Source organism: Peromyscus leucopus, chromosome 10 (genome assembly GCF_004664715.2).
Source record: "Peromyscus leucopus breed LL Stock chromosome 10, UCI_PerLeu_2.1, whole genome shotgun sequence".
NCBI classification, from domain to species: Eukaryota; Metazoa; Chordata; class Mammalia; order Rodentia; family Cricetidae; genus Peromyscus; species Peromyscus leucopus.
This window is the reverse complement of record NC_051071.1, coordinates 73058716-73130804: the sequence shown is the minus strand read 5'-3', so window position 1 is coordinate 73130804 and position 72089 is coordinate 73058716. Positions and strand designations below refer to the sequence as shown.

Here is a 72089-nt window from a genome sequence, read left to right as displayed (position 1 = left end):
AGTTGGACTAAGGACATATTTCCTGATTAGTGGAACTAAAGAAGTATTTCCTGATCAGTGAGACCAAGGAAGTATTTCCTTACGAGTGAGACTAAGGAACTACTTCTAGACTCATAGGACTAAGAAAGTACTTTTTTGACCAGCCAGACTAAGGAAGTACTTCCTGACCAGTGGACTAAAGTACTTCCTGACTCATGAGGCTAAGGAAATACTTCCTGATCAGTGAGACTAAGGAAGTTCTTCCTGACCAGTGGACTAAGAAAATACTTCCTGACTAGGCTGTGGTATTTTTCACTATAAGTAGTTCAGGTACTTCTTCTTGTTCAGGAGCATTTAAAGACCATTAAGCAGAGAGTTACAGATAATACTTCCCAGGAATGACACAAGGATGGCATACTAAGACCCCTTCATTAACAAGCCAAAGGATTCAATGAGAACAATTCCATAACATTTCCATTTTAGAAAGGGTGAGTAGAGTCCTAAATTCAGTTTGTCTTGAAGGCATCAGAATTATAGTTGGTTTTTTTTTTTTTAACTCTTTGCTCTTAGGGGGCCTGCCACCCAGATCCCAAATAAAAATACACACAGGCTTACTCTTACTTATGAATGTCCAAACTTAGGTTGGCTTATTTCTAGCCAGATTTTCTTTTTTTCCTTCTTTTTTTTTTATTAATTTTGTTTTTATTCATCAGATCCCCTTCTCATCCCTCCTCCTGCTCTCCCTCAGCCTCCCCACTCTGACACCTGCCCACCAAAAGAGTAAGGCCTCCCATGGGGAGTCAACAAAGTCTGGTACATTCAAGCCCCTCCCCCCTGCATCAAGGCTGAGCAAGGCATCCCACCATCAATAATGGACTCCAGAAAGCCAGCTCATGCACTAGGGACAGATCCTGATCCCACTGCCAGGAACCCATCAAACACACTAAGCCACACAACTATCTTGCTTATGCAGAGGGCCTAGTCCAGTCCCATGCAGGCTCCACAGTTGTTGGTCTAAAGTGTGTGAGTTCCTATGAGCTTTGTTCAGTTATCTCTGTAGATTTCCCCATCATGGTCTTGACCCCCCTTGCTCATATAAGTCCCTCTTCCCTCTCTTGGACTAGACTCCCGGAGCTCAGCCTGGTGCTTGGTTGTGGATCTCTGCATCTGCTTTCATCAGTTACGGGATGAAGGCTCTATGATGGCAGATAGGGTATTCACCAATCTGATTACCAGGTAAGCCAGTTCAGGCATCATCTCCACTGTTGCTAGTAGTCAAAGCTTGGGTTATCCTTGTGGATTCCTGGGAATTTCCCTAGCACCCTTTACCCCATAATGTCTCCCTCTATCAAGATATCTCTTTCATTGCTCTCCCACTCTGTCCTTCCCCCAACTCAACCATCATGTTCCTTCATATTCTCATCCCCCGTTTCCCCCCCCCCCATTGCCTCCATCCCCAGTTTACTCATGGAGATCTTATCTGTTTCCCCTTCCCAAGGCAATCTATGCATCCCTCTTAGGGTCCTCCTTGTTTCCTAGCTTCTCTGGAGCTGTGGGTTGCAGTCTGATTATCCTTTGTTTTGCATCTAGTATCCACTTATGAGTGAATACATACCATGTTTGTCTTTCTGAGTCTGGGTTACCTCACTCAGGATGATATTTTCTAGTTCTATCCATTTGCCTGCAAATTTCATGATGCCATTGTTTTTTACAGCTGAGTAATACAGCATTATGTTTATATACCACATTTTCTTTATCCATTCTTCAGTTGAGGAGCATCTAGGTTGTTTCCAGGTTCTAGCCAGCTTTTCTTAAATTATCCCATCTATCTTTTGACTCTGGACTTTTACCTTTCTCTAATCTATATACCTTTCTTTCCTTCTTACTCTGTTACTGGCTGTGTGACTTAGTGGTTTGATCCTGGAGTCTTCCTTTCCTTCTCTTCTTCTTGTTCCCTTTTTCTCCTCTCTCTTCTCTATTTATTCTCTCTACTTAGCAGCCTCACCTTTCCCTCTCCTGGCTAGCCATTGGCCATTCAACTCTTTATTAGACCAATCAGGTGGTTTAGGCAGGCAAAGTAACAAAGCTTCACAGAGTTAAACAAATGCAACATGAAAGAATGCAACACATCTTTGTATCACTAAACAAATATCCACAGCATAAAAGAATGTAACACATCTTTAACTAATATTCCACAACACAATTTTTTTTATTAAGTGAATTTGTGGGGAGGTAGGAAACCCTAGTATTGAACTGAGATTACTAAATTCAAGTTGGGTTTGCAAAGGCAATGCAGCTATTTAGAGAGAAACTCTCCAACACCCCTCCAGAAGCAGCCTTGCACATTTTTTTTGTTTTGTTTTTTTTAGAGAGAAATAGGTTTATTTGGTTTACTTGTCCAGAATACAGCCTACTGTTGATGGAAGTTATGGCCAGAACTCAATCAGGAAACTGGTGACAGGCACTGAAGCAGAGACCATGGAGGAATGGTGCTTACGGGCTGCTCCTCCGTTTTCTTTCTTTTTCGGTTTTTTTTTAAACTTAGACTTTTCTTTTTTTTTTTTTTAATCTTTTTTTTGTTAATTTTATTTATTATGTATACAGTATTCCGCCTGCATGTGTCCCTGAAGGCCAGAAGAGGGCACCAGATCTCATTACAAGTGGTTGTGAGCCCCATGTGGTTGCTGGGAATTGAACTCAGGACCTCTGGAAGAGCAGTTGGTGCTCTTAACCACTGAGCCATCTCTCCAGCCCTCGTTTTTTGTTTTTTTTTTTCAATTAAGAAATTTTCTATTCACTTTACACACCAATCACAGATTCCCCCTTCACACCCCCCAGCCTTCCCCCGAACGCACCCCCCATCCCCACATTTTCCAAATCAAGGTCTCCCATGGGGAGTCAGCAGAGCCTGGCACACTTAGCTTAGTCAGGTCCAAACCCCTCCCCTCTGAACATTGAAAGTCAGAGGAAATATTCCCAAGGAGTAGGGCTCAAGGTGCCGATTATCTCAGCAAGGTGTTAGATTAACTACTATTGAGATAGTAAATCATTGACATTATGCATAGGGCCTGTTTCTAGTAAAGGATTGCTGTCCCTCTTAATGAGATACTTTTTTGCAGTATTTTATTGTAATTATTCTGCCTTTGCTATCTCATTATTTGTATCTCCAAATCTATTCTGTAGACTCTTCCCTGCCTAGAGTTTGACAAGCATGAGCATAATGTACGGATTCATATGTTCTCTGATTTTCAACAAGAAAAGGAAGACCTAGTAGTATACCAGACAGAGGCAAGATAACAAAAATAGGTGTTTATCTTAAGGCTGACTCCTAGTAAAATTGCTTCTTGTGTTCTTCAACTGAGAGTCATTCCTCATCTTAAGCCCAAAGTCTTTCTCTTTGGTTATTTCTAGCCTAAAAGGAATCGCTCAGCTGCTATAGAACCTTGGCTTCTAGACTCATATGTGTTAGTTGTTACATCTACACATTTGTAAATAATAACTTTGCAGATAATTTTCCTTGAAACATTCTTCTTTTGTTTGTTCCTCATATTTCTTGTTGGGACCTTGATCAAAAGAACATGAAAACTGGTCATGTAACCAGACTATGGTATGGTGGAGCTTCACATTAACATGTAACTGAGGTGCATTGAGGGAGTTTATGAATTCCATATAAAATGTAAACTGGAGGCTACTGAACTCTTGGCATTGTGAAAATCTGACACATATGATTTTATGTAATTTCTCATTAGAGAAGAGTAGTGTGTTTTGGTAGTACATGGATGATTATTTTGAGGACATTCCTGGAATCCATATGTGTCTTTGGGTATGTGTTAGTTAATTGAAGAAAAGATTGTACTGAGTATTAGCCATGGTTGTATTCTATGTGATGATTTTATTTTCATAAATAATCTGGATTAAGACCCTTCTCAATTTAGCAGCACTATCTCACCATAACAAAAAGGGATAATAAAACATAAAACTGACTTGTCTTTTCATGAAACTTAAAATGGCACATATTTTAGTATCCTGACAAAATATTGACCTTAACAAGGTAATAATGAGTGCTGGATGGATGGCTCAGCAATTAAGTGCACTTGTTCTTGGAGAGGACCCAGGTTTGGATCCCAGTATCCCCCCACACACACATTAGCTCAAAGCCACTCATAAATCTAGTTCCTGGGGATCTGATGCCTTCTTCCATCCCTCCGTGGCACCAACCATGTACACGGTGCACATATACACATGCAAACAATATACTCAAACACATAAAATTAAAAAATCTGACAAATTAAGGAAACAATGAAGGAAGTGATACAAGTAGAATTCATTTTTTTGTTTGTTTTTGTTTTTTGTTTCTTTCTTTCTTTTTTTTTTTTTTTTGGATTTTCAAGACAGAGGTTCTCTGAGTAGTTTTGGTGTCTGTCCTGGATCTCACTTTGTAGACGAGGCTGGCCTCAAACTCACAGATATCTGCCTGGCTCTGCCTCCTGAGTGCTGGGATTAAAGGTGTGTGCCCGGCTAGAATTCAGTTTTGAAAACTCATTTCCAATATTTATGCTACAATCATGTTCTTTTCAGTATAATAAGGTATTTTATATGATGCTCCTTAAGTAACTTAACACAGTTGAACTATTTCTTCCACATTTTCTCTACCATGGTGGGAATCCTAAACAGCAGAAATGCTATGATCAAAAGAAAGTATTATTTATTTTCATAGATAATGTTAACTTTAACTTGGTAATGCAATATCTTCTTTGACAGCAAGTCAAAGATAATTGACTACCATGACACACCAAGGTTAAAGCCCATAAATGGAAGCTTTTCAAGTCATCCTTCCCTTCTAACAGGCAGAGTTCCTGTTCCTTTGTGAGTTGTTACTTTCTTAACTTTCCGAGTGACACATCTTTATGTCAGGAAAACAGTCATGACAAATTTCTTACGACTGGGACCTCCCTTTGTGCGGAACTCAGTGAGGAAGAACTTCTCATAGTACCCTGTATCATGTGACAAATTTGTTCTAGTGTTAAATTGTGGTAACCCTTTCCTTAGTTAGACAATAGTATGTAAGGCTGCGAACTCCTAAGAATAAAGTTTTATATTGGTGTCAGACCTTCAACTTGGATCAAATGATTTTGAACAAATGGCTATCATCTTAAATATAATGATTATTTAATGAAAAATATAGGTGTGCATCAATATTCTAAGCAATGACTGTCCACATACATAACACCAGTTGCATTAGACGAGAATGGAGCTGATAAACTCATGTCACATGGCACCATAGTTGTCATTACCTCATAGCTGTGTAGTAACATAAGTGAAACAGATTCCTCATACGTTTGTGGCGATGTCCAAGTTAGCAAATCTATTGTACTTCCAGTTGAATAATAGCAGATTATATACAATTATGAACAGTACACAACATTTGTTACTGGTTTATATATTTTAATATACTTGGTTTTTGTCATTATTTTAGACTACACTCTTGTTAAAAACGTGCTGTAAAACATGTTGTGTCATGTCAGTAGTAGCCTCAGAGATGCTGTGTTTTGAGCATCTCTGAATTTCACAAGGAGACCGCACTGAGAGACTGACCTCAGTTTATATATGTTCATGCTATAATATTTACACAATGACAAAACTGCCTAATGACATATTTATGAGGAAAAAGCACTGTTGTGAAGAGATTTATAACTCCACTGATACTGGAACTGTGCTTTTTATGGATCCACCTTTAAAATCTTTCATTCTAGGTCTAAACAAATGGCTAAGTAGTTAAGAACACTTGCTGCCCTTCTAGAAGACCAGAGTTTGGTCCCTAGTACCCATGGTCAGATAGTTCACAACAACCTGTAACTACAGCCTCAAGAATCTAACCTTCTTCTGTGAGGCATACATTCTCTCTCTCTCTCTCTCTCTCTCTCTCTCTCTCTCTCTCTCTGTCTCTCTCTTTCACACACACACACACACACACACACACACACACACACACACTCACTGACACATACACATAAATTTAAAAAAATCCTTTCATTCTTTTGACATAAACATTGGTGATGCTAGGAAGACACAGGTACATGGTAAAATACTACAAAGGGATGTAAAGGAGACTACAAAATTGAATTTTTTGACCTGAAAAGATGCTTTTTGATATGAAACCAAGTATATAAAAAGAATACACTATATAGATGTCAGATAATTTGGGTAGCATGTAAAAGAGTATCGAGTTCAAAATGAATCAAGGTGAGTTCTCTATTTTTATACTAATGTAATTAACACAGTACAGAGGTAGGGTGAACTTCAGGATTGGTTGACTTGGTGATACAACAATGATATCAAGAAGCCAGGCTCTATCTGGATCTTTATTCTGTTACCCCATATATCACTTTAACTCAATGTTGGTGACCCCAATAAAACTTTGATTCCAGGTGCAACTGTGCATACCTACTTGCTACTCATGTGCTGAAGGAGATGTTCAACTGCACATATGATAATTTTTACATACGTCAGACCTGCTCCTAAGCTAAGGTTATTTCCAAACTCAAACTATTGCCTACTAATGAAGAAAAATATAGAATACATTAATGTAGTCATACACAATTTAAAAAGTCTCTATATAATTTATACATATCAATGGACATTCTAGGAAATTATATTACAATGTAATATCTGAATTCTCAGATTCCTTTCTTATAGACACTTTAGTGTCTACCCATCTTTATCTATGAATAGCTAAAAAACTAATACTATAATATCTTAGTATCTAGACAATGAATCATATTTGTTTTTAAATTTCTGCTTTAAATTTTTCTTTATATGTATAATATTCTTTGATACATTAGCACACATTATTTTCTTCCTTTCATCTTTTAGTATGAGATTTTTAAGTAAATTAAAGAAAATAAAGGCAATAGCTAAATGAATCCCACTACACACGTTAGCAAACTTCAACAATTATCCAGTTTTGGGCAAATCTCGTCTTACGTAGTTAATAGTAAGGAAAAATGTTGATTTTAGTTAGAAAGAAGTTAAGATCTAGTCACTTGCTAACAGTTTCTCGTTTACAGACTATACCTTAGGGAGAGATAGCAACATTTAGCTGAGGCTAGTCTGATGTTCTTCCTACCAGTTGTACAAGGCCCTTTCCATACTGAACTTAGAGTTTCATGGAAGGTATAGTTTTTTTTTTTTTTTTTTTTTTTTTTTTTTTTTTTTTTTTTTTTTTTGGTTTTTCGAGACAGGGTTTCTCTGTGTAGCTTTGCGCCTTTCCTGGGACTCACTTGGTAGTCCAGGCTGGCCTCGAACTCACAGAGATCCACCTGGCTCTGCCTCCCGAGTGCTGGGATTAAAGGCGTGCGCCACCACCGCCAGACGGAAGGTATAGTTTTTTTTAGGTTGTTTATCTCTGTGTCTCGAGAATTTGCACAGTGTAGTGAGCCCAAATACCAGGAGAGCTGGTGGTGCTTTAATACGTGAACCTGGGTGCAGGAAGAGGTGAGAAGGCTCGCCGAAAGTACCGTTATTTTTATGTCTAAAATGTGTGAATTTTTCAGTTTACCTGCAGCATTAATAGAAATAGAATATTTCAGATACACTTACCACTGAGCACATTTGATGTAGCTGGGAGATGATCCATGTTAGGCTTGTAGCTTCTTGTCTTCTGAGGTACCCCGATGAATACTCCTGTGAGCACAAGATCCCTAGTTTAAGAGGCACAGCCTAGAAATGGCTCCCTACTTAGACTTTGACTTTCTTCCTTGGTTTTGAAGACCCCCCCACCATTCTCTTTGGGGATTTTGGGTTGAATTTAGTACCCTTGGTTTTTTTATTCTGGATGACTTCTCATATCATGCTCCACTAGAGCACTGATTTTCACTTTCTTACCCAATAGACACTTGGCTTAGTCAGTCCTAGCTCAGTACCCTGCTAGAGGATCCTAGACCCGGTAGTGATTTGAATGAGATATCCCTTCCCATGCCCCACTGCCAGCTTAGTCTTGGGCATGTGACCACTTGGTCTCAAGTTGATGGTGCTGTTTGTGAGCTTTAGGAGGTCTGGCCTTGTTGAAGAAAGGATGCCACTGGGGTGGGCTTTGAGAGTTTATAGACTGGCACCATTTCAAATTCCTCTTTTTCCTTCCTGTTTGCAGGCTAAGATGTAAATTCTTAGCTGTTCCTGCTACCACAGTTCCCTGCCATGGTGGACCCTTGTCTTCCTGTAACCATAAACACAAATAAACTCTTCCTTTTATAAGTTGCCTGGCCATGGTGTTTTATCACAGCACTAGAAAAGTAATACTTACCCAGAACCTCCAAGTGTCAATATATTCATTCATTTAAGAAATAATTGCTGGATGCCAGCTATGGTTTTGAGACTTAGAAAAGCCTTGGGGTTACGGTGGCTAGAACAGACACAATCTCTGACCTTAAGCAGAGGCAGTGTTAGGAAGGACATACATTAAATCTAAAAGACATTACAAAATTGGCTGATAAGTACTGCATTGTATAAAGTCTTACTGTGTTTGAAGCATAAAATGGGTTCCCTTTATTGATTTAGAGAAATCGTCTAGGAATGTGGTGCTCTTACCACATGGGACAAGGAAGGAGTGGCCATTTCCTCTTTGAATGAAAACTTTCTCTTGGTCAATCATGAAATGTGGTTTCTCAAAAATGAAGGGATTGCTAAAGTGGCATTTGAAGTGGGAGCTTCTTGCACTCCAGAGTTTGATAGCTCGGACGTGTGGGTTAGAAAGTCAGTATGTTCATTTCACAGAACTGTGGTGTTCCATCCAGCAGTACCAGTCTCTTCTTCAGTCCATGCCTAAGCCCTTTGCTTATGCAAACAAGTGGAAAATTCATATTTGCCTTTCTGCTGCATAAAAAATTAACCACTCTTTCTCTTAGCCGCAGAACCCTGTATAGTAAACACATTGGCCATTACATTTTTATGAATTGAATTTTTTAAATTTCAATTTATTTTACAATTTAATGATTGTTTTGATTACTTTATCATTAAAAGACCATGGTGGTTTCAGTATTCAAAAAGCTTTGGTTTATTTTACTGCTCTGATTATCAATAAGAGAATGATGTAGCAGTGGCATTTGTCTTGAGAGGTGAGGTGTGAGGTGGGACTCATTGCATGATTCAGAAACAGACACACCTAACCACTGAGTAACTCCTCTAAGGTGGTGATAGAGGAAACACACCTAATCAGGGCTGACTAATGAAGAATAATGGGATGTCAGATGAAGAAAGACCTGTACTCACATATGCTACCCCTGTTTATGGCATTCAACTCTGCATTTCAAGTTATTTCATCAAAAGAACTCTGGACACTAGTCTAGATTTTTTTTCTCTTCCAACTCTAAGTACATATCAGGCATTAAAATGCTACAAAATTCTGATTCCTTATATAAGATATCAACCTCTACTAAATTAGCATGTGCTAGAATAAGGATATAGATCAGCAGAAGAGTACTTGCGTTGCAAGCATTAGATCAGTAGAAGAGTACTTGCTTAGCAAGCATAAGATCATTGGTTCATTTCCCAGTACTGCAGAGAAAAAATTAAAAAAAAAATATCTTGGTCACCCAAGCAGTGTTGGGTATGGGTTCCATTCATGGAGTGGGCCTTAAGTCATATCAGGTATTGATTGGTCACTCCCTCAAGTTCTATGCCACTGGTGCACTAGCATATCCTGAAAACAGGACCCCATTGTAAATCAAAGTGTTTGTAGCTGTTTACAAAGTGTTTACATTTCTTCTTTAGTAGCTTGTGGAGTACCTTCTGGTGTTGTGTTCTGTTCATTGTTTGTTGACTAGGAGTGGAAGATCATAATATTAGAAAAATAACTTTCAAACCATCATGTACTAAATCATTATTATTTTGAAAGGTATAATTCTCTTTTACAGAACAACATGTTTTTTTTTTTTTGGTTTTTCGAGACAGGGTTTCTCTGTGTAGCTTTGCGCCTTTCCTGGAGCTCACTTGGTAGCCCAGGCTGGCCTCGAACTCACAGAGATCCGCCTGGCTCTGCCTCCCGAGTGCTGGGATTAAAGGCGTGCGCCACCACCGCCCGGCAAGAACAACATTTTTCTTTGGTTTTTCGAGGCAGAGTTTCTCTGTGTAGCTTTGTGCCTTTCCTGGAACTTGCTTTGTAGACCAGGCTGGCCTTGAACTCACAGAGCTCTGCCTGGCTCTGCCTCCCAAGTGCTGGGATTAAAGGCATGTGCCACCACCACCCCGAGAATAAGTTTTAAAAAGAAAGCAAATAAGATTTTGTAGCATTGAATCTTGAATAGTTAATGCATCCAATTTAGACAGTAATTTACACATGTTTTCTTTCTGGCTAGCCTACATTCAACACATTGTTGTCTTACATAGATGAATTTCACTGAAGAAGATCACTCTTAGCCCTTGTGTGGGGTGCATAATGTTATCACCACTTTCTTAATGCCCATGTTTAAACCTGACTGTGTATTTTGTCTTAATAAACCCTGCAATCTAGTGATACTCTTATAGGTATTTTTAAAATTAAAAGTGCATTAAAGCTGAAAGGCCATTGGCTTAGAAGTGACATATGCAGTATTATAATGCGGTTGTTCATAGCCTATGCTGCAAACTAGAGTTTGGCTCTAATCACAGCTAATTCATACACCATTGTTTGACCTAGGTTAATGCCTATCTCCATTCCTTTATCAGCAAAGAGACAACAAAATAATAACACCCACTATGTAAGATTGTTGTGAAGATTAGGCCAACAAATACATGGGAAGTACTAAAAAGAGGGCATGACAAGGTAAATGCTTCAAAGTGTTACTTATTTTCACTTTACTGGAATGTGGAGGCTTGCTATTCAATTATGCAGGTAGTCTTTTAGTGCTCTAGGAATAGATTGCATGCAATGAAACATGAAACAAATATTTTTATGTGTGTGTGATGCTGAGAACTGAAGCCAATATATTGTAAAGGTCAGGCAAACATTCTATCATTGAGCTACATCCCAATCCTCAAAACAAGTATTTCCTTAGTGCATTTATGTGAGGCACTGCCTAAATTCTGAATATAGACTCAAGGAAGAGTAAATGCAATTTCTAGTTTGAAGGGACTACATTCCAATGAAGCACATTGTTTGTATTATAGTAAATTATATATGTGTGTGTGTGTGTGTGTGTGTGTGTGTGTGTGTGTGTGTGTATGTATGTATGTATGTATGTATGTATGTGGCCTTATAGAAAAGAAAGTGACTGTAGGAATGGAGACTAATGGGAGATACAAATGTTCCTCTATTGAGAACAATGTTAGTGTCTCCAAAAGCCCAAAGAAAGTTGAAAATACTTAGCTGGGTGGTGGTGGCACACCTTTAATCCCAGCATTCGGGAGGCACAGGCAGGCAGATCTCTGTGAGTTCAAGGCCTGCCTGGGCTACAGAGTGAGTTCCAGGAAAGGCGCAAAGCTACACAGAGAAACCCTGTCTCGAAACACCAAAATAAATAAATAAATAAATAAATAAATAAATAGATAGATAGATAGATAGATAGATAGATAAATAAATAAATAAATAAATAAATATCAGGAAAGTTGAAAATACTGAGTGAAAATGCACCTACAACACCTGACCTACCAAGCATCACAGCTTAGAAATTCACCACACTATAGAGAAAAGATTGTCAATCTTCATGATTACCTATCTGACTCAGGGCTGTGCCTCCCTGTTGCTGCCCGGGATGTCAAGAGAATGTTGTAGTAAACAATATTAGTCTAGGAAAAGCTCAATGTTCACATCTCAAAACATAGTTTTTGTTTAATGCATACAGCCTTCTCATATCATCGTAAAATAAAGAAAATTAAGTTGAATTACCATGGATATTAGGACAGGCTATTTTTGATGGAGTATTCAGGACTCTCTGGAGTAGTTGCTATTTGAGGATAGATGTGAATGAAGTGAGAGAATAAATACTCAGAAAATCAGAAAAGAAAGAATTCTAGAAAACAGGAACAACAGAATAAAGACAGGGTGGCAGAGCCAAATTCAGTAGTTCCGGAGCTAACAGAGGGGCCATGTGGTAAAATAAAAGGTTTATATTTGGGGATGAGCTAGGGGTAGCCAAATGATTTGGGGTTTATATAGATAATAGCTATATTCATCAACTCAATGGAAATGATGAGCATCGTGTTAAAATGCCTTAAGTGTAAAATTATAAATAAATTATATCTAGAAATATGGAAGATTTTTGGATGGCTAAGGGACTATTTTAACTGCTCATAATTGAAAATAGTTCACTTAGATGCTAAAATTTTGGACCAGTCACTTCTCTACCCAGGAAGGTAAGCAAACTACAAGGTACTATATTGTGCTGTCCTTGTGGCACTCGGTACTGATTTTGCAATATGAGGACATAGAAACTTAGACAGCTGTGTAGGGCTAGTTAGTGGATTCATATGTAGAACAACTTTGGTGGAGAAAGGTTACTCCTCTTCCTAAAGGGAACATATATCTTTTTTTTCTGCCTAAGGTCAAATGATTAGAACCCAATAGGAGTTGTATGCCCCATGGAAGTAAGGAAAGGGTCAGGATAGTGGATATAGAGGAAGGGGACAGAACTCCAGATGGAGAAGGAGTATGTACAGGGATTGGTATCGAAGGCCAAAGTAGATTGAAGATAAGTGAAGATGAACACTGTGTCTAGAAAACCACATGTATCACCAGGAATATTTCCCAGTGCCAAAATCTGTCAGTGATAGACAGAATGGGATTTAACTGGCAAAAGATGTAGGTCATATACCTGCAAAGATACACAAATGCGTACGTGAGATGTTCGCCACCCTTGTATCCTCACCAGAGACCAAAGCTACAGAAGCTAGGCAGTGTAAGGGAGGACGAATCGCTCCAAATCAGAACTTGTTCCAACATCTCTATCGCACATAGTCAGCTTCACGGTTTATGTGAAGGGGTTGGCTATATTTGTGTTAGCTTTGTAATTGGAATTCTGAATTTGACAAATTAAGTGTCAATGACGAAAGTTAGTGGAAAGGAACACAAAAGTGAGATTTGATACTTCATGGCTAGATGCCTGACTGGAATAAAGAAAAATTATTTTAAGGTTATTTTCTGAGATATTATATACATATAGCCAAACAAACAAGGCACAGCAAGTCAACTAAGGACTCAGAAGTCATTATCTATAAAGAGTAATTCAAATAAAATATCATCTGGATCCTGTTTCCACAAAGCATAGGTTGTTCAACTGTTTCTTTGGTTTAATAAGGTAGTTGGTTTCCTCACTTAGCAACATCTAAATTCTCCAAGCCCTCCCCAGAGATATGGCCTCAGATCATTGCCTGTTTTGTTCCTGTAAGTTCTTGTGGGAGAATTACCATTCACAAAAGACTCATCTAAGGAACATTGTGCCATTCTCCTGGGCAGCTACAGATCAAGCTAAATAGAAGTACATATGCATACATGACCACATGAAATATGTCTTTATAAGAGTCAGTGACCTACTTCAGCTTCAGTTATATTCCAAGATATCTTTAATTAAGTACAAGGAATGATTATATTAAATTCTATAGTATTTTTTTTTGCGAAAATATTCCTGGTGATATTCAACACAATGGTGCTTCATATGAGACATTCCTTTATCAGCTTAAATGACAGATTACTACCCCTCTGTTGTTTTTTTTTTCTTTTCAGTAATGAGAACTGTGTGACTTTGCCTCCCATGCTATTATTGCTTCCGAAGAGCACAACATCCTTGTTATAACTCTATCAAAACAAATGTCTTAAACCAAATCTAGAGCACACTTGATTTTCCACTTTTTCTTACACGTGCTTACTGTTTGACTAAGCTGTCATGTACATTGGAGGAGAGTTCTTCCCTGAGGATCAAGCTCAAGTCATTAGGCTTGGTGGCAGGTGTCTTTACCACCATTTTTACCTACTCTTATTTCTCAATTTTAACAAATAATCTGTCTGTCTATTATCTATCTATCTATCTATCTATCTATCTATCTATCTATCTATCTAGAATGGCCAGCTTCTATATATATGGATACACACACACACACACACACACACACACACACACACACACACATACACACACCTGGGAATAAATTCACTAATGGCAACATCTTTGCTTACCCAGACAGTTAATTCACTCACTAGTTTAACAATATTGGTCAATGTGTAATATACATCCCAATAAACTGACCAATAAAAAGCATTGCTTTATTATTAGAGTGATACAACCTCAGGATAATTTTAAGGGCTTCCAGAAATTAATCAGATTATTATAGGCATCCGTGTTTTATCTAGCATTAAAGAACTTGGTACAAGCTAGGGTGTATTTAAGCAGTGATAAAAATCATCCCTGACTAGCCACAGTGGCACTGTGGTCTCTGAAGCTTGTGGCACCAGATGGTCATTGTTGTAAAATTGCTAAGTGTGCAGGACAATGTAATAATTTGTCGGCTGATAAAAATACCTGTGGTCAGGTTGCTAACTTTACCTGTTATTCAGTGCAGGGCATCTGCTATGGTCTCACAAGAGACTCTCCTGCCCAGAAAATCTCTAGACTCTACTTTCACTGTTCTATGGACTGTGACGTTCATAACTGATTCATGTCCAGAGTGAAGGTTTCTTCACTCCACGGCTTAGGATGCAGGGAATGATTTCCGAAAAACGGCAAAGGAAAAGTATTTAAAGGAAAAATGAAATTATTCTCTAAGAAACTTTTTTGTTTCTCTTAGAGATAATTTTAAAATGATTAATGTTGCTTTTATGTCCTACAGGAGTAACCATCAAAAAAAAAAAGAAAAAAAAAAACCACACAAAAAACCAAAAACCAAAAACAAGCCTAAATTTATGAATTCTCCCAATGGAGCCTTCAAGTCTAATATTTTCTTCTCTCCTCTTTTCCTTGTCATTTTAAAATTTCTACTAAACTGTTAACTATATCATTAAATTTGATGTTATATACCGCTACAGCTTTGTGTGTGAGTGAGATGTGTGTGCCCATAGAGGTCAGAGGTCAACATCAAATGTTCTCTTTCTCCATTGCTCTCCCCATTACTTTTTGAGGCAGGGTCTCTCAATAAACATGGAATTTACCAGCTTACTAGACTGGCCAGCTACCAAGCTCCAGGGAGTTTCCTGTCTATACACCCCTATACCTCACAACCACGATGCTGGGGTGACATGTGCACGATACTGATCAGTTTTCCTTGTGGATATTAGAGTAGAATCAAGGCCCACTGAAATGGCTCCCCCAGGCTGTGTAGTGGCTTTTGAGTGGCCAGAATAGAGGACAGACATATTGTGATTACCTTTCAATATCTTTCAACAGTTACCTATTTAAAACTGTTTACATACACATGGTCCTTGATTTTGTAGAAGCCTGTTCTCACAGTGTTTAAACAAAGTCAAAGACTGTCCTCTCATTTTCTGCATTTTTATCTATAGGTATACATATATAGGTATGCATATACTCATGTATATACAACCTTAGAGTTAGATAAAGGATTTATTTGAATTTGAAATGTAGTATTTGTGAAATAACAAAAGAAGTCATGAGATTTTGTTAGCTGAGTCTGGCAAGTCTCAGCCCAGAGTTATTTGGGAGAGAAGTACACTTTCCCTTGAAGATAAATGCCTAATGAACATTTTCAAAAGAACTCAAGTTCAAAATAAGATGTAGTATTATTTATTTATTTATTTTTTTTGAGACAGGGTTTCTCTGTGTAGCTTTGCGCCTTTCCTGGAGCTCACTTGGTAGCCCAGGCTGGCCTCGAACTCACAGAGATCTGCCTGGCTCTGCCTCCCGAGTGCTGGGATTAAAGGCGTACGCCACCACCGCCCGGCAAGATGTAGTATTATTAAGTGATAACATTTCATTGTCAGAAGTGCCACTATTTTAAGGCTGTTTAAGGACAATTTCGCCTCAAAATCCAGAGGATTTTTTTTTTTGTTGTTGTTTGTTTTTTCTTTCTTTTCTTTTTTTTTAAACTATATTTTGTTGTCTTTTTATTTTTGGATGAATTTTTAAGTAGACAAACGTCTGATACATATATTGAAAAACTTCCTGTAAGTAAATATGTATATTGTTCACCTGTATTAAGTGATTTATTGACTTGAATACATTGGGTTGGGAATGTAGCTCAGTTGGTGGAATACTTGCCCAGGTGTGCACAGAGACCTGGGTTTGATCCCCAACACCAATTAAACCAGATGTGCTTGCTGGTAATCCTAGCCGTGGGAGATTGAGGCAGGAGGATCAGAAATTCAAATTCGTTGACCATCTACTGATGGGCCTACAGCCTACCCTTAAGAGAAGTTTATTTCCTAGAAAGACTCCCTTGGAGAAGACTAAATGTTCATTTGCAAGTGGCTATCCACTGGAGATAGCTTTAGGGTTAGGGACGAGGACTTGTGTCCATTTCTCCTTTCAATTCTAGGACCCCATCTGGAGTAGACCCCTGCAGGCCCTGTGCGTGCTGCCTCAGTCTCTGTCAGTTCCTATGTGTGGTGTTTTCACTGTGTTTAAAAGGCCTTGTTTCCTTGGTGTGCTCCATCCCTTCTGGCTCTTACACTCATTCTGCCTCCTCTTCTACGGGGTTCCCTGAGCCCAAATAGGAGGGATTAAAAAAAAAAAAGTACATCTGTGAAGACACAAGGACAACCTGCCCAGGATAGAGGTTCTTTGCAGTACTGCTAGAGCGACGTTTCCCTCATTCCCCATCACGAATCCCTACTTGTTGCCCCTGTTCCCCTGAGCCCTGGGGTAACTGCTTATGCAGTCCAATCAAGCAGCGTGCTTTCCTTTTCGTATACAATGTTAAGAGTCTGTGTATGCTACAGGAGATTCCTTTCTGTTAAACTTTTATAACCAAGTAGAGTGAGAGACAAACAAAAAATTCCTTTACAGCAGACGAGAGTCATAACACCATGAGAGCCCAGAGGTGAACGGCTAACTTGCTTTATGGGGATTAGAGAAAGCAATTTGCGGATAATGTCTCAAGCAAACATATAGAGTCTTACATTCTGTTTACAAGAACACACTGACAGATATGTTTTATTTGTTTTTTTGAGATAAATAACATAGTGAGTTAGGCAATGTGCCAGATTCTAAAAAAAGGAAAGAAATAGACTGCCTTAAGTGGGGATTAGTATTTGTAAATGGCTTGACTTTTCTAGAACAACAATGACACATAGTTTTAAGATGTTAATGTTTTTCCATCTTTGATGTATTTCCAACACCTGGCTTATAGTTAATTCCGAAGGGAAACTTTCATTTATATGCTTGACTGAGAAGAAAATGTGTCAGCTTACTTTAAAAAAAAAAAATACTGGTGTTAGTCCCTGTCGGGCCGTTCATTTAACTTAATTAAGCCTGGAAACTCGAGGAGGCTGAGAAGGATAACTCCTAATTTTGCCTGTTTATACATTTAAACAACTGGACATCCTAAAAATTCCGTCATGTTAATGTTTTAAAAGCAGTTCAAGACAATGGCTTACAAGTCCTTACTCCTAGAAAGTGCTTATAAATTATTCTTGTTGTTGCTCTCTATAAAAAAATGTCTGTTGCATTAGTCGCACGAATAATCTCCACACTAGCCAAGACTTGTCAGACTGGTTCTCTATGGATCATCAGTGACTTCTTTCTTCACCTCACTTTAGCCTACAAAGCCACGGGTGAGCTGATGCACATGCTCAGTCGCGGACCGGTCACCACAGGACTCGGATCTTGCTAGTCAGCGATGCATCGGTGAGTCCAGGTCTCCCTTCTACCCAGGAACTTGCAGTCTGCAGTGGTGTGAGGCACCCAAGGACTCTTGGGTCTCCAGCTGACTATACTTAAGGTTTTATACATGGCATCGTGTCAAGTAGGTTCTTGTTCTTTCTCTAGGAGTGTTCCCTCTCTCTCTGTTCATGTTCCGAAGAGTTTTCCAAAATGTAAAGGAGACAGTGATGTACTGATATTCTTAGTTTGCTTGTTTGGGGAAGAATACTATGTTTTTCTTGTTTAGGGTTTGTGGGTCTTATGAGAAAATATACTCATTTCATAAAGTATATATAAGAAATGTAAATGTGAGCTCATGTGGGTTAAAGTTGTTTACTTCTCTAAGTCTAATATTAAAAAGTATAAAATTAAAAAGTATGAAATTTTGAAAGAATAAGAAGCAATTTAAGATGGCTGCTTTGAATAGCTAAATTGCCATAATTAGATTTTGAAAATAAATCTAGTGATGGAGATGTAGTAGTTCAGGGGTAGAGCATTTACCTGGCTGGTCAGAGACTGGTTTCAATCCTGAGCACCACAGACACATCAAATTCCAATATATCTGACCACAATAAATGTCTCTATTGTTTTCTTTCAATGTCAGAACCTAAATAGTAACAAAATTTTAGTCTACTAATTTGGAATCAAAATAATCTTATTTAATTTTATATTAAAATTTATTTTCTCGAAGATAAATGTTGATAAATCCCTTTTGTTTTATACTTGTTGAGTATCTTTAACACTTTGAGAAGAAAATATAAAAATTTCAGTGAAATCTGTGACTTCACTGCATAAGGAAAAAGCCTGATTTTGTCACCGGTAGAAATTCTACATGTATTTTATAAGAAGTTAGATATTCTTCTAATATCTCAAAGAGGCAACTAAGAGCTACAGATCTTGAAAATATAGTGATATCTGCCTTTTACAAGCATTTTTGATAACCATGATGCTTGTTGTATCTATTCTTTTACTTTTCATTCACTTTAAGAATATTATTATAGAAAACAGTATCTCAAGAAAGTCTCTATCACATTCACCGTACTAGTTTCCAGATCTTGTCTGTGTTAGATCTGACTGGATTTGAATTTGATTCTAAACACACAGAGAAGCTACAATGAAGGAAATATTACAGTGAATTCCTTTTCTATAATTTATCTCTAATTTAAAACAAAAGATGTGCTGATTTTCAAAAGTCTTGTTTCAGAATAGATGAGATCACCTCTCAAGTAAACAAACAAAAAAATTCCAAACCAACTAACAATCAAAAAATCTTCCCCATCTGAAGGTTTTATGACTGATAAGCAAACTTGTGAGAACGAGGGCAATACTGGATGAGATATCAAGGGACTGGGCTGAGGTGGAAAGGGACTGGGATTGTTACACACATTTTCCACAGGGCTGCTTTGAAGACATAGGAATAAGTATATGTTGATAATTTCTGTTTGAGGACTTTGGCTCATACTAGAGCTTAGAAGATATAGCTGGACAGTTGTATTTTCTTCACCTTCTTCTTTAGCCAAATTCTGACAGTCTGCTCCCTATTCCACCTAAATAAGAATCATTATTTAAGAAATTTAAGGGTAAGAAATAATTTGGACTGGGTAAAGATTTTTCTCTTACCCTTCAATTTTCTTCAAATAGTTATGTTATATTATTTTTTGAGCATGAAGAAATCAACACATGGGTTTTATAAACACACACAGAAGAAAGTCAACTAAATCCTCACGTGTAAGCTTATAGGAGGAGGCTTGGGAAGAGGAGAGGATATTTCTTGAATATTTTTATTTTCTTAAATATGTTAACTAGTAACTGATGGTAATGAAAATTAAAAGTAAGTGGATCAAACTTATAGGGATTACTGTCTAGACTTTTTAAATAGCTGAAGGTGAAATGAGTACTATTCAAGTGAAACAAAATATACAACTTTAATTTTTACTTACAAACTACTTCTCAGAGAGCCCCTATACACCCTCCCATTAGAATCAATAAGCACTTAATAAAAGTAGAGTTATTTGGCCCCATGCCATAAAGCCTAATAAATCTGTGGTTGGAACACATATTAAACACTTGCCCAAAGGAAATCTCAACTCCCTTACATTTGAGAGAAAAAAAAAACAATATAGTGTAGACATGAAAAAGAAAGGAATATGTGAGGCTGAAAAAAAACCCCACAAAGCATTAATGAAACAGTTGTTATTAAAAAGAATCACCCTTTGCTTTGTTCCAATTGAAATAATCGTATCTTAATGAGAGGTCTCTCTCCCTAGCCACCTTTCCCTTCAAGGAAGACGAGCACTTATTTGTGCAGCATGGTGATGACTGCAGACGGGGGTCATTTCAGAAGGTGTGGAAACTGAAGGGAGGGGGCAGACATATTTGAATAGTTCATGTCCAACAGGAAAGCAGGCCTTATTTTTTTTTTATCTTCAAAATAGGTTTGTTTACAGGAAAAACTTCACCGTAAAACTGCACCACACCCAGAAATTAGTCAGTAGTGACATTGAAAGGATTTTTCATTGACAGGTAGGTTCAGATTGCGACATGTCTGGGCTACAAGGGTTTAACACGCACTCATTTCTCTTTCAGCTGAGAACAGTGCTGTCCATAGAAAAAGCTGTAGTAAGTTCTCGTTGGGATAAGCCCTATGTGGATTCAGATTGTGTATCTTGTAAAATGTATCCCATTGAGCAAGTGGATATAATAAATAATCACTCTTCTAAGTGTTTATTGTTATCACCTCTTTTAAAAGATAAGGTGGTGCGGTACAAATACATGGTCCAGGCTCACTGTGGGACCCAGCACCTGCATTTGTGGTCTGGAATTCCAGGCCCGTTTACCTACAACAGAGTGTCTAGCACAGGTGGTTACTGAAGGACCCTTCAGTCATTGGAGAGCCTGACAGAAATGGAAAAAAAATCCCCATATATCTACATGGATAAAATATAAATACATAGGTCAAGAGACAGATGGTATGTAAAGCCAACATGAAATTGTCTACACATGTGCTGAGGAGAGGCTTTCATGTATGGGTTTCTAAACATCTTTAAAGAATCCACTATCTTACTAATGTCTAGAATTTGTCTTCTATAAAATGAACACGTGACCTAATTTCCCTATTGTCTTAAAGGTGACCAGTGACTGTGAGCATAGCATTTAGATTACATCACTGTTTTCCATAAATGAGTTCATTGGTTAAAATTAACCGTGACTGTCGTTTCTTCTGAAATAAGATTGGTCATTTTAAAGAGGGGACAATTTGAAACATCAGCCCTGAGTTTTATACCCAAATTGGAAAGCATTCTATACTCAGCAGTTGTGGAATAGTTCTCCTGAGATACTTTGTGGAAAAATGGGTTCCATGGATGTTCAATAGCTCTATCAGTGTTAGTGTTTTGAAGAACTATATTAATAGTTACTCAAGTTGGATGGGGTGGTATTCAAGCTGAGGTTGTAGGATTGTTTGGGTTCAAGAGATCGTGGACATCCTGGGCAATATAGTGAAACCTCAGCTCAACAAAACAGAATAAGATAGAATTCATTCCAACATCTTTTCTGGGAGCTACTTAATTGAGGATAATGGGCAGGAAATGTAAATAATCTCACAAGTCTGAGATCAGTAGATTAGGGGTCAGGAGGACTGAAGGCTGAGAATGAAAGTGGGCTGCAGAGGCACTAAGACATCATGCCAGGACCTGCAAGCCTGACCTTTCTCCAGGTACACACATGGCTTGCGTGGGAGGGTGAGTTCTCGGGGTTTTCAAATAGTAATTCTAAGATAATTAACTAGTTTCAGGGAAATCCAAAATACCACTGAAGCATCATTAAATTTTATCTTGCAAACGTTTCATCTGAAGATGTCAGATGGCATACGTATTTTGAAGCTGAATAAGTAAACCCAGAGGGATTTTGAACTTTGTCTAAAGTTAAACTGTGAGTCAGCACATGACAAAATAATAATTGCTATTATTTGAGTATACTATGTGACAGCTACCATCTTAAAACATTACTTTGTGTTTAATCTTCATAACAACCCATGGTTGTATTGTACCCATTCTATAGATGGGGAAATGGAGGCTCAGAGACATATCATTGTTTTTCAACTGGTAATAAATGACAGAAATGAAAAGGAACACAGGTCTGTAAGACACCAAAACCTACATTTTAATTGCAATACTGACCCATCCTTACTGGGCCTCTCTGTTAATCTATGTGGGTCCTCTATGACCAGTTTAACTGTCTTACTGTGTTAAGAGATAGAAAAACTTTGAAAGAATGATTCAGTTATCCAATAAACGTCCTCCAAAATTAGCCTCTGCAGCAGGAAACACAGAAATTCCATTCTGTAAAGGGAACAGAGCAAGATTAACTAATTTGCATATGGCCACAGGAATAGGTGAGTCAGTCAGTACTAGAGATAGAATCTGACCTCCCAGTGCACCTGTGTACTGTGCATAGTTTAGGAGGAGAGATAGATTAGTGTGGGCTAACTACATGGCCCGGGAACTGTTGTTATGACTAATACTGTTAGAACCTGAATAAAAATAAATGGCCCTCTTAAAAATTAACATTATACATTTATTATATACATGTTGATTTGAAATACCTACACATTATAGGATGGTTAAATTGAGCAAATGAACATTACAGTACTTCACATAGATTATTATTTTTTAGTGAGAACAGGTAAAATCTACCCTCAGTATGTTTCATGCATATGATCCATTGTTATTAAATGTAGTTGCCATGTGGTAGCTCTCTGGTGCTTATTCCTCCTGGTTAACTGAAAGTCTATTTTATAAAGTTAGACTGAATATAGAAAGCTTGTCAGTCCATATGTCATAAAATGCCAGGAAGACACATGCAGGGGAAATAAAGACACTCCCGGATAGACAGAGATTCCAACATAGATGTTGTCATTTGTTGCCTTCTAACAATCCAGTGAGAAAACTAATTTTAATATTAGATGGCAGTACACACAGGGAAACTAAAGATTGGTAGGACTGAGTCTTCCAAATCTCTGAGTCAGTGATGGGTGGTGGAATTGAAGGTTTAACACACATGTTCTACCCCAGCTCTGTGTTATACTTCTGTCTCTGTCATGCCATCAACCTTGGATTCCTAAGTCCTACCTTGCCTAAGCAGGGTTAATTTTCCTTGTCTTTTCATGGAATTCATTCACCTTTACATCTCAACTTTTTTAATCAAGAAAAATTCAAATCCAGTTAATTAATATACACCTATGACACTGTAAAACAGTCATTCAAACATGCAGTACAGTCAAGCCATTGTTAAGCACTTGGTCACTCATTTCCTACCTCTGGCTCTGGGAATTCAAAGAGCTCTAATGCTTGCACTATACACACCTTGGCTAACAGGAGGTAGCTGTATGACTACTCAGAGCCTAGCACAGTATTGACCTCAAGATGGATGCTTTTCTGCAATTATTTTTACAAATCTAATGGCTCTATGCCTAAAGCGGGTCTCCAGTATCAAGAAAAGAATTGCTGTGGATGGATTAGGACCAGGTCTGGGAGGTTCCTCTGTCTTCCTTCCATGAACCCTCATGCACATGTGAGGCCACTGGAAGAGAAAACTGATTTCATATTATGGAAGAAATAATGACAATGGCTGACAATCACTGAGTATTTAGTGTTTGCTTGAAAAAGGACCAGCACCTTTACAAATGTTTGCCATTTGATGTTGGATGAATCTTATGAATTGGTTTATAACATTGGTTCAATTTGTTGGTGGGAAAATGTAGACTCAGGGAGGCAAGCAACTTCCCCAAGGTCACCTAGCTAATGAAGAGTACTGTAAGGGACAAACCCAGGCTGTTCATCGCCAAAAAGCCCATGTCTTAATCTACCAGGTAAGAGAATGGAAACCATTAGCTTGAAGTTTCAGAGCTTGTAACAGGAGATTATTATTATTATTTTTGAATATATAGAATACATTATTTTCTTAAGGTCTTTAAAATACACATGAGCGTTTAAAGGAGAATTTACAATAGTATAGAGATTTTAAAGTAAAATGATCTGAATATAATGCATCAATAATCACATTGAATGTATGTGGTCTAAATCAGTGGTTCTCAACCTTCCTAAAGCTGCCACCCTTTAATAGAGTTCCTCATGAAGTGGTGACTCCCAATCATAAAATTAATTTTGTTGCTACTTCATAACTTTAATTTTGCTACTGTTATGAATCATAATGTAAATATATGACATATAGGGTGGTCTTAGGTGACCCCTGTGAAAGAGTTGTTTGACCGCCAAAGGGGTTGCAACTCACAGGTTGAGAACCGCTGGTCTAAATACTGAAGATAGGGCTGGAGGGGAACTCAGTGGGTAGAGGCCCTGTGCCAAGCCTGGTGTCCTGAGTTTAATTCCCAGGGTACACTTAATAGAAGGAAAGCACTGACTTCTGTGAGTTGTCCTCTGATCTCCATACGCATGGTGTGTATACCCTTCCCTGCAAATGAGTGAATGTAATTTTAAAAATACATGCTGAAAGAGATTTTTCAGATGAGATTAAGAAAAGGAGAAAAAGAAGACCTATTTTCCTTCTAGAAGGAACCCACTCTAAATATGATAATATAGAAAAGTTAAACATATGATAGGAAACCCAAATATCAAGCAAACACTAATCAAAAGCTATATGTAAGTATGTATATTAATTTTAGAGAAAGCAGACTTTAGAATGAGGAAATTAATTGGGCATAAAAGGCTAAACTCACCCAAAAGATAGCATTCCAGAATGTGTTTACCCCTGTTACAGAACAGAGGTTCAGATAAATAAAACAGACAGTGCTGAAGGGTAAAATAGGCAAATCCACAGTAACTCCTGGAGGTATCAACTCTTCCCTATCACTATATGACAGAACAAGTTGACAGAAACTCAGGTAAGAGACAGAGAACCTGAAAATTGAAACAATTTGACCTTATTGACCCATAGCATACCCTCTACTCAAAAAAGGCAGAGTACCAATTCTTCTCAAATGCACAGGGAAACGCTACTATGATAGATTCTACTGTGGGCCATAAAACAAAGGGCAGTAAAATGCCCTAGAATGAACAGTAATGGGTATGGTGGCTTGGAGGTAACATTGTGGGGGATGGCCAAGGGCTGCAGTTAGAGGAAAGGGGTTATCAGATTGCAGCTGTGGCCACCATTAGATCAGGCCAGGCAAGATAAGAGCCAGGGGGATTAATCTTCAAAACCCTCATCTTTGACCATGTGCTGTAACGAGGAGATTCTTAATTAGGACTTTGCTGTTTTGGAATGTTACTACTAAATTTATTATTTGTATTTCAGAAGACATTAAATAAAAATATTCTCTTTTTCTGATACAGAATCTTCCAGAAAGTTACAAACAGTCCATCTTGGGGTTCTTTTTTCCTAAATATGACATAAAATGGTAATTACTTTACCACAAGTATATCGCAGTCGTATCAGACTTAACTAGGAACCACAGGGTAAGAATAACAGAAGATTATGAAATTTCATTTGTTTAGTGTAAAACAGGTCTGGAGGCTGGCAGCTGTGGGAGGAGAAGGTGAAAATTAGGTATCTAGGCTCTTTTTATAATGCTGCTCTACCAAAATTAGCACATATTTTCTAAAGCAGGAACTTATACTTAATTGATTAACGTGTATTCTAGTTATGACATGTAAGTCAGTGTTCTAGTAGATTTATTTGGTGTCTACTCATTCATACGATGAGTTTTCTCCCTCTTTATCTCTCCTTCTCTCCTTTTGTGGCACTGAGGATTGGATCTAGGGCCTCAAACATTCTAAGTAAGTATTTGACCGCTGGGCTGTCTCTCCGGACTTCATTTTATTTTTTAAAGTTAGAGACAGGGTTTCATGAAGCTTTTCAGGCTAGCTTCTGCGTTTATTTGGAATTACAGGCCTATGTGATCAGGCCTGGCTTCAAATGGTGGCTCATATCAATAAAGAACACATTCATTCTGCAGGTTGTCATGTTCCCTATTTAATTATCAAGGATTCTAGCTTCTGAGTATTTGGAATTACAGGCCTATCCGATCAGACCTGGCTTCAAATGGTGGCTCATATCAGTAAAGAACACATTTATTCTGCAGGTCGTCATGTTCCCTAGATAATTATCAAGGATTTATTTATTAAGGAAAAAGACAAATCCTTGAGATAGGTATCTAGAAGTCTCTACCTCCAGCAGAGTGATAAAGAGAAAGCGGGGATGGGGATGGGTGGGAGATATCTGACTCTAAAGTTCAGAAGCTGAGTCACAGCTATAGATTTGATAGCTATGAGTATCTAGATATAAATTAAAGTCATGGATGCTGCTAATTATAATTACTGGGTTCTTCTGATTAAAATCCTTCCCTTGTAATTTCAGGGTATTGATGTACATGGGAAAAAAATCTATCTTATTTTAATAAGAATTTGAGGATATTAATGTGTTATTATTAAAATGCTAATACTTTGAAGCATAATTGAGTGTGTAATGATCTACTTCACAAATCTTTCAATCAACTTGAAATTTAAATTTTAGTCGACCTATGTTACAGGTTACTATTTGTGGCAAGACATTTATTAATTAGGTAAATTTACTTTGAACAATCATATAAAGATAAATAGGGCCCATAATTTTCTAATTACATGCTTATTGCTAAGATAATTCAAACAAGGTTTCAGCATGCACAGGAGTTTGTACGTTGTTTGGGGAATCCTTGGTGATGGGTTACTCTGCTTTCCTGGAAAATGGTGCCTAGAGCACAGGGCATAGCTTATGTTCCACCTGCCAATCCCAATGTTAAACTTTATCAGGGCATAACTTAGAAAATTTCAAAACTAGTTTAGACAGCAAATAATTAAAACAATTAAAATAATTAAAAGCTTTTCACAGATTTGATACTTAATTGATCTTTGTCCATGCAATATTTTCAGGGGCTTTTATTTTGAATTGATGGAAAACACAATTTACAGTAGCTTAAAAAACATTGACCAGTAGAGAAGTGGTAAAAATGAAAGATAAAAGTTTCTTAATATCCCTCTTACACCTGTTTCCTAAAATTAAAGCTATTGGTAAAATCAAGAAAAGATGACTTGTAGTCTCTTAAGTCTCTTAGCTTGCTGCAAATTAGGTCAAATTTTCCAATATTGTAGTCAACAGAAAAGCAGTACATTTGAAATATTATATGAAGACTGATTAATACATTGAAGATTGCTTTTAATGTTGCTAAACATTATTTCTGGATTGTGTGAGGTAGTTAGCATTAATTTTGATTGATTTTGACACTAAGGTAAATTTCTATGTATTCCCTTGATTCTCAAGAAAATAGAGTATATGACATCATACTGCAAGAGGCTGGCTGGGATGCTTGCACTACTATGGTGTTGAATATTCATTCAGATTTCTGTTCCAAGTAAGACTAAGATCCAGGTCACTTGTCTTCAAGTTCACTGCCAGTTCACCTTATCAATCAAGGTCTCCCAGGGGGACTGAAGTCAAAAGTCTAAATGGAGAGTTGGTAGAAATATAGAAACATTACAGAAAGTGTTTGAATGTCTGAAGCTCCGTGTTAGCAGCGAAGGGAGGTCTCCAGCTCAGATTCCTCACCCTTCCTTCCATATCCCCCTCCACACACAGTAGCATAGGCATGCCTGATAATTCTTGCCCCACCCCATTTTAGAGGTACAGTCTCCCAGCTCTGGCTGCCATGGCATGCTTTGTTTGTCCTGCTGTAGCCAACTGTGACTTTTAAAGTTCCCCCATGCCAATTTATTATCTTGAACAGAAGAGTATGAGGGAAGTAAACATTGGTGGTACTAAAGCTTACAATAGATCAACATCTGTATAATTCTATACCTAACTATTCAATGACATTTTTTATTTTTTGCCTCATTTATCCATAATTATAAATTTCTAGAGGTAGGGCAAAATGTCAACATGCATTCCAATTTGTGGCAACCTAAGTTGTAACCTATATAGGGTTGAGAAGTTTATAATGACATTGATGGCAGGGTCATACAGGTCAGATCAAGTACCTACTGTGGAGTCACTACTGGCATTTACATAAACTGTCTATCAAAGTCTGATGCTACCACTTCCAATCTTGCCAGAATTACTGTAAAGAAATATCACCTGAGTTTTGTGGTTGGTTAAATAATCTAAGGCTTGCCTAAGATAATAGTTAATATACTATAGGGTTTTCTGTTAAAATAACGTCTTAGAATTTGTTTATCAAACAACATGATATTTTTAAAGCCTACTTTTATGCCTATTATTCCAATAATCTTTAGTTATTGTATAATATGATAGTGTTTCTAAAGCCATTCCAGTAATAATTATGAAAGCCTTGTCAAATCTTTTTAAATTTAAATTTTTATTCTTTACATACATTACATTCTGACTGCAGTTTCCCCTATCTCCACCCCTCCAGTACCGCCTACTCCCTGAAACTCCCCTCTTCACCAGATCCACTCCTCCTCTATTTCCCTTAAAAAAAAAAAAAAAAAGGCAGGCCTCCCAGGGATATCAACTGAATATGGCATAACAAATCACAGTAAGGCTAGGCACAAACCCTCATATCAAGGCTGGATGAGGCAACCCAGTAGGAGGAAAAGGGTCCCAAGAGCAGGCAAAATAATTAGAGATAGCCTCTATTCCTGCTGCTAGGGGTCCCACAAGAACACCAAGCTAATAAACATGCAGAGGACCTAGCTCAGACCCGTGCTGGATCCCTATTGTCATCTCAGTTTCTGCGAGTCCCTGTGAGCTCTGCTTAGTTGATTCTGTGGGTCATGTTCTCATGGTGTCCTCGCTGGTCAGATATTTTTAAAACTGATTGAAGGTCTTTGTGTCTGAATGGTTTAATATAGCCCCTTTGCTATCAAATTACTTTTAATGAACTGTTATTGACACTGCCAGTACTGAGGGAATTAATAAGAGTGTTCTGCAGCTCTTTTTGTTTAGATGTTAATAATAGAGACTGAAGTTAATTGCATTGTACAACATGCTTTTTTATGAAGGTCTAATAATGGTGTTGCTGAACACCTGTGCTGCCTTTTCCTTATGGATGCTGAAAAGAAGATATCAGATCAGAATTTGCTTTTTTTTTTTTCCTGTTTGGGGGATGTCTTCTAGAAACCTACCAGTGTTGTGGCATGACTCAAGGATATGTCTTTATGCAAATACTTCTAGTACTATTTCCATTTTATATTTTTACTTATTTACCTTTTTCTTCTATCCACACATTTAATTTAGTAGCAACAGCAACAACAACTCTCCCTCCCTCTCTCTCTTACACACACACACACACACACACACACACACACACACACACACACGCGCACACACACACTTTTAAAAGTCATCTTAAATCAGTTTGGTACAATGTAGGAGACAAAAATATATATGATAAGAACACTTATAGAGCAATTACCCAATATAGGTCTTAAATTAATCCCCAGAGCTGGAACTAAAAGCAGTTTTCTGAGATGCCATCGAGACACAGAAGGAGTTGGACACACAGAATGGGAGAGAGGTAAAATCTACATGGCAGAATGTAGATTAATAAAAATATGGGTTAGTTTAAGTTATAAGAGCTAGTGGGACAAGCCTAAGCTAATGGCAAAGCTTTCATAATTAATGTCTCTGTGTCATTATTTGTGACCTGACGGCCCAAAAGAAAAATCAAACTACACAACACCATCACATAGACATACACGCAGGCAAATAAAATAATAAATTTTTTAAAAAGAAAAAAAAACAGTTTTCTTTTATTTGTATTGATGCTGTAAAAATAAAATAGAAAGAATTGTTTGGCAACTAGTGATATTCTTGCTTTAATTGCAATTTCTTTATGAGAATTATTATTAATTATCATTATAGGGATTAAACATGTAATTCAATCCACATAATAAGATGATTTTCTTAGGTATTTCAAATGGAATAGAAATATGGTTTTTTTTTGCAATTTTATAAGAATAATTTGCTTGAATTTCTTCTTAAAAAATTAACAATGGCAGCTAGAAAGACAATTCAACTGTTTAGAGCATTTATTGCTCTTGCAGAGGAATCAAGTTCAGTTTCCAGCCCCACACTATAGCTCATGACTATCTGAAACTCTATAGACCTGTCTGGTCTCCATAGGCACCAGGCAAACAAGTGTTACTCGTGTATGCATGCAAGCAGTCCACTAATACATTAAAAGATAGCAATGAAAACATACTACCCGTCTCAATGTTACCATTGCTGAGATGAAACACCATGACCAAAAGCAACTTGAGAAGGAAAAGGTTTATTTCACTCACAGTTCTCTATAACAATGCATCATTAAAGCAGGGAGGAGGACTCAAGTAGGGCAGGAACTCAAGCAAGGCAGAAACCTGGAGGCAGGAACTTATGCAGAGGCCATGGAGGTGTCTGCTTACTGGCGTGTTCCCCATGCCTTGCTCAGTCTGCTTTTTTTATAGATCCCTGGACCACCAGCCCAGGGATGCCACCACCCACAATGGCTTGGCCCTCTCAGCTTTTAGAAAAATGCCCTGCAGCCAGTACTTATTGGAGGCATTTTTCTCAATTGGGATTTCCTCCTTTCATATAATTATAGTTTATGTCAAGTGGATATAAAATTAATAAGCACACTATCTATGTCTATGTATACCTTTTGCTTTGTTTTTCTCCTGGGTCCTTATGTAATTTTGTTTTAGAAATATCAGAAGGAGTTAAAAAATCAGTATCCTAACAATACATGGTTTACTCAAAATAAAATGCAGCTGAAGCACTCATTTGCATGGGTGAAAAATCAGGCACAATCATGTAAGCTAGAGGTTCTCAACCTTCCTAGGGCTGAGACCCTTTAATATAGTTCCTCATGTTGTGGTGACTCCAACCATAAAACTATTTTGTTGCTACTTCATAACTGTACGTTTGCTACTGTTATGAATCATAATGGAAATATTTGATATGCAAGATATCTGATGTGCAACCTCCAAAGAGGTCTCAACCTACAGGGTGGGAACCACCACTGTAAGCTAAGCTGGTGTCAAACACATGGTAAACACCAAGCAAATGTTAGTTGATGTGTTGCTATTCTATTTTATTTTTGGCTTTCTGAGACAGGATTTCTCTGTTGTGCACTTGGCTGTCCTAGAACTGGCTCTGTAGAACAAGTGAGCCTTAAACTCAGAAATCTGCCTGTCTCTGCTTCCTGGGTGCTGGAATTATAGCGTGCATCACCATACCAAGCCTGCTTTTTTTTATTTTTTAACTAAAAAATTTAATGTGTGCACTCATGGGTGGTGTATGTGTGTGGAGGTGTGCATGCTCATGAGTGTGCAACTGTGGGGACCAGAGGTCTACATCAGATGTCTTCCTATTGTAGAATATTAGTTAAAGATGTGTTACATTTGTTTAATGATGCAAAGATGGGTTGCATTCTTTTACACTGCATTTGTTTAACTCTGTGAGGGTGTGTTACTTTGCCTGTCTTGGCCTAATAAACACCTGATTGGTCTACTAACGAGGCTTTCTGAAACAGCAGTTATTCTTAATAAGGTCTGACTTGCCTTTCCTTGTCTTCAGTATCTCAGGTTGTTTCCTAGAACTAAGGTGGACTTCAAGCTCATTGAGAAAGATCTAATACCATAGTGTGGTATTGAAATATGAGTTTTTTGCAACTTAATTTAGTCAACTTTGCTTCAGTTCCTGAAAAATGAGCAACTCTTGAGCATGGGATAAGAATGCATACAGACAGATGAGGCTCAGGCTTATCCCCAGGAATGTAAAAGACAAACAAATGAAACTAACAAAAACCCAAACAAAAAGATGTCAATATGATGCTCAGGATGAAAAGAGCAACCAGAGCAGAAAATTTTTAAATCATCTCCTAAATATACAAAAGCATTTTATGGGTGTGAGCAAAGGATAGCCTCTAAGACACTCTACATGGGAGGCAATAAGGAAGAGCTTGCTAAGAGAAGCAGTATGGGGTTTAAGCAGGTTAAGCCATTGTCCATGGCACTTGTAGAAAGACAGTTTACTAGAACAGAGAGTGTTTCAGACTAGGGAGCTGGAAGAGAAAACTGTTATCAAGCTGTGTGAGTCAAATACTGGTGGGAATTTCCCGAGCAAGTTCATTGGCAGCAGAATAGGGGACAGATTTGGCACGACTCTAGATCATTAGTGTTGACTGGTAGGCTATCCATTAAACAACCACAGCAAACTATAGGGACCCAATCTGATTCATGATTTACTTTTATATGGTGTTTTAGCTAAGAACAGTTTTCACACTTTTAAATAATTGAAAGCAAACTGGAAAAGGTCATAAACTATTTTGACAGTTAGAACATATTTAAATATCGGTCTCTAGATATGAACATGTACCAGGACACAGCTGTGCCCTGCATTGATTCTGCATTGTCTGTGGCTGCTTTATGACATAGTGACAGAACTGAGTAGCTGTAGCAGAGAACCTACAGCCTAGAAAACAGAAAGATCAATCACTTTAACCTTCCCCCCAAAGCTGGCTAGACTGTGGCTGAAGAAGCTGATGATCATTCTTCAGGGTCACCAAGTTATGGACATCAGGAACATGCTTGTGAGCCCAGCGGGGCTGGACTGAGCTGCCGAGATGTGGGAACTGACAACGTCAGCGCAGCTTATCATGAGGGAGAAGGAACAAGAAATTTGAGAACCACTGTTGCGCTAAACACAGTGCTGACTGTGCTAAGTAGCCGCTTGTTCTGACAAGCTCGCCTCACAAACATCGCTCTCTTTACGTAATCGCCCACAGCATGCCAGCAGGCCTGTTTGCTGTTCCGCCTCTCCTGCTCCCTCACGTTTTCCTGTCACTGGCTTTCTTTCTTTCTTTCTTTCTTTCTTTCTTTCTTTCTTTCTTTCTTTCTTTCTTTCTTTCTTTCTTTCTTTCTTTCTTTCTTTCTTTAAAGTACTGCTCTAAAAATGACATATTAAGAAGTGATGTGGACAACACAATGTTGGGTCTATTCCTTGTCTCCCAGTAATTTAAAGCCAGTCAAATGTATCTATACCTTAACACCTATATTTACTCAACTTCTCACTAGTTATACATTTCCCCAAATGACAAGAAAAATTAGAGAGCAATTTGGCGATTTGAACTTGTTGAAGGAATTAGAATTCAAAAAGTCTTCCTGAGGGTGAATTTAGGCGAATTAAGCTAAGTTTTGGAGGAGCAAAGAAGTGTTTGGATAGGATACCTGATACAGAACATGCACTTGATACAGGAACACCAACTGATATGAGAAACAGATTTATTTCTCTGTTTTATGGATGTTTTTAGAACACTCTCTAACCATATCTACTTTGGAGCAGTTTAGTACTGAATGACTTGCTGAGGGAAAAAGGTAGCTAAGAAATAATAAATTATACCTTAATAAAGGGAGAAAAGAAGCCAAGTCAATTGGCATGAAAACCAATGCTATAGATTGGAAAAGGAAGATACAGTGCTTCAAATGGCATATGTCTTGTTAATGTGGGCATCAATACTACTATTAATAATTTAAATGATTATGATAAATGCTACTGATATTTGTATTTTTTTTCACATCAGCATTCAATGTAATAAAATGACTTAACTTTTTTATCAGGTTAGATGTGGGGAATAACAATCCTTGTTTTTCACATTGAGAAAACATGAGAGAGTTGTGTGTCTCCTGGGATAAAGAAGTTGGTGGCCACACGTAGAAATACACTCTCAAAATTGTTTGTCTGTATTGCTTTGACTGAATTCTCTCTATCTTTGTCCCATGATATCCCTCTCTTGCCCCCTAACACCAAAGAAAGCATGCCACTCAGATATTGCAGGGATCAGGGAAGGAAGCCAGAGTGGTACCTTGGCACGGTAGTGAAAAGAAGTACACACACACACACACACACACACACACACACACACACACACACTCCAGACCTGATCTTCCTCAGTCATTTTTTAATTCTTTATAAGCTCTCTTTATCATTTTTCTTTTCTTTCTCTTCTCCATTTAATTCAAAAGACTATATTATTTACAGACTCTGTCATAAAACTAAGGCATGCATGGATTCAAATGAAAGTTTTGTTCATTTCTTATTCTACTTCTTACTACTAATAATTCAGAACCTCCTATGTTTTTATTATGCATACACCATATAATTATCTTAAAAATTTGAATGTAAAATACATCTCATTCATATTATCATTACGATTTTTGCTAAATGGATAATTGGCCACTTTTATGTTAATACAAGCAGATTTGCACTCAACAACTTAGTAACTGCTTTGCTTGGATTTCTGTCTGGATTAAAAAAGTCACTGTCAAACAAATACAACTTATATTTCATATCTCAGCATTATAACCATATACTGTTGGCCATTCTATCCTGATTTCTATACATGTAAAGTTATATTCTTTATCTGGCATGCACAGACATTTGCTGAAAAACCTTCCCTCCCTTTTTCAACCCCAAAGTCTTGCTTACGTCTGCTATATGCATCTCCTGTCTTCTGCAGCAGATGAATAGCAAGCATTCAGAGATAGACAAACAGGAATAAGGCTGGGGAGCTTCTTGGGCACAAGTGCGCATGGAAAAATAAGCACCTCATGGAAAAGTATTTTGTGTTATAGTAATTGCCATTCTAGGAACAGGTGTTTGGAACCCTACTCAAGGGAGAACCAGAGATTGAAGAGGTCAGGGAGAGAACACTGAAGTTTCCATGGCTACCATCCCATGGGAAAATCATAACAAGAAAGGAGGGAAACAACTAGGGTCCCTTGGGTCTAGACACTATATCCCATACCCAGCAGCTGGGACAGGTAGGATCCTGTGAAGATGGTAACACCAATTTTCCCTCCTCAGTGTCCAGGCACAAAGATGTAATGATGGTGCTGCAAGATCAATGCCATAATATTTCCTGATGGTCCTATACCAAACAACGATTTCTCTTTATTTCTATAAGTAAAAAGTATTTATTGTAAAGGCTTTGCAGTTTGCAAGAAGCTTCCTGCACTCACTGGGGTGTTGTAGACAGGAGCGGTGCCCTGTGCCTTATTGATAGGTGGAGAAACAGCATTTGAATGGTTTAGACCTGAGTCAGAGCTGGTAATGAAAATGCTGGAAGTATAATTCTCTTTCATGGGATTCTATACCCAGAATTCCTCCACCAGGACATTACATTCTCTCCATCTTCCACATATTGGATGAGTAGCATTCTAGAAAGAAAGAAGCCCATTTATAGACATGAGAAATAGCTAAATAAAAAAAAGCAGCATTATAGCCCAAAGCCTTACCAAGCAGTGACTATTTATTATTATTATTATTATTATTATTATTATTATTATTATTATTATTTAGTATTTGAATTTGCTTACCAACTAGAATATATAATCTGAATGGTTGGCAATTTAATCAACCAAACAAAAGCCTGCTCTACCATCAGGTGTTAGGACTGTGCTTTGAGGGAAAGATGATGTCACATGGAAGGGCTTCCAAAACATCATGGAAGCTTACCAGTAACTATTAGCTCAAACACTAGGGTTTTTAGGAGGCCTTCTATAAACTTTTCCATGCACTCTCAAGGTTAGGTTTGGAATTTAATCATAAAATTAGAAGGCAAGTGGAATTAGATCTGTGGCGTGTTATGCAGTTTAAGCTTTACTCTATTTTTATAAGCCATTTAAAATTCTACTGCCTAGAGACAAACGTTAAATGTATAGCTCTACAGCACTCTACTCTGTAGCTCATACAGTGTTTGTTGGACATATGCTAGCTAACTCGTACAGAAGCCCTGTGTACAAGCCCAGCACTATTCTCATTATTTTACATATAGAACTTGTGTTTAGTCCCTACTAATAATCCTAGGATATGGGGACCATTGATATCATCTTTGTTTTATAAATAAAGAAACTAAGGCATGAAAGAGTCAAATTACTTGCCCAAGTTTGGGTAGTCAGAACCAGGATTTGTCTCAGCAGCTGGGAACCAAGGCAGCACACTGCCATCTGAATGTTCAATGTTCCTAACTTGCCTAAAGTATAGATGAAGAACTATACTGCCACATAATCCCTCTTTTTTCTTCTTTCCTCAGGTCACCTGTGGTGAGAGCCAGGAAGAGAACTTGTGTAGAGCCCTGGGTTATCGGTCTCATCTCTTTTTTATCCCTGATTGTCCTTGCTGTGTGTATTGGACTCACCGTTCACTATGTCAGATACAGTAAGTATCAGATGCCACGGTATCACGTGATTTGCTCCAGCTGTTTCCTCATGGAACTTCCTGTTTTGACTTGCCTGAGGGTTGTTTCTTCATCACTTTGATTTATTTGTGTAGCTAAGAACACTTTGACTGCTTTGTTTTTCATTTTAATCTCCACAAACCAAGGAGGATCCATTCTTCCATCTTTAAGGGAACAGTACTTCCTGCTAGGAATAGAATGCAACTTTTCATAATAGCTGATAAGTGATAAAGGGATCTTAAATAGGGGAAGACCACAGGTTACCTAGAATACAATGTCTTGAGTTAGCTGAGGTCACAGGACAACAACCTTATTTAAAAAAGTCTAGTTCATCAAAATCTTAACATTCCAATGAGTGAATTAGACAATGAAATATCATGGAAGGCTAAGCTCTATTTTGTACTAAGTAAGTTGGAAAGGCATTCACAATGGTGGATTATTAAATAAGTGCCCATGTTATTTAAAATCTCATCTTGGAATGTTAGTGATGTCAAAGGACAAGATATGCTGAGGTTAATTATGAGGAGGTTCACTTTGTGGTTATGAGGTCTCTCACTGCCAGATGAACTGCTAGCTGCTGTTATTTAGAAGGTACTCAGGGGACTACAGAGCTATTCTTCCAGGATGTAACAACCCTTCTGAAGTTTCCCTGTTCTGTGCCTTGGGTTTTAATTAGTTGACTCAACTATGACCTCTTACTTTAATATCTCCCTGAGTGACTAGATTATGTTTTGATATTGAAGACCTTGAAACCATAGAAGCTAATCACTTGATTCTAATTTAATTGGGAATCTGATGCAGTTGCTTCTGTATACAGAGAAAGAGGAATCTGTAATCTGGTTATCTTCTGTCACTGTCTACAAAGTACAATCTTGATTTCCAGACCAAGGTGGATACATCTCTTTTGGATGGTTTAAGGAAAAACAATGCTTAAAACAGAATTTTTTGAGGTGGCATTTATACATACACAGGTCTATAAAATTGGGGTATATTTTGATAATAGAAATTTCTCTGGATTATTTTTAATATAAAAGACTTGCTAAAATAACATTACAATGCCAATATGTTATGAAAATACTGAGCCTTATTATGTTGTAAGCATTGTTATTTCTGTATGCATGTGTAAGGCTATGATTTATTCATTTTTATATTTCCAATAATTTGAATATTCCTGGCATATATTAGGTTCATTATAAATGTTTACTTAATACTAAGTGATAAAAATAAATGACATATTTTTAGGATTATCTGGTTTCATAAGAAACCCCTGGTACGGTGGTGGTGCACGCCTTTAATCCCAGCACTTGGGAGGCAGAGCCAGGCGGATCTCTGTGAGTTCGAGGCCAGCCTGGGCTACCAAGTGAGTTCCAGGAAAGGCTCCAAAGCTACACAGAGAAACCCTGTCTCGAAAAACCAAAAAAAAAAAAAAAGAAACCCCTGGTAATGTCAGAGGCTTGATCACTTCTGTGAGAAAAAAACACTTCTTCAAGCATTTCTTTTGCTGCTTCAAAACCAAGTTTTGTGAGATTATAGGTCTTACTCACAGTGTAAACTGAAAACCAGGTCATGTTTTCCAGTAACTGGTTCCTGTATCATACTGTTTGAATAATCAGATCAGAAATTGTAACACATGACTTCCAATGCCCACACACCACACCTGAATAAACAATGATTCTTGTATGTTGCTATTTTGTATGTGTGACGTGTGATGTACCATCTAGGGATGGAAACTAACAACCAAGCAGCTGAAACAATGAGCAGTCTGGAGCTCACATGCCAAACTGAATAGATGTGTTACAGAATAAAGACATGTGACTAGATTTGGAAAGACATCACTTTGAGCCTCACTTTATGAAGTTAGAACAGCTTAGAATTGTTTGTATAACTCCTGTCCTGTGCCTTTGGGGCTCTATTTACATTTTTTGGGGACTGTGGATGTCAGGTGATCTGTTAGTGACCAACATCACTGTAAGTTGCAAAATTACAAGCCTGTGAGAAAATTATCAACAAACTCATGTTCATCCATACTTTTAACATATTCAATATTCATTAAATTATAAGAGATTGCATATAATGCTAGAAGCTGGAAATACTACTAAAGCTTAGTAGCCTGTTGAAGTCTACAGAGCAGAGTACAATATTGATTATGTAAATTGTTCCTGTGGGTGATCCATATGAAAGTCCTGATCGTGACCATGTTTGCCTCTTCAAATGACAAATTCAAATGATCCAATCTATAATTTTAAAAAAGCTGTGCTTAAGCAAATAAAGGGGCCTCTCACTTTCTTGATAACATTACTTTTTTTTTTTTTTTGGTTTTTTTCGAGACAGGGTTTCTCTTTGTAGCTTTGCGCCTTTCCTGGAACTCACTTGGTAGCCCAGGCTGGCCTCGAACTCACAGAGATCCACCTGCCTCTGCCTCCCGAGTGCTGGGATTAAAGGCGTGCACCACCACCGCCCGACAACATTACTATTTAACGTTGTTTGAGTACTGGCTACATCAGCATCAGCTTGGAACATTTAGAAATTCAAAAATCTGCATTTACAATTGTTTTGTTTTGCCAGAATTCTCAGGTGGCCCATTTATTCATACATTACAACTTCAGAAGCAATATTTCAAACTAAAGAATGCAGCTATATGGATAGCTATAGTTAACCACGAGACAGATGTTTCAAATGCAAAATAGAGCTGGAGAGATGTTCCAGTGGGTAAGAGAGTTTGCTGTGCAAGCACATATATCTGGGTTTGATTTCCTGCAGGTCACGTGTGTCTGTAACTTCAGGGTTGGGGTATGGAGACGGGCAGATCCTATGAGCTTGCTGATCAGTCAGCAAGCAGAAAGAGAACTTCAGGTTCAGGGAGAGATCCTGTCTCAGGAGATTAAGATGAGAGAGATAGAGAACTTCATCCCACCTCCCCTGGCTTCCACATATGTATGTAGTGGTGTGTGCATGTACACAGAGACACAGACACACACACACATGCACATGCACACCATAAACATACCATACTACCCAATAAGATAAAATAAATACAAAATAGAAAAGCAGCAGTTTATAAAGATAGTTATGCTACTTTTCAGTATTTCAATAACTTGAAAACTTTTCTTTCAAGCATGTATATTTCAGGGACTTGCCTGTTATTCATGTCATCTTGGTCATTCAAGTCAAGGCTTGTGTAGAAGGAGAAGTAACAAAAACCCCAGCTCTCCCTTGTCCCTCACTTTAGTTGAGATCGCTCAGAAGTCCCTGAACTTTCATTGCCTCCAGCCTATTCTTTCTCTTCATACATTGTCATTGGCTGCTTAGGCCTGCCAGAGTGTCCATCCATTTCTTCTTCTGTCCTGCCAAATCCTCTAGATAGCCAAGGTATTATCTTTAAGTTTACCAGGATTTTTGAATTAATTTTATAATAAAAACTTCATAATTTTGGGGGGCCTGCAAGAAGGTTCAGTGCACAAAAGTGCTAGCTATACAAGACTGGCCATTTGATTTTGATCTTTGGAAGCCATGTCAAGGTGTAAGGAAAGAGCTGACTCCACAAAGTGTTCCTCTGATTGCTACACGCTTCCCATGACACTTATGCCACACTCACATGTACCGTGCACATACATGTTTTCCTTTGTATGTTTTTTGAGACAGGGTTTCTTTGTGTAACAGTCCTGGCTGTCCTAGAACTTGCTTTGTAGACCAGACTGGCCTTGAACTCACAGAGATCTGCCTGCCTCTGCCTCCTGTGTGCTGGGAGTAAAGGAGTGCACCACCACCACCCAGCATAAATATATATACACGACCCCATAGTTTTAATGAGTAGCTATTTGTTTTGTTTTGCTTTTTTCATTCTAAGAAGCTACATGTCAAAGGAGACTGTGCTTTAGCTAGACCTTGTCTTGAAATTCAGTCATATATTTTTTCTGGCTGTGTTATATTATTTTTGTCAAGTTATTTACATTTCTGAGACTGGAAACTGTTGTGGAATATTAGTTGAAGATGTATGACATTTATGCAGTGGAATATTTTTTTAATGATGCAAAGATGTGTTGTATTCTTTTATATTATGTTTGTTTAACTCTATGAAGCTGTGTTAAAACTGTGTGTGAAAGCTGTGTGCTTAAAAAACCTGATTGGTCTAATAAAGAGCTGAACAGGTAGGAGAGGGATAGGCGGGGTTGCCAGGCAGAGAGAATAAATAGAAGAAAAGAGAAGAGGGAGGAGCTAGAAGAAGAGAAGGAGAAGAGGATGCCAGGGTCCAGTCACCCAGCAACACAGCCAGCCATGAAGTATGAAGGAAAGAAAGAGATATGGAATAGAGAATGGTAAAAGCCCAGAGACAAAAGGTAGATGGCATCATTTAAGTTAAGAAAAGCTGCCTAGAAACCAGGCAAGCTAAGGGCAGGCATTTATAAGTAAGAATAAGTCTCCGTGTTTTTATTTGGGAGCTGGGTGGTGGACTCCCAGAGAGCAAAGTTAAACAAAACAAAACCAACTGCAGGAAACCCCTAAATATAGGTAGCACTGCTTTCTAATGGGTTCTTGTAATTTGAATGAGGCATATGAATAGCCCAAGACATTAGTGCTCAGTGTTAGCTCCCTTTTCTGTTAGGGTTTAAGGGAAGAATGGGAAGGAAGTGGGGAGAGGAAGGAGCCCGAGCCTGGGTGAGGTATAGTCCATTTTCTTACAAATAACCATGTTCAATGGTCTTAGGTTACTGTTATATTTGTAATGCTTAGTACAACATCTCTCACAAAAATGTGGTAGGCATTAATATCCACTGAAAGTAGATACAAGTCTCCAACTCATTCATGTACAGGAGAGGAAAACTGCACTACATTAACTCTACAGTAGGTCAAAAGACCAGGTGCATGAACTGGTAGCAGAGACTGGACACAGTGGCTAAGAAGCAGACAAGACATCCCCTAAACCCAGTGGGAGAAAATAAGTTCTGTGACAGAGGAGTCCAGTAAACCTATTTAGTGTCTATGAAGGCTACACTAGGTGGCAATTCTGGCTCCCTAAATTTCTATTTTCTGAATTCCTACCCTCATTTCCATTTCCAGAAAAATATTGTTTTTCTCACACTACATTCAGAATTGATGAGTAGTTTAGAGAATGGGGAGGGGTCTACTTCTTTAATATAAAGTAATTCAACCCTGAGAAGCTTCTAAATACAACCTGATGTGCTCATTCAGATGGCATGACTGCATATCCTTTGGACTAACTAAAGAATGGAAAACACATGAGTAACTAACCCACAGTTCCCATGTGGTATTTGTACAGCACTCCAGAGCACCAGGCATTTCTCACCACCTTTACACTCTATATAATAGTGTGATGAGTATTTCCCTTTATTCTGAGATCACTCTGGAGCCTGGAGCAGGATGATGGAGCTGATGACCAGGGGTTGGAACATTCCTTCTTGTCTTAGTGTTTCAAGTAATCACCAAATAGGGCAATAATGATGTTTTATACATCTGATAAAGATTATGATGGGTTTTGCCTCTTTCCTTGTAGATCAAAGGAGGACCTACCATTACTACAGCACATTGCCATTCACAAGTGAAAAGCTGTATTCTGAATTTGGAAGAGAGGCTTCTAAAAATTTCACAGAAATGAGCCAGAGAATTGAAACTATGGTAAGTAGGTTTTTTTCTCCATGTTTATGACACTGAGCATATCTTTCTGAAATAATCAACTGATTCCCTGCATATCTTTGAAAACTGATAGGACATCATATATAAGGGATCTGAAACAAAACTCATAATAGCTGACTTGGAAGACTACATCAGTAAGGCCAAACCAAGTAGCATCTAGCCATTGTGAATGTCCCTTCCACTCTCCTTTTCTACAATGTGTAACTTTTGATCAACATAGTGCAGAAATTCTGGAGCTGTGGGGCTGACCCAGAATAAGGTTCTTTTACACAGACATCCATTCTAGGGAAGAGTCTCTGAGCAAAAGAATGTACCATTAAATTAAAACCATTCAGACCCGTATATAAACAATGTGCTTTACTTGTAGACTTACCTAATGCATCAGTTTGGTGCATACAAAGCATCAGTATTCATCCTGGGGGAGGAAGTCACTAGTTAAGAAAATAGAAAACCAGCAGCATGGATCAAAAGAACAAAGGCCTGCGTGATGAATTTCCGTTACTATATTACTTAGACAACAATTTGGAAGTTTCTTGGCTAGTGAGATAATTTATGGTATGACATGATGGAAAGAGAATTGAAGAGCAACTTCTGCCATGAGCCGTCAGTCAGTGACATGTCGGTGTGTGGCAGATCACTTTTCATTCCAGACAAATTTCCTTGTATGTTAATTCAGGTTTTAAGTTAATGTAATTTGCAAAAATGTCTTTTAGTTTCAATATTCTGAATAGGGACAGAATGGAAATAACCTGCATTGGTCTGCTTTTGTTGCTGTAGGGAAATACTTCAATAGTCTAGTTCCTAATGAATGGAGGTTATTTTGGTTTGTGGGTTGGAAAGTGCTAGCTCAAAGAGATGTGTTTGAAGATGATCTTCCCTTCTTGGCAGATACGGCAGGGAGCCTTACCATATCACCACACTAAAGATGGAGAGCACTTGAATAGTGAGTCTCTCCTGCTCTCCCACTCTTCTTCAGAGCCACCAGGATTCAATCATGAGCTCTACCTTAATAACCATATCTAATCTGACTCACCTCCTAAATGCCCCACCTTTATAAACACTAAGATTTTTCACTCTCTCACTACATTACAATGGGGATTAAATTTTAGTGCATGAAGTCCTGGGAGGCCTTCCAACCGTGTCTAAACCTTAAACCGACCGACACCCTTTCACGGAAACTGTGTAGCTCTCTGAGGTCCTGGTGAATTGTGTACGATGGAAACATCAAAGGACATCTTCCCCAATGTTAATACACACGTAAAGTAAGAAAAGTGGGGGTTGGGGCTTTAGCTCAGTGGTAGAGTGCTTGCCTAGCAAGCACAAGGCCCTGGGCTCGGTCCTCAGAAAGCCGAAATGTTACTATATCCCTTATGTTTTGGGACATTTACCAAAATAAATTTTCTAAGATCTAAATTGATTTCAATCTAAAAGAATATAGATCTTTAGTACCTTAATAATTTTGAAATACTTGATAAAAATAAACCCTTAAGTGAAAACATCCAAGTGAGTCGGCAATACAAGGACATAACCATACTATAGTCGCTGTAGCATCAGTTCTGGAACCAAGGAAATACAAGAACAAAAGGTTAACTCTTTCTGCAAATCACCAGTCTGCACTCACTGTGTCTCGAGAATATCCATACACTGAAAACAAGAAATCACTGAACTCTTTACTTACTCAAGTCCTGAATTTTAAAGTTTAAATTCACTTGTATGATTCATAGCCAGAAATAGCTTCACAAAGATACTTCTGTCATTTTACTAGAGGAACTTTGTAGCTGTGGTTGTTCAGAGCTCCAATTCATGGGCTTCTCTCAGAGCATTTCCAGTCTGATTTGGGCACTCAGCAGGTAAGCATACTTAGTCACTGTCTCATCCAACCCTGACACACATTCGTTCCTACAAACCACTGTCATTTAGGAGAAGTACTTCATTCCTTCTTCAAAACCATGAGTCTGAACAATTTTTTTTGTGTCCTCTAAATGCTCAGGCATTTTGTCACAGTGATAGAAGTCTGAAAAACTAAAAGAAATGCTTCATTTTCTTTGTCTGTCTGCAGTAAAAGTCTTTAACTCAGGAAGCAGAGGGTGAACTATTTTAAGGAAACAGCATGCTCACTGTCTTTGATAGCCTTCTGAGTGGAGTGTGTTAAGTCCTCACTGGCCTCAATGTGACTGTCATTCTGAATACAGAGCTCAGCTCCTGACAATGGGTAGGATGCCACAGAAGATGCGTCAGCTTCAGTCCATTGTGAATGTTCTCAATGTGTTTTGTTTGCTTGCTTGCTTTGTTTTTTATTTTAATTTTCTCTGGAGTATTGGATTAACTTGAAGGATTTCAGAAAACTGTTCTTGCTGATTTGTTTTAAATGTCTTCAAACAGGTGAAAAATGCGTTTTATAAATCTCCACTGAGGGGACAACTTGTCAAGGCTCACATCATTAAGTTCAGGTGTGTAGACCGAAGATGCTATGCTGTATTTAACTTAATGCAGAGACTTTTTTTAATGCTGAAAATTTTAACTTGGTCACTGACAAATATGTTGTAACATACTGAGAATGTGATGTGATTCAGTTTTACAAGCATTTATTCATCTACTGTATGAAATCCATGGGCTAAAGAGTACTTTATTTAGTCTCTAATTTGAAAACGAACATTTGTGAGATGCCTGCTGAAGACAGAGGTATAATTGAAACCAATATTATAGTGTGTGTGTGTGTGTATGTGTGTGTGTGTGTGTGTGTGTGTGTGTAAACTAGTCATCACAATTGGGGATTAATTTAATAGCAAGCAGTATCCTGGCAAATGAGATCTTTATGTTTTCATGTCTTGTATTACCCACCCCTTATCCTAGCTAATTTAGCCTATTTTCTTCTATTCTATATTTTTATGTTCCAAACATTTACTTAAAAATATTTCAGAACTCTTATCAATTATTGCTGAATAGGCAAGATCAGAACATAGTTTTCTACTGTTGTTTTGTGTTGGGGACAAGGTCTTGTTATATAGTCCAGGTTTGCCTTGAACTCTTAATCTTATTGCCTCAGCCTTTGGATTACAAGTGTGTAATTACCTGTCAAGCACAACATTTTTAAGTAAAATGCTACTTACTGATTTTAAAGATCTTATTCTAACACACATTATTTACATTTTTCAAAAACAGGGTAAGAATTGTTTATAGTATTATTCAAATGATACCATTCTGAATTAATTCCCACCCTGTGACTTAACTGACACCTCTGAGGCATTGTTTTGAAGACTTTCTCCTGAAATCTATACCTGAGAGAGCATCCTTTTGGACTATCTCTCTACTTCTTAAATCTCCATTCTCTTAAGGGGTACATCATCCACATGGCATCTTATGTTATTGGAATCTGATTTTTATGTCCAGTCTGAATGGTTTTCCTGATTTCTGTAACTATTTGTCTGTTCTTGCACCCCTGGCAAAAGGTTGCATGGTGAATTCCCTAACTCAAGAAGAATTTAATCACACCACTGAGAAACCTGAAGTTGCCACACAAGCCTCTTTCACCCAGACCCTTTCGCTTATAAAATAACGAAGCACTACCAGTTTTATTTCCCAAGTCACTTTGCAGCTAGCTGACTTCATCTTAGTGATCCTGCTATTCCATTTTTCTTTCCTTTGGTGCTGTAAAATAAAAAGCACAAGTTTAGGGGAAGCATGAACACTTTGAGAACCATAGTGTTAAGACACTAGCATACCATTGGAGCTGAGAGGGTGAGTCTGATTTGATGACAGACCGGAAGCTGAGGTCAATAATGTTTAAGTTTTTAAAAAAGATTTATTTATTTATTTATTCATTCATTCATTCATTCATTCATTCATTCATTTAGTATACAGTGTTCTGCCAGCACACATGCCTGCACTGCAGGCCAGAAAAGGGTGCTAGATCTCATTATAGATGGTTGTGAGCCACCATGTGGTTGCCGGGAATTGAACTCAGGACCTCTGGAAGAGCATCCAGTGCTCTTAACCTCTGAGTCATCTCTCCAGCCCCTAATAATGTTTAAGTTTTAAGAAAATAAAGTGTGATATAAAAAAGAAAACCAAAGAACCATGCATAATAATTCTGCTCACAAACTTCCTCCCTCCGTCAATTCTTTCATTTTTCCTCTCTCTCTCTCTCTCTCTCTCTCTCTCTCTCTCTCTCTCTCTCTCTCTCCTTTTCTTCTTTATATTTTTGGGACAATAGTAAAGAATACGATGGAGTGTCGGCTCACATGCTACTGATTTTTCGAATTCGCTTGACTGAGGATCCTGAAGCTGTGCATCAAATTGTTGAACATGTTCTGCATGAAAAGCTGAAATATGTTCCAGGACCCCCCACTGTCGATCCTGAATCAGTTGAAATTAAAAGTAGGTTGGTCTATTTTGCTTATTTCTCTCATATAACTCTAAAATAGCTTTAGGCATTTAGTTAAAAATTCTTTTGTCCTTTAATTGCTGAGGTTTTGACATTTGGACTAAATGGTGTTAATGAACCATTTTCGCTCTTGAAAGTGTTCTAAACCTTCCCATGCAGGCTTTCATCATCTCCCAAGAAGTGTCTTTATTGTGTCTTGTATGTTGGATACAGAATCTAATTGAACATGGAAAAAGTGGCTTTGAATGGTCTTCTTCTACTTGTTGCTTCCATCATATGTTCTGAGAGTATGACATGAGGAAAGCTTTTATACTCTTTCTCACATCTACTTTCTTAAGATTATTTCCAGTGAACAACTGTAATTCACATATACTCATTTCTGTGCATTTTACAAATGTAATTGAATAGGCTGAGGTGATATTTTTGTTTATTCTTTTCTGGAACCACAGAGGATGATGCAATAATATTTTGTAGTTCCTGCAAGTACAGTTGTCCTCTTGGTCCATGGGCTCTATTTCCATGGAGTCAGAAAATCACATTATTTTTGTAGAACCAAAAATATTTAGAAAAAAATTCTTACTGAATACACACGTTTTTTTTGTTATTCCTTAAGAATGTAAGTATCCTATCTGCGTGGTATTTATATTGTCAGGTACTCTAAGTAGTCCAGAGAGATTTAAAGCATATGGAAAGATGTATATATGTTAAATGCAAATACTGAACCATTTCAGAGCATGGTTGGTGTTTTGACATCTTTGGGAATGTCCTTACACAAGTCCTCTATAGATGCAAAAGGACAACTGTATCTCATTTTTATTGCAACACAGTGAGAACAGTACACAAAGCTAAGCTATTTCTAGTTCCCTTCTTAATATAACACATCCTTTCAAAGCTTTCTGCCTTTGGCATATTGATGAGAAAGGAAATACTAGGTAGAAAAAGGTCTATAGATTTCAGTATGTTTATTTTCAGCTAAAACAGTTAGCTAATATATGCAAAATTGTGAGCAAAAAAACTATATAGGGTGTCATATTCATTTGTGCTTATTAGAATGCCATTGCTTTCTTCCTGGGTTCTACAAATTTCTAGTTCAAACACAAACATGTCCTTGTTTATTGCCAGTGCTCCCTCCATGCTTGGTCCCGAGTTTAACACACTTGTCTTGTTCTTGTTTTGAGTCTTGCTTGGTTACTACATGTTGTGTGTTCACTAGGATTCTACTTCACAGAGCATCATGACTGATACATCCAAGATGGCATGGTGAGCCCTCACAGACACACAAATTCCATAGGCCTCCTCTGGTCATACTGTATTTGAATATCACACTGGACTTCCTTTTCAAAACACACATCACAAGATAAAATTATTAAGAATTTCAGGGTAGTAACAGAGCGACTTGGAAATAAGCACAAAGCTATTCTCAGTATGGGAACAGCTAAAATCTGAACTTTTAGAAAGAATTCGAGGTAGAGAATAGAGTATATGAAACAGACTACTAGGCAGCTGAATAGCAGCTGAAACTCAATAACCAGCCTTCCTTGCACCTTCTGTTTGCCTACAAGGCATGATGGAGAAGGTAAAAAAGAACAATGTCAGGACTCAGTGGTTAAGAGTATTGGCTGCTCTTTTGGAGGACCTGAGTTCAATTCCCAGCAAACACATGGCAGCTCATAACTGCCTATAATTCCAGTTTCAGGGAATCTGACACATTCTCAGAGACATACCCACAGGTAAAACATGAATGCACATGAAATGAAAATAAATCAAAAAAGAATGTTCGTAATACAAACCTCAGTATGTCAAAATTATTAAACATGAGAAGTAAAATTAATAGATTGATATGATTTTTGCATTTAGAACACCTGTCCTGCCATATGTGTTCAAAGAGAACAGTTGGTCACTGGAAAACTATTATGTCAGAAAATATGAACACTTAGGCTATTCTGTACCCTTACTTGAGCAAGTGTTTTCATATGATTAGGTCCTGACTGCTGAGTGTCATTTGAGGTAAAAATCTGGCTGAGTTGAGTGGGAAGGTGTGGACAGTCTTATATCTAAAACACTAGCAGAAAGAAAATTTAGAGAGGAGGAGCATTATTTTTAATTTTGATCATAGAATTGAGGACTGTGTTGTACATGTGGAACTATGCTATATACATATTAAAATATTCCAAAATTGTTTAGTAAAACTATGGTTGCATTTAAGGAATCAATGTTATAGTTTAATTTAATATTTATCAAAGAGAGGGCATGGACTCCCAGACTCTTATTTTTCTGGTATAAAACTCACATTCTTAGGTTTCAACACAAAACTTGTGAATCAGTATTATTGAGAAATGCAACAGTAATCTACATTATAAACAGGTTATCTATTGCTTCTTTTTCATACCAGAGTTCCAGGCTCATTGCTCATGCCTCCTCTCCTCTTCGAAATAGTAAAAAAAAGCATGTCTGGGATAACTTAACTATATTTCTTTCCTTATAACCCAAAGATACTGTTTTAAAAATTTATCAGCTGTCTAGTGCTGAAAACTTAGTGAAATTCTCTTATGCTCACTGCATCCTATTCATCATTTGTGTGTATTTCAGAAATCAACAAGACAGAAACAGACAACTATCTCAACCATTGTAAGTTGAATTTATTCATTAAGATTACATTACCTGATTGCAGAAAGGTTAACACTCTAGAACATTTACATGGGCTTTGTGTTGATACTGCGGAGATAGAATAGATTTTGAAGGATTGGTACATAGCTTATGGCACTTCGTTTTTGTGTCTGAGATCCGCTAAGGAATAGCAAAATTGGGAGAACTTCAAATTGGATGTCCATGTGTCCATGGGAACTGAAGTGAGTTGGGCAACTGTTAAGGAAGAAGCAAAAATACTCTTTGCATGTGGCTATATTCATAGTTTTTCAGTATATAGCACTGAGCCACATGCTGTTATTTTTCATCTTAATGTCAAACTACTCTAAATAAAATCATCTTGATATTGTTTGATTACAATAGAAATTGTAGGTAATTATGGACTTGTGGTTTATTAGATGAAATTAAATATGATGAAATTTTAAAGGTCTTGATTCTAGACCCAGTCCTTCACTCTCTCATAGCAGACCACTCACTGTGGCTCAAAAATATATTTAGTAGTTACACAATTGGTAAGAGGACATTATTTATCTTTTTTTTTTAAGTGGAAGGAGGGAAGGTGAGGTGGCTCGGCAGGTAAGGGCACTTTCTGCTGAGCCGCACAACATGAATTCAATCCCTGGGACCAAATACTGAAGGCTGTCCTCTGGCCTGCACTCACAGTAGCAGATACACACATACTTACACACTAAGTAAATAAGTGTAATTAAAAATTAAGATAGGAGCTTGGAATGTTGATTTGTTTATAAAGCTCACTCAGCCTAGAACCAACGACATATATTCTTACCATCAATAATAAGTAGGAACCTGGGATGCGCTGGTTCTGTGTTAGCCAAAAGCGATGCAAAATGGGCAACATATACCTGCCCAAAGCAGCTTACACTCTGATATTACCAGATGCTTGATTCATGATCACATAATTCTAAAACAGCAGTTTTAACCCCGGGGCTTTGCTGTTGCACAAAATATCACGCCCTACTTTGGCCTTTTCATCACAGTTGTGTGAGGGACTGTTACTGACATCTAGTTTGTCTCAATCAGGAGCTCTACTAAGGATAGTCACTCATAACTAAAACTCTTATGACCCTAAGCAGCAGTGGCACCCAGGCTGCGGAAAAACTCCATTGTAAGCAATGAGGAGGAATAACAACAACAACAACAGCAGCAGCAAATATAATGATAATAACAACAAAAAATGATAACAACAAAACCACTTGCACACACATATGGAATGATATCATTAATTAGTATTGTCACTAAGGAAGCATGCAAGACGTCACAATTAATTTAGTTCGGGAGCAGAGACATTGATAGAGAGGTCACCCAAAGACAAATAATGCCCAATTTAAACCTCACAAGATGAATAGGAATTGACTAAATAAAATGTTATTATCTATGTAATGATAAAAACATGAGAAAATGTTTGATCTATTGGACCACGTGGTAAAAGAGAGTTGGGATGCTTCAAGAACTGCTAATTACTGTCTTCTGTCTGCCTGGCAGGTTGTGGGACGCGGCGGAATAAATCTACAGCACAGACTAGTCTCAGGATTGTTGGAGGGACACAAGCAGAAGAGGGGGAATGGCCGTGGCAGAGTAGCCTGCAGTGGGATGGGTCCCACCGCTGCGGAGCGGCTTTGATCAATAACACATGGCTCGTGAGTGCTGCTCACTGCTTTCTAACGTAAGTCCTGAACTGTGAGGACAGGACAGAAGAAAAGCGCATGAGGCTTTATATTGCATATTCAGGAAATAATTCATGCATTTTTAGAGAAGTGAGTTTGGCACAAATCAAAAAAAATGGTATGTTTATCATAAAACACAGAGGGAATCTCAGATAACTTAGTAGGAAGTTTTATGGTCTCTGGGAATGAAAATGACATCAATGTACATTGTTGTGGTGAAACTACTCATTGAGAAATTTATGATAGTTTGCCAAAGAACAATATGCACTTTAAGTCACGTTTGAATTTTGAGCTTGTTATCAAAGAGAAGAACTGATGGTAACTAAGTATCTTTACAAGAACTGAAGCTGATCAGATGCTAGCTTTGATCCCTATGAGGAAATTCCAAGGAGAAAGACGAGGAAATGTGAAGGAAGTTGGAAGTAGTAAATTTTATAACTGAATAGTTGATTTTTCATGTTAGAAGGAATGTTGACTTGTCAAAATATTGACAATACCCACAGTAGTAATGCATTTTAAATTATACGTGACCTCTGTGGACTTCAGAAAAATATATATTCTTGCAGGCAGAGGATGTGGGGCATGCAGAATGGTTTACTTTCATCTATGCAGAATTTTCTTTTCATGTGTTGTTCGTAACCACTTTTAGAAAAGGCCCCTGGATCTGCAGCGGGCACCATGGTGCACAGTGTGCCATGTAACTCCGGGAAAGCACCCTTGCGGCTTCCCCCTGGCTTGAACCCAGAGCCCAGTTTTCTCATTGGAAAGAGTTTATTTCTGCTGATATAAACTATAACTTAAAAAAACATTTATGCTGATACCTGCAGATAAAACCATTACTTACAAATTATTACACTGATACCAAGGTTAGCTAGAATTTATTATTACTATTATTTTTCTTTTGGTAGGCACAAGGACCCATCCAGATGGACTGCTTCCTTTGGGTCAACAATACAACCTCCAAAACTGAAGACAGGCCTCCGGAGGATAATTGTTCATGAAAAATACAGCTACCCATCTCATGACTATGACATTGCTCTGGCACAACTTTCTAGGCCGGTCCCCTGCACAAACGCAGTGCACAAGGTTTGTCTCCCCGATGCAAACCATGAATTCTATTCGGGGCAGAAGATGTTTGTGACAGGATTCGGAGCATTGCAAAATGATGGTGAGCATCTGGAGGGAAAATCAAGGCACAATGACCTAATTTGGAGTCCCAAGGCATTTTAAAGAAATGAGACAACGTATGACACGACAAAGTATGTTGGTTGTTCATCATGTGAATTCAGGCTAAGGCAGGCTTTAAGCCACTTTGACAATGCATACATTCTTTCTTGCCTTCAGTTTCTCTTTATTGCATTGCTGCTGTTACTATAATGATGTTGTAAGACATGTGAAGGAGCAGATATGCCTGTTGGACACTGAATTTCTTTTTTTAAATGAGTGTATGCACCTGTAGGGAATGTATGTGTGTGTGTGTGTGTGGGGCTGTATGTTTTGTGCTTGGTGTGTTCTCTGATGTGAATGTGTGTCTAGGCCAGAGGATGATTTCAGAATGTTTTACTCATCCTTATTCACCTTATTTATTTAGATACAGGATGTCCTTTTTTATTCTTCTCTTGTACATTACATCCTGACAGAAGTTTCCCCTCCCTCCACCCCATTCAGCCCCTACCTGCCTCACCTCTCCCCCAGATCCCTCCTCCTCCATTTCCCTTCAACAAAGGAACAGATTTCCCAGGGAGAGCAACTGAACATGGCATAACAAATTACAAAAAGACTAGGCACAAACCCTCATATCAAGGTTGAGGTGATACAGTAGGAGGAGTAGGTCCCAAGAGCAGGCAACAGAACCAGAGACAGCCCTGCTCCTGCTGTTGGGAGTCTCACAAGAATACCAAGCTATGCCGGGCGGTGGTGGCCCACGCCTTTAATCCCAGCACTCGGGAGGCAGAGCCAGGCGGATCTCTGTTTGAGGCCAGCCTGGGCTACAGAGTAAGTTCCACGAAAGGTGTAAAGCTACACAGAGAAACCTGTCTCGGAAAAAAAAAAAAAAAGAATACCAAACTATGCAATCATATCATATAGGCAGAGGACTTAGCTCAGACCCATGCTGGCTCCCCGATTGTCACTTCAGACTCTGTGAGCCCCTCTGAGCCCTGCTGGATTGATGCTCTGGGCTGTGTTCTCCTGGTGTTCTCGACTCCTCTGGCTCCTATGATCCTTCTTCCCCTCTCATGCAGGGTTCCTCAAATTCTGCCTCGTGCTTGGCTGTGGGTTGCTGCACCTGCTCCTATCAGTGGCTGGATGATGCCTGATTGATGAAAGTTGGGCTAGGCACCGATCCATTAGTATAGCAGAATATCGAATATCGTTAGGAATCATTTCATTGACTTTTTTTTTTTTAACCAGTTGTGTTCAGTTCTATCCTGGATCTCTGGGTTGTCCGGTCTCTTGTTCCTGGCCATTCAGACAGTGTCAGGTGTGGGCTCCTCTCATGGCATGGTCCTCAAGCTAAACCCGTCATTGGTTGGCTACTCTCACAAGTTCTACACCACTATTACCCCTGAACATCTTGCAGGACACATTGTAGATCGAAGTTTTTGTCGATGGTTGATGTCCCAGTCTCACTGCTGAAAGTTTTGCCTGGTTGTAGAAGATGGCTGGTTCAGGCTCTGTAACCCCAATTACTAGGAGTCTTTGCTAGGGTCACTCTCATAGATTACAGTGAGTTTCAATTGCACTAGGTTTCTACATTGCCCCCAAATGTCCTCCTAGTACTCTTTCTCTCCACTTCCTGTCCTCCGCCTCTGATCTGATCCTTCCTGTTCCCATCCACACCTGAATTCCCCCATCTTGAGCTCTTCTTGTTACTCAGCCTCTGGGTCTGTGGATTGTAGCATGATTATCCTCTATGTAACGGCTAATGTCCACTAATAAGTGAGTACATACCACGTGTAACACAAATTGCTAAACAGTCTTATAAATAAAAAATCCAGAGCCAGATATTGGGGTTTAAAACTGAGAGATCAAAAGGATGGGACAAGCCACAGCCAACCTCACCATCCTGATGCCTCAGTCTCCAAAGAGACCTAATTCCTGTATACCCACGCCTATATGCATTTCTGTCCCTGCCATATCACTTCCTCTCTCCGCTCAGTTACATCACTTCCTCTTTCTGCCCAGCTCTGTCACTTCCTGTCTCTTTGTACAGACCTCCAGACCTTTATGATTAACTAGTGTTGGAATTCAAGGCATGTACCACCATGCCTGGTTCTGTTCCCAGTGCGGCCTTGGATTCACAGAGATTCCAATGGATCTCTGCCTCGAGAATGCTAGGATTAAAGGTGTGTGTTACCATTGCCTGACTTCTATGTTTAATATAGTGGCTGGCTTTTTCCTCTGAGCCTTAGATAAGCTTTATTAGGGTGCACAATTTTTTTTTTTTTAGTTCCATCCATTTGCCTGCAATTTCCATATGGCATTGTTTTTAACAACTGAGTAATACTCCGTTGTGTAAATGTACCACGTTTTCATTTCTTCTTTTGGTTTTTGGTTTTTTGAGACAGGGTTTCTCTGTGTAGCCTTTGCTGTCCTGGAACTCTTTTTATAGACCATGCTGGCCTTGAATTTGTAGCGATCCACCTACCTCTGTCTCCCAAGTGCAATTTTTCTTTATCCATTCTTAAGTTGAAAAACATCTAGGTTGTTTCCAGGTTCTGGCTATTACGAATGAAACTGCTATGAACATAGTTGAGCAAATGTCCTTGTGGTAGCATGGAGTGTCTGTCCCATGAGTGGTATATCTGAGTGTAGTTATTTTGTTGTTGTTGTTGTTTTCTTTCTTTCTTTTTTTAATCTTTGGGGGCCCACCACCTAGCTCCCAAATAAATACACAGAGGCTTATTCTTACTTATGAATGCCACCCTTAACTTAGCCTGTTTCTAGCCTGCTTTTCTATCCCATTTTACTTTAACTACACTTTGTCTCTGGGCTTTTTACCCTTTTTCAGTCTATATATCTTTCTTTCCTTCTTATTCTGTGACTGGCTGTGTGGCTGGGTGGCTGGCTCCTAGCTTCCTCTGCTCCTCCTTTTCTCACTCCTCACTCCTCTTGAGCCTAGATTTCTCCTCCTATTTATTCTCTCTGCCTGGCCACCCTGTCTAACCCTCTTCTGCCTGGCTAATTGATCATTCAACTCTTTATTAGACCAATTAGACGTTTTAGGAAGGCAAAGTAACACAGCTTTGCAAAATTAAACAAATGCAGCATAAAAGAATGCAGCACATCTTTGCATCATTAAACAAACGTTCCACAGCATAAACAAGTGTAACATATCTTAAACTAATATTCCACAATAGCTGGGTCTTGAGATATATTGATTCCCAGTTCTCTGAGGAATCAACCACTGTATTGTTTCCATGGTGGCTGTACAAGTTTGCACTCCTATCAGCAATGCAGGAATATTTCTCTTGCTCCACATCTTTGCCAGCATAAGCTGTCACTTGTGTTTTTGACAGGATGTCTTACTGAACCTAGTGCTAGCTGTTTCAACTATACTGGTGGCCAGCAAACCTCCAGATTCCAGCCGTCTCTGCCTCCCCACTCTTAAACCCACCAGGGTTTCAGGCATGTGATGCCACACTAGGCTTTTGCTACTGATTTTCCTACCATACAATTGGCCATGTGAGAAATCAGGGTTTGTTGATATACCTAATTGTGAAGATTAAGTAATTGTACAGCTGTTCTCCCCAGACAACATCTTGTGGTGCTTCAACAATTTGAAGCTCCTTCTTAGGCACTAAAAATTTTATTTAAACTAGTTAGAAAGAATTCCTTCAAATGTTACTGTTCTTAAACACTCCCCACCCTCTCACCTCCCCACATGCATATTGTCATCTTATCTAATAATTAGAGCAGAGGGTTTTTTTTTCAGGTCTATAAAATACTCATATCTATAAAGATGACTGTCTTTTCTCAGGATTTACCCAGACTCACCTCCGGCAAGTGCAGGTGGACTACATAGACACTCAAACTTGCAATCAACCTCAAGCATACAATGGCGCCATCACTCCTAGGATGCTGTGTGCTGGCTTCTTAAGAGGAGGGAAAGATGCATGCCAGGTATGGACTTGCCTATTAGTATACTGTACAATGATTGGTACACCTTCCACTTTGAAATAAATACAGATTCCCAGGGCACCGCATAGATTTCGTGGAAGAAGGTCACATGTCTTCTTTTAAACAACTTGTGCTTCATGCTATTTTATTTTGTGTGCGTATGACTTGTGGGCATGCATGTAACATAATGTGTATGTGGAGGCCAGAGGATGACTCTATGGGGTTCTTTCCTTATGCATGCTTCAGGGATTGGATGCAGGGAGCCAGGCTTGGCGGTAAATGCTTTTATCCTCTGAGCTTTCTTTCCCCAAATGTACTCATTACTCAATTTCCTTCAGTAGTTACATTCACACAACTATGATAAAGCTACAAGGGGTTATTATTGTGTAAAATCAGGGAAATGGACAGTGGCACAAAACTATGCATCTAGGTATGCAGTATTTTGCTACCTAAGATAGATTTATGGAATTGCCATTGCGGTCAAGATGGCGTCTGTTCCATTACTCTGAAGATCTACATTGGATAATAAACTCTTGGCCTCCTCTGCCATCTCTAACATCACGCAGTTGCTATTTTTCTCCATCTCTATAATCCTGTGGTTTTTCAGGATGTTAAGTAAAATCACACAATTACTTATTTTGGAATTCCATTTGTTTTATCTGATACTACTCTTGACTATTTCTTTGTCAAAAAATGCAGTAGTTACTCTAACTTGTTTGTGTAGATACATGTATGTGATATATACCTTACCAAGTCCACTGCTATTAACATTTTATTCATTTGAGTGAAGAATAGAAAAAAATACCTTCCTTTAAATCTCTACCATTCTTTTTTTTTTTTTTTTTTTTTTTTTTTTTTTAAGATTTATTTATTATGTATAGTGTTCTGCCTGCATGTGTCCCTGAAGGCCAGAAGAGGGCACCAGATCTCAACGTTTGTGAGCCACCATGTGGGTGCTGGGAATTGAACTCAGGTCCTCTGGAAGAGCAGTCAGTGTTCTTAACCTCTGAGCCATCTCTCCAGCCCTACCATTCTTTTTTATTAAATATTAATAAGTACAAATATTTAAATTTCTTCTCTGTGGAGAGCTACATTATAAAATGTTTTCCTTCATTGCTAAGCATAATCTAGGTATTCAAGTGAAGAAGAAAACTCTGTTGACTCAAAGGTTTTCATGTCTCTTTCCTTTCTAAGATTCCTTTTCTGTTTTAGGAACTTCCTTTAACCATACTTCAGATGTAGGTCTGTTGATGACAAGGTTATTATTATTATTATTATTATTATTATTATTATTATTATTATTATTTTGTCTGTCAGACCCTTTACTTCTCCATCATTTCTGCATCATAATTTTGCCAGATATAGAGTAGGAGGCAGATAATTCTCTTTGGGCCCTTGCATCATGGCTCCCTCGAGAGATGAGTAGAATCTACAGCCACCAGATTTGCCTGTACATGTCTCTCTTGTCTTCAAGGATTTTCCTTTGTCTTTATAGAGGTTTCACCCTATGTCTTAGCATCGATTTCCTTGGCTTTATTCATCTCGGAGTTTGCTCAGATTCTTCTGAATCCATAGGTTTATGTCCTTTGCTAGCCTGAGCTAATTTTCAGCTGTGATTTCTCTGAATTCCTTTTTGAGTTCCACTTTTTCACTCTCCTTCTTCTGGGACTTTAATGTGACATTTCTGGTTGTAGTCCCAGAGTTCCATGAGTTGTTGTTCATTTGTTTCTACTTGACTTGTTGCTTCCACTGCTCTGTTACTTGCTTGGGTGAGTTTTTTGATTCCGATTCAAGTCACTACCCTTTCTCTGCCCTTCTTACACAAAGCTCATCCGCTGAATGGTGTTTTCAGTTTTGGTTATTGGATTACTAAATTCTAGGGTTTTCATTTTATTCTCATTTGCATCTGGATATTCTTTGTTGAGATTTCCTTTATCTATCTATCTATCTATCTATCTATCTATCTATCTATCTATCTATCTATTTTAGTTTTCATTCATCTCATACGCTGAGATATTGTGACTTTGAAAAAGGGCTGCTCATCCATCACCTCAGAGCTGGTGTTTGCAAATTGCTTTTTCTGTCCAAGGGGAGAATTTCCTGGTTCACCACAGAATGAGTCACTTTCAAGTGGATTCTAAATACTTGACTTCATAAAACTGCTGTTAAATTTTCAGTCTTAGTAGCTTCTGCTGAGGCCGCACTGGCAGGAGAGGGGCAGTGTGGGCATTGCCTTGTTCCCACTCAAGGAGAGTGCTCCGTTGTGTCTGCTTTTAAATGGAATTTCAGCATCCCTGTGAAACCTTCCCTGCAATCACTTTTTCTGGAACACCTTGTTACCATGCCCTTATAGCCACTGCTGATACCACAGTGGTTTTATTCGACCTTGACAATGATGAAAACTAACAACTACTCAGTTTTGTGTTCTCTGATGTCATCATGGTGGGAGGAGACTCATGACACATTATCTCCTGCTTGTAGACTGTGCTCCCCCATAATGACCATAGAGGTTTTGGGTGAGGTCTTTGCTGTCCCTTAGTAGGGAAGAAAGTCTCAGTATCACTTAGCCTGCATTAACACCAGTGTATAAAGGAACGGGCCTGTTTGTACAGACTGACAAGTCCTAGAATCTACGTCTTAGGGTTTCTATTGCTGCTATGAAACACCGTGACCAAAAGCAAGTTGGGAAGAAATGGTTTATTTGGCTTGCACTTTCTTATAACTGTTTATTGTTGAAGGACATAAGGACAGTAACCCAAACAGGGCAGCAACCTGGAGGTAGGAGCTGTTGCAGAGGCCAGGGAGAGGTACTGCTTACTGGCTTGCTCTTTATGGTTTGCTCAGCCTGCTTTGTTATAGTACCCAGGACTACCTGCTCAGGGATCACACCACCCATAATGGGCTGGGTCCTCCCCCATCAATCATTAACTACGAAAATGCCCTACAGGTCTCCCTACAACCTGGTCTATGGGGGCATTTTCTAAATTGAGGTTCCCTTCCCTCAGATGACTTTCGTGTATATAAGTTGACATAAAACTACCCAGCAAGTCTACTTATTTGATTTTAACTGATTGCCTAGTATTCCCATCTTCCCCATCTACCCCGCTTCTCACTCTTTTACTGGAGAGGTTTTGAGTTGATTTAAATTAATTTATTTTATGTGTGTGAGTATTTTGCCTACATTTATGTACACTACATGTGTGATGGTGCTTATGGGGGTCAGAAAAGGTTTTGGATCTTGGAACTGGAGGTATGAATGGCTGTGAACAAGCATTTAGGTGCTGGGATCCATATCCAGGTCCTCTATGAGAATAAGTGCTAAACCATCTCTCAGCCTGGAAAAAATTTTTTTTCTTGAGACCTTTAAAATTAATTTTTTTAATTGCACCTCTTCACAGGTTGACAACTTGGTGACTTTTTCAGCTTCAAATAACCAGACCATAAAAAGCAATTTTCTGCTGTACTACTCCCCAAGTCTGAAGTTACTAAGTCCACTTGCTTTCTTCACCTTACATTTCAGAATATTTTTATATTTGTTTCATTTCTAGAACCCACGATTGATTCTTAGCTTTAACCAAATGTAGCCCCAGGAAATGGGATAACTCAATGCCATCCGAGGTTGAATTACAGACATCTTTGAGTTTTGATCCCAGTATAAACCATCTAGTGTTGCCAATTCAGTGTCTTGGTCAGTATGAAAATTCATCTTTTTATAAGATGCACAAATGGTTTCTTTAAAAACACCACTGACAAAATATTGGAGTGGGCTAAATGCTTCATTGGGTATGTCCTTCCTACAATTTTTACTTTGTAATTTTAGAAGACTAAGTTTAACACAGTTTTTAAATTCCATATTCTTTGAAAGTTCATTTTGTTCTCTGGGTTTCAACTAGAGCTATACAAAGACATGCATTTTTTCAAGATCTTACTTTACACATTTTCATATTTTTTTCTCATGATTTCATGGGAACACCGCCAGTTTCCACCTCCATCACCCCTCCCCGCCCCCTTTTGACCACCAATGGAACCAGACAGACCTTTCCTGCCTTATTCTTGGATCAATCATTTTAGCCATGTTCAGTTTGCATAATTGAGCTATCTCATATAGCTGGCCTTTCTGCATGCCTGAGGCTAAAGCTCAAGATTAGACTCATTTCATTGTGTTTAATTTTCTCTTCTCTAATCTTTGTAGCTTTGGGGATAACAGAAGAAACAAACAACAGTTATTTTATAAATAAATGTCCTAAGGTGAAATCATATATTGAAAGAGTTATTTGAAAGTACATTTGCTAATTCCATATTTTCAACTATTCTGATTCACTAAGATATTTTAGCTTGAATTCAATACTCAGGGCACTTTTATTATGATCATTGAGAAACATGAACAGAGCAGGAAGATGCTTGAGTGCCAATTGTGCACACTTCAATCTGAGATAGAATTGTGTCTCCATTTTCTCCACCTGTATGGCTCTGTATAGCCTTAATATCACAAAAACCATTAATAATCTAAAACAACACTGTTAACCGGGTCTGGTCTTTCTCATCTCAGTGTTATTTGGCAAATTTCTCTTTTCTAAAACATGATCTTTCTTCAGATTCCACGATCCTAATTCATGAAACTGATTTCTGCCTCCCCTTCCATCTACTCAGATTTTGTTCCATCCCCTAGTTATCTTTCTTACCAGCAGTCTCTATACCCAAGAATTCAAGATTCAGATCTCATATGAAATTTTCTGTTTTGTCTCTATACCCATTCAAAGAAGCCACCTTAAAGTATTTAACTGCAATTGCTTCCCCAAATGACTTCCCCAAAGCTGTATCTTCCAAATTAAACTCTTGTTCAAATTTAATCCCAAATTTCCAAACACTTCAAAGCCATTTTTATTCACATGTTTTAGGCTATTAGTGTGAGATGAAAATTTAATTGCATTCTCAAACTCAGTAGAACTGTGAAATGTTTAAAACTACTACTACTACTACTACTACTTATTATTATTATTATTATTATTATTATTTTAAACACTTATTTTTATTATTTTTTATTATGTGTATATGTGTATCTGTATGTGCAGGTGAGTGCAACTGTCTGTGGAGGCTACAAGTGGTGGATCTCCCTGGAGCTGGAGTTATGGCTATTTGTGAGCATGTGTTGTGAATACTAGAAACTAAACTTGAGTTCTCTGAAGAGCAATATATACTTTTTGTAGATGAGCCGTTTATCTAGCCTCAGATTTTCAAAGCTCATATCTGTGTGGCTTATCAGTAATAGACTATTTACCACTTACTGGTGAGTTAGGTCATAGTAATAAGGTGGTGACCTGATGAAGGAGTGATCTGGTCAGATGCACCAGCTAAGTCCACAGTACCATTTGCTCTTCAGCTAAATGAACTTTCTGTCTGTGTCCTGAAACACGAGGCCAAAACAACTCCCCTGGCAGCAGAATGCCTTTCTGTGGGTAGCTGCACTGCTCTGTATTTCAACATCCTGAAGTGCAGTTGGTTTTTATTTTTAATTTTTGGGGGCCCACCACCCAGCTCCCAAATAAATACACAAAGACTTATTTTTACTTATGAATACCTGGCCTTAGCTTGGCTTGTTTCTAGCCAGGTTTTCTAACTTAAATTATCCCATTTTTCACTATGTTTTGCTTCTGGACTTTTTATCTTTCTTTATTCTATATATCTTTCTTTCCTTCTTGCTCTGTGGCTGACTGTGTGGTTGGGTGGCTGGCCCCTGGCATCCTCTGCTCCTCCTTTTCTCACTCCTCTTTTCCTTCTTCTAGATTTCTCCTCCTACTTATTCTTTCTGCCTGGCAGCCCCACTTATCCCTCTCCTGCCTAGATATTGGCCGTTTATCTCTTTATTAGACCAATCAGATGTTTTAGGCAGGCAAAGTAACACAGCTTTACAAAATTAAACAAATGCAACATAAAAGAATGCAGCACATCTTTGCATCATTAAACAAATATTCCACAGCATAAATAAACATAACACATCTTAAACTAATATTCCACAACACTGAAGACTTGAAAATCACCACGTTTGTTATAGTTTATCTTGGGTAAGTAACAAATTCTGCCTTTGTGAGGTAAATTATAACTAAATAATCTCTCCATTTTTCCTTAGGGTGACTCTGGAGGACCACTGGTTGCTCCAGATGTTAGAGATATCTGGTACCTTGCTGGAATAGTGAGCTGGGGAGATGAATGTGCCCAACCAAATAAGCCTGGTGTTTATACCAGAGTGACTGCCTTTCGGGACTGGATTACATCAAACACTGGTCTCTAAAGCAGAAGGACCCAGTGGGGTGAAATGGATGTTTTAGTCCGTAGGCTGTTCTTAGAGACACACAGCTGCAAAGGAATCTTTATAAATCAGGAGGACCTGAACCACCACACTGAACAATCCGAAGTGTACATTTCCTTCCTAGCTTAGTTCTTTACACGAGCATCTTGCTTCTTTCAGAGGGACTCTGCCAACCTGCACTCTTTTATTTTCTACAAGTTTTTTTTGTCGCCAAAATTTTGACTTGCGGATCCAAAGTGCTCATGCACACTTACAATTTGAAGCAAGCCTTTCCTTTATCTCACCAGCTTCTCTCATATTAGTGAATTTCTACTTTTCAAGTGCAAGATGAGGAATGGCATAAAGTGGGAAATGAAAAGGAACTACATTTTTTAATGTACAGAAAAACATTAGGGATTTTTAAAAATAGAATGTGAGAAGTGATCACATTCGTTATAAAAGATCAGCAAGCATGGGCAGCCACAGACTGGTCAAAATTTCATGTTGGAGAAGAAGTTGAAGAAATGGAGAAACTAATATATAAGTAAATTTTCTTCCTACATGACTAACAAGAGCAACATGAAAATGATTGTTTCCTGTGGCTACAATAATCACACAAACTCTTTATAATGTACTTGTTATGAACAAATCAAAGAAAATAATATTTATTTGCAACTGACATGCAGAGGATGTCAACATACAATCAAGAATGAAATAAATCACTGACTTGCTTGACAGTGCAACATGAAAACTAATGAAGGAATGAAGGATGAGGAGAAGCTTACTAATAAAATTACTGGCAATTCTCTTAAGGTTTGAAGGTAGATTAAAAGTTTATTTCCAAATAGTCAGCATACTTTATGTGGTAAAATAATTGTATAGTTGAATGGAATTCAAAAGACTCAGTCTAACCTAACGACTGTGGTGGGATAATCCCTAACCCTTTCCCAACAGCAGATCTTGACTGGAATAAGGTTCAGATATTGGTGTGAGATAATAGTGATGTGGCTGCAGCTGGGACTTGGTCTTCTGGTTTGAGATGATGGCAGATATGCTCTCTCTGATGTCAGTTTCAGCCTGTGTGTGAAAAGTGGGCTTGTGACATCTGTCTACGCTGAGATGTCACTCAGCTGGGATGAGACTGCAGGGAAGACCTCCTGTAAGCTGCATCTACATTGTGCTGCATTAGTACCCACTTCAACACCAGACTGAAGAGAAGAAGCCAGATACTGGCCGCTTTTGTGATTTCAGTTTGATAAATTATTACTGAGACATTAGATACCCTAGATCTAAAGGATCCAGACCATAATGAAATTAGGACAGATGACATGGTCTATGACATGTTTATGGTAAGATTTTACCAAGGTATTCAGCAACCATCTTCTCATTGTATACAGACTATAAAAGAATATATAATAGAGCACATAGGACCATAGTATAGCCATTGTGAAAACCAATGTTATCAGGAAAAATGTTGACTTATATTAAACTCAAATAATATTCACCTTATATTGATAAAAGTTAGGCACTTGTCTGAGATAAGAGATGAAAACTAACATGAATTGTCAATGTTTAATATTCTGAATTATTGCTGTTCTTTTTAAAAAGCTCTTTGGAGGAAAGTTCATAAAATGATGAACTTTAGAGATATATAAGACTATTCAAGTCACATTAGTTTCAGAGATCTGTTAAAAACTAATTAGTGTGGCTTGAGAGATGCTTGGAGGTTAAGGACTCACGCTGTTCTTACAGAGAACAGATGTTTGGTTCTTAACACTCACACTGAGTTACATTAGAAGTAACTCCAGCTCCCAGGGCATCCAACACCTCTGGCATCCATGGGCACCTTCTCACATCACCAACACAGACATGCACACATACAGAGAGTGGCAGAAATAGTCCTTAGAGAACAGAGTACCAATTGGTTATCCAATACCAAACGGTCATGCCTTAAAACATACCTGAAAGAAGCATTATACAAGCTGACCAGGTTGTACTCACGTGTGTAGAAATTATAAATCATATATATACACACACAAAACAATAATTGTTGAAAAAGAGACAATGAATTTGAAATAGAGCAAGAAAGGATAAATTGGAGGGCTTACAGGAAGGAAAGGAAAGAAATAATTTAACAATAAAATAAAATGAAAAATCTTAAAAAAAAATTCCCAAAGTATACTATTCATGACAGCCTCTAGATGGCAGCCTACAGCTGTGGGAAGTTACAGGAAAGCCTCCTGAATGTAAAGATACTTGTATTTTCATGATACAGTCAAAGCAGAAGTCAAAATTCCATAGCTTGTTCTCAAAAACCACAAAATAAAATCTAGGTTTGAAAACATTTATAGGTGAATTCATGTTAATTTAAGACATTTATTAGTATTTTGCAGATTTCTGGAGTTTGTGTTTCAAACTATAGTTAATATTGCATGATTTGAGAATCTATCTCTATAAACTAACTTTTAAGGACTTAAAGATTAATTTTAGAGGTTTAGGTTTTATGAGGGTGTTATGTTCCTTAGATAAATATATGTAGCATTTCCTTACACAAAGCATTTAAAGGGAGAGGTTTGTGTCACAACAAAAATATAATAGTTATTCAAATGTTATACGAGGCAGCACAGTACCATATTCTTAAAGCAGTGACTTCTTTAGAAAGTAATATAAAGTGGGCTTTATTGTTTTTTAGGATATCAGTGTTAACCATAATTGGAGGAGGTTAAGGAGTGGTGCTTGCAATATTTATTAATTATACAAAACAGGCATTTCTCTTCTATATCTTTTAACCCATGTCACCAACAAAGTTTACTCTATGTAATACTCTTTTAATATGTGTTATTTATTAATACATGGATCTTCTACTTATTTCATTATGCAGAAAACATAGCTTTATTGTACAGTCATGTGCCACATAATATTTTCATCAGTAACACACCATGTATAGGATGGTGCTCCCATGAGATTATAATGGTGCTAAGTTTCTCTAACCTTCTGCTGTTCTAGCCATCCTAATGCTGCAGTGCACTGCATTATAAATGTATTCATAGTTATTCTGGTGTGAACAGACCCAAAACACCGTGTCATCTGAAAGTATAATATATTAGCAATTAATAATAATGATAATAAATGACCATAACAATAGTTCATGTATTTACTATTCCGTAACTTTTGTTGTTAATTTAGGATGTACTCCTACATTAAAAAAAGTTGACTCTAAAATGTTGTGTCATGTTATACCACCACCATTACTGCCCATCTTATGTGGAGCAATTCACCTTTCTTGTTGAGTTTTGCATAAATGAAATGATGTGATGTTCATTGATGTTGATGAAACAGCCTGATGAGCCTTTTCTCAGAATGCAACCCATCAGAAAACAATGCATGATTATATTTACATGCTGATTTTTAAAACGGATCACAGAGCTTATCATAACTGTACAACTGAAGGCAGGTATTTAGATAATTTAAGCCTAAATCACTCATCTATAGGGAAAATAATATTTATTCACACAGTTTCCTTTTTTTAAACGTTTTAAATTGGTTCTTTGTGGATTTCACATCATGTATCCTGACCCCACTCTTATTGCTTTCCTCTCCCTTCCACCCTCTGCCCTTGCAACTTCCTCCCCCAACCAAACCCAAATTTACAAGTAAAACCAAAATGAGGGAAAAGAAAACAACAACAACAACAACAACAAAAATGTTGGTGTGGAAGCTGTAGTGTGGCCCAGTGGGTCACACAGCGTATATACCCTTTGGTCCATACATCTTTGCTTGTAAGTGTTCATTGCAATGAATCATTGCTCTGGTTTGAGGCCTCTGGCTTCTGCTACACTGAGCCACGTAAGGCGAAAAGCACTGGGCCATGCCTTAAGCAAACAAAGAGCTCTGACATGCGCAGTGGTATCGTGACCCAGAGGAGCCTGAAACTAGACCTCCAAGATGACAACTGCTTACCTAAGACCCAGAGCCAACAGGGAAACACCACAGTAGCTGGAAGCAGAACCCACCAAAAATTACACACGTAAGTACCTCAGTCCTTTGTTTAATAAACGAGATTGCTTACAACCTCCCAGAGCCTGTGCCGTTTGGTTCTGCATCTATTCACCCCCTGCCCCCGGAATCAGAGACCTTGGGATCCCAGCTGCAGAGCCAGCAACACTACACTACTGATATTGGGCACTCACTGGGACTCTTCTTGGATATCCTGTTGTTGCCTTGTGTCATGGAGATCCTGTGGGTTTGGATCTGCAGGTCTGGCATCTTCACATGCTTCAGCTGTTCATAGATGGTGGAACGTTGGGGTGGACTAACTCCTAGGCCTGGCTCTGGGTCTGAATGGTAGCTGGGTTGGTCAGCATGTGAGCTTTCCCTCACTGTCACCACCCAGGCAAGCTCTCCAGCACTGCCCCAGCTAGCTCACCCAATGTAGCAGACAGCAAGGCATGGAGTCAGTTCTGCTGTGATGCCCTCAGGTCTGGCTTTCCCACCCACACCCACACCCACACCACCAGGGCCAAGCGAGGTGCAAGGTCCACTTTTCCAAGTGCTTCAGTTGGTGAGTGGTAGACCAGTTCTCTCTCTCGTGAACCCAGGGCCATCTCTCCTGCCTACTGGCAAGGGGCAGGGAGAGGGGGGGCATCTTTCCCTCACCCATGCCACCATATGGTATTTGAGGGAGGGCGTGGGGACAGCTCTCCTGTTTTGATGTCTACAAGACTAGCTCACCTGCACTCTACATCCAGGGTAAGCTCTACTGTGCTGCCTGGGTGAGGTACAGGGGCTGCTCTCCTGAGTGCTGCTGCCAGAGAGGGCCAGTGCCAATTCTCCCAGTTTCATGTCCCCAGGGACGACTTTCCCATCTATCACAGGTGGTGAGGGGTGGTGTAGAGGGGAGGTCATCTCCCACTCACTCACTCCACCATATGGCAGATGAGAGGTGGGACCAGATCTCCCATGCATGTTTGTGGGGCAGGATCACCTCACCCGCCTCAATAGGGTCAGCTCTACTGTGCTGGCCAGGCAAGGTTCAGGGCCCACTCTTCTGAATGCTGCAGCTGGTGAGGTTGCAAGGTCAGCTTTCCCATTCCTGTGACCCTAGGACTAGCTTTTTTTTTTTTTTTCCACCAACCCCATATCTGACAGAGGGCTAATTTCCAAAATATATAAAGAACTCAAAAAGCTAGACTTCAAAATACGGAGCAATCCAATTTAAAAAAAAAACAAAAACAAAACAGGCTATAGAGCTAAACAGAGAATTCTCAAAGGAAGAATTTCAAGTGACTGAAAGACATTTAAGGAATTGTTCAGCATCTTTAGTCATCAGGGAGATGCAAATCAAAATGACTCTGAGATACCATCTTACATCTGACAGAATGGCTAAGATCAAAAACATTGATGACAGTTTATGTTGGAGAGGATGTGGAGCAAGCAGAAAACTCTTCCACTGTTGGTGGTAATACAAACTTGTACAGCCACTTTGGAAATCAGTGTGGTGCTTTGTCAGAAAATTGGGAATTAATCTTCCTCAAGACTCAGCTATACCACTCTTGGGCATATACACAAGGAATGCTCAATCATACCAAAGAGATACATGCTCAACTATGTTCATAGTAGCATTATTCATAATAGCCAGAACCTGGAAAAAACCTAGATGCCGTTCAACTGAAGAATGGATTAAGAAAATGTAGTACATATACACAATTGAGTACTATTCAGCAGAATAATTTTATTATTAATGAAAATAAAAAAAGAAAAACAAAATATATTAAAAAAAATTAAAAAACAATGATATCATGAAATTTGCAGGCAAATTGATGGAACTAGAAAATATCATCCTGGGTGAGGTTACCCAGACTCAGAAGGACAAACATGGTATGCACTCACTCATAAGTGGACACTAGATGTAAAGCAAAGGACAACCAGACAACAACCCACAACTCCAGAGAAGCTAGCTAACAAGGAAGACCCAAAGAGGGACACATGGATCACCCTGCGAAGGGGAAATAGATGAGATCTCCATGAGTAAACTGGGGAAGAAGGATGGAAAATGGAGGGTAGGGGATAGGGGATGAGAACATAAGGAAAAGGGATAGTTGAGCTGGAACAGGGATAGAGTGGGAAAGCAATGAAAGATATATCATCATAGAGGGGGATATCATGGGGATAGAGAGAAACCCAGTGCTAGGGAAGTTGCCAGGAATCCCCAAGGATGATCCCAGCTTGGACTACTAGAAATAGTGGAGAGGGTGCCTGAACTGAACTGGCTTACCCTAGTGATCAGACCAGTGGATACTCTGTCATCACAGAGCTTTTCTCCAAAGACTGATGGAAGCATATGCAGAGATCCATAGCCAAACACCAGGCAGAGCTCCAGGAGTCCAGTCAAAGAGAAGGAAAGGGGATTCTATGAGCAAGTGCATCAGAATCATGATGGGGAAACCTGCAGAGACGACCAAACCAAACTAGTGGGAACTCATGAAAGTTGGATCAATGGCTGTGGAGCCTTCATGGGACTGGACTAGGCCCTTTGCATATTGAAACAGTTGTGTAGCTTGACTTGCTTGGGGGCCCCCTGGCAGTAGGATCAGGATCCATTCCTAGTGCATGAGTGGGCTTTTTGGAACCCACTACCTATAATGGGACACCTCGTGCAGCCTTGAGGCAGGGGGAAGGGTTTGGTTTGGACTTAACTCTACTGCATGTGCCTCCCCATGGGAGGCCCTTGCCTTCTTGTGGAGGGGAGTGGGGGTACATTGGGAGGGGGAGGCTGGAGGGGTGGGAGGAGGGAAGAGGGGGAATCTTTGATAGGTGTGTAAAATAAATGAAAAATTTTTCTTAATGAAAATAAAAAAAGAAAAACAAAATATATTAAAAAAGCAAAAAAAAATAATTGTAGATGTAACCAACCGTCTTATTAAATAAGAAACACAGAACCAATGCAAAGAAGAAAGCCAAGAGATCAGAGCTAAGTGCTAAAACCTTACCCTTCCTCCTGCGGTGGTCCTACCTCTCCAAAAGAGAGCTACTTCCTGTGTTAAAGTCTTTATAAAGACTTTTGGTTCTGACTTCTCATTGGTTGTAAACCCAACCACATGACCGCCTCGTCACTGCCTGTCTGTACAGACCTCCAGGTCTTCTATGGTTGGTATTGAGATTAAAGGCGTGTGTCTCCAATGCTGGCTGTATCCCTGAACACACAGAGATCTACCTAGCTGTGCCTACCAAGTGCTGGGATTAAAGGCATGAGCCAACGCCGTCTGGCTTTCCTATGGCTTGCTAATAGCTCTGACCCCCAGCCAACTTTATTTATTAACATACAAATAACATTTTAGTATGAAATAAAATATCACCATATATAATAACAAGATAGAAGAAATATGTTGTTCTGTCTCAGATGCATGGAAATAAAAATGCTAAGCAAAATATTAGGACATGAAATCCTGCAACAAATAACCTGTGTAGTAAATTGCCATCAAGTTGGGGCTATTCTAGGTTATTTTCACATTTAAATGTCACTCTAATTTACATAGTAGTATTGAAACTAGATGTGAAAAAATATCAGGATTATTTCAATCAAAACAAAAAAGATCAAATGTGGATTTTTACCATAAATTTCATTTATTACAGTCATCTGATGGAAAAGAGAAAATAATTTCTTTAATTTGATAAAACATCTCAGTTTGTGAGGAACTATTAGGCACCTTTTCTTGAAATCATAGGTTTAAGAAGGACGCCATTATTGTTTGACTCAATGTGCTGGTGCTCCGGACCTGAGGTAGAAGTCATCCACCAAACAAAACAAAATGAGAAATAGAAACACATAAAAGGAGATAATAACACTGCACTTATCTGAAAATGATAATTGTTGTCAAATGTGACACTGTGTTCTAAAATCCAAAAGAATATTCAGGCAAGTGTGGTAACAGAGACCTTATATCTAACCCTAGCACTGGGGTGCCTGAGGCAGGAGGATTACAAATTCAAGGCCATCTACCTGGTGCAAAAATAATTCAGAAAGAAATCCCACACATACACATGTGTGCATGCACACACATACACACATTCATGAAGATTTAAATTTAAATTTAAATAAATTAAAATTAATGCAATGTAATAAATCAATCAAGTTATTTTACGGTTATATGGTCAACATACAAAGAGATATCATATTCCTAAATAATAATAATAAACAGCATGAGATTTAAATAATTATGCCATTTACAATAAAAAATTAAAGATATAAAACTAATTTGAGAAAACAAATGTATTACCTAAACTAAGTCATTAATGAGAAAAAAATTAATAGAGACTAGACCAAATTTATAGGTTGGATCTTCATTTTTTGAAGTCAGTTGTTCTCTAATTTATCTATAGAGTCAATTAATACAAACATAATTCTGATAATTTCCTTTTGGAATGTGATCAAGTGATAATAAACATAGTAAAAGAAATATATTTAAGTAATTTTTAAAAGTGATTGAAGATCTGAAAGTAGAATTGCAATTTTTTGTTAAAAAAGATTTTTATCAGATGTATGATCAAACAAACAAAAAAAATAGCCCAAGAAAAGGCACAAAAATCACATATAGATGCTGGGACACACACATACGCATACATAGAAAACCCACAAAAACAAAAACTGAAATCATACTATATAAGTAAAATATATGTAAGATTAAAAAAATATGTCCAGATAGAGCACTATGAGACAAAAAACTTCCAAAAGTACCATTGAGTTCATTTGTGTTGGCCATCTTCTGCTGGACCTGTCCTTAAGTGTGGTTTGGATGCCCAGTGAGACTCTAGGAGAAAACTAATTTTTCCTTTGTGGACAGTTATCAACTGAAGATAATTTCTGGGTTAGAAATGTGGATCTGTGTCCACTTCTCTCAGCATGGGGACCTCATCTGGCTTAGACTTATGCAGGCCCTGTGCATGCTGCCACAGTCTCGGTGAGTTCCTATGTGTGTTGATCTTGTTGTATCCAGAAAAAAACTTGTTTCCTTGGTGTTCTCCATCCCCTATGACTCTTATATTCTTTCTACTTCCTCTTCTGCAAGGTTACCTGAGCCCTGAGGGAAAGGACTTGATGATGAAGACATCCCATTTAAGGTTGAGCGTTTCAAGGTCCCTCGTGCTCTGCACATTTTCCAGTTGTGGGTCTTTGTATTTGTTCTCATCTGCTGCAGGAGGAAGCTTCTCTGATGATGACTGAGCAAGATACTAATCAATGACTCTACCAGAATGTTGTTAGAAGTCATTTTGTTGCCATGCTCCTTTACCAGAACAGTATTAGTTGTTTTTCCTCTAGGTCCATGGCCTATCTAGTCTTAGGTTCATGGCTACCTGGGCAGTGTCAGGCACAAGATCTCCTTCATCAAGTGGTGTTTAAATATAATCAGATAGTGGTTGGCTACTCTAGTGTATAACTTTTGTGACACTGTTTCACCACTGTATGTCATAGGCAGGTCACTGTTGTAGATCACAGGGTTTGTAGCAGGATTAGTGTTTACCAGTGTCTTCCCACAGTGTGCATAGTGTCTTCCAATACCATGAACAATAGTTGGTAGGGGTGAAGGCTCTGGGTAGGCACCAGCTCGACTTCTCCGTGTTCAGTGAGTCATGTAGATTTTGTCTTCGGCAACAGGACCTTACCACCAGTTTGTGAAGGGCAACCAATAGCCTTGGCAGTAGCCTGGGCTGTTTTGGGATTTCCATGGGGTCTCTTTGGCTAAGAAATCATTTAGTTTGGAGTATGTGCACATCTATATATGCCTGTACATATGCCTGTGGATGCATGAAAACCAAATGAGGGTATCAGACCTCTCGCTGTATCATTTTACAGCATATGTCCTTAAGATGAAATCTCCCACTGAATTTAGAGCTAGGCTGGCAGCCAGCAAGACCCAGTGATCTTCCTATCTCTATATCCCACAGTGAGGCCCATCTGATTCTTTCGACGGGTGCTGGGGATTTAAGTTCCACTGAATCATCTCCCAGTCCCAGAGAATTCTGAATCTTCTATGGCTCATTCTACAAATTACAAAGGAAACATAACCAATAATGATATTATTAAAAATTTAAAAATCAGCTGGATATGGAGGTGTACACCTGTAGTCTCAGCACTCAGGAGGCTGAGACAGGAGAATCATTCATTGGTTCCTAGCCAACTACACACTAAAATACTGTATATTTAAACACACACACACACACACACACGCACGCACGCACGCACGCACGCACGCACATACTCAGGCCCGAGCTGTGGTGAGGGTGGAGGGGATGGCATGCCTAGCTCTGTGGCTCTACTGTAGCCAGGGTC

At 38.5% G+C, this 72089-nt stretch overlaps 1 protein-coding gene across 1 annotated transcript; it reads left to right on the top strand.

Moving 5' to 3' along the window:
- The first annotated feature begins 17660 nt into the window (after positions 1–17660).
- LOC114689192 (transmembrane protease serine 11E) lies at positions 17661–64955 on the top strand. The gene is made up of 10 exons (XM_037209129.1): positions 17661–17744; positions 35845–35969; positions 41501–41622; positions 44023–44090; positions 45854–46017; positions 48614–48652; positions 50174–50354; positions 51264–51523; positions 55337–55479; positions 61604–64955. Exons 1-10 carry the CDS (start codon positions 17737–17739, stop codon positions 61763–61765), a joined length of 1272 nt encoding a protein of 423 aa, XP_037065024.1. The 5' UTR covers positions 17661–17736; the 3' UTR covers positions 61766–64955.
- Positions 64956–72089: the final 7134 nt, after the last annotated feature.

What these genes read in the sequence shown, in the direction of transcription:
- LOC114689192 (XM_037209129.1), top strand. An exon ending in AGACAACTATCTCAACCATT is followed by an intron (nt 48,653 to 50,173) that starts GTAAGTTGAATT and finishes TCTGCCTGGCAG; the next exon opens with GTTGTGGGACGCGGCGGAAT. An exon ending in GAGGGAAAGATGCATGCCAG is followed by an intron (nt 55,480 to 61,603) that starts GTATGGACTTGC and finishes ATTTTTCCTTAG; the next exon opens with GGTGACTCTGGAGGACCACT.